The following is a 71,272-nucleotide window of genomic DNA, read 5'->3' as shown; positions in this document are numbered from 1 at the left end:
GAGAAAAGCAGGGGCTACTGTAACAGCCATAGGCAGCTGGTGACTGCTGTCCCCAGTGACCTGCCCTGCCAGGACCCCAGCAACTTTTGCTGTAGAAGAAACCCATGGCCAGCCCAGCCGCCCATCAACCCTGCAGATTTCCCCCAGTTTTCACCCCACAGGGGTTCTCCTTCACTGATGCCAGCCACCTGAGTCCCTTCCTACTCCTTCCCCTGCCCTGCCCCCTGCCAGAGCTGGGGACCTACACCAGCATCCAGCCTAGGCCTCTGCAGCTTCTTGATTGCAAGACATCAGTGGAGACCCCCACAACTGACTCCCATGCCATGCATGCACTTTGGGGCTATGCACTTGCACACCTCTGGTCTGATGCCTGTGTTTGGCTTCCATTGCTGATGGTGAATTCCTCCAGCCATGGAAGTGCACACCAACAGCCAAGACCCCCACAGCTGCTTATGGACCTGCATTTGAACTATCGAAGAAGAAGGAACACTCCCAAACTCATTTGAAAAAGGTCAGCATTGTCCTGATAACAAAGCCCGGTGAGGACAATACAAGAAAAATAAAACTACAGCCTGATATTCTGGATGAAGACAGATACAAAAATTCTTAACCAAATACTTGCAAACTGAATTCAATAGTATGTTAATAGGATCATATACCATGATCAAGGATGGCTTTTCCCTGGGATGCAAGGATGGTTCGACATATGCAAATCAATAAATGTGATACACCTCATTAATAGAATGAAAGATAAAAATCATCTGATTATCTCAATAAGTGAAGCAAAAACATTTGACAAAATTCAATATCCTTTCCTGTAAAACACTCAATAAAGTGGGTGTAAAAGGAACATACCTGAACGTAATAAAGGCCAAATATGACAGACCCACAGCTAACATCATTCTCAGTGGAGGAGTTTGAAGGCTTTCCCTCTAGATCAGAAAAAAAGCAAGTGTTTCCACTGTCACTACTCCTATTCAACATAGTACTGGAAGTCCTAGCTAGAGCAATCAGGCAAGAAAAAAAAAAATGAAAGGTGTCCAAATTGGAAATGAAGAAATAAAATTGTCTATGTTTGCAGATGACATGATAACATATATATATATATGATATATAATTAACTCAAAATGGATTAAAGACCTCAGTGTAAGACCTAAAGCTACAAAAGTCCTAGAATAAGAAAAAATTGCCTTGACATTGGTCTTGGCAGTGATTATTTGAATGACACCAAAAGCACAAGCCACAAAAGCAAAAATGAGTGGGACTTTAACAAACCGAAAAGCTCCTGCACAGCTAAAGAAGTAATCCACAAGATGCAAAGGCAGCCTACGGAATGTGAGAAAATATATTTGATAAGGGGTTAATTTCCAAAATATATAAGGAAGCCATACAACTCAAAAGCAAGAAAGCCTCAAAAAATCCAATTAAAATACGGACAGAGGACTTGACTAGGCATCTTCCCAGAGTAGACTACCAAATAGCCAGCAAGTACATGAAAACATGCTCAGCATCACTCATCATCAGAGACATGCAAATCAAAATCACAGTGAGACAGCGCCTCACACCCGTTAGAATGGCTATCATCACAAAGACAAGAGATAGTAAGTCCTGCAAGGATGCGGAGAAAGGGGAACTCTGGCGCGCTGTTGGTGGGAATGTAAATTGGTGCAGCCACTGTGGAAAACAATATGGAGATCCCTCAAATAATTAAAAATGGAACTACCATCTGATCCAGCAATCCCACTTTTGAGTATGTATCTGAAGGAGGTGAACTCACTCTCTCGAAGAGATATCTGCACTCTCATGTGCACTGCAGCTTTAGTTACAATAGCCAAGACATGGAAACAATCTGAGTCCACCAACAGATGATGGATGAGGAAACTGTGATGTACATAACAATGGGATAGAATTCAGCCATACGAAAAAGAAATCCTGCCGTTCGTGACCACAGGGATGGACTTTGATGGCATTATGCTGTGTGAAATTAGTTAGAGAAGGACAAACATTGTACAATCTCACTTATCTGTAGAGTCTACTAATATCAAACTCATAAAAACAGAAAATGGAATGGTGGCTGCCAGGGGCTGAGGGGTGGGGAAATGTTGGTCAAAGTGTACAAACTTTAAATTACAAGATGAGTAAGTTCTGCAGAGGTGATGTACAACATGGTGGCTCTAGTTAGCAATTCTGTCTTGTGTCCTTGAAAGTTGTTAGGAGAGCAGAGGCGTAAAGTTCTCACCATAACAACAACAAAATGGTAATTAGGTGAGGTAAAGGACGTGTTAACTTTTCTGATGGTGTGTGGCAAATGTTTCATAATATATCAAATCATCACATTGTTCACCTTAAGCTTATGCAATGTTATATGTCAGTGACATCTCAATAAATGTGGAAAAAAAATAAATAAATAAAAGGCAGGGGACCCACAGGTACTTGTATGTGTGGCTGAATAGCAGCAGGAATCAGCTACTGCTGGAGCCAAGAGGGAAACACAAGAGGGAAACACTTCAGACAAATTTTTAAGGTCTGAATGTGGGCTTTGATAGCATAAATCAAGGATTCAAGGAGAAGAACCAGAGGTGAAAAATATGGATGATTATTTTGAGGTGTTCCACTGTCAAATGAAGCAAAAAATGACCATCTTAGCACTAAGGATTTATGATTGAAGAGCATCACCTTTTGTGTTATTGTCTCCATTTCCCAGCTCAGCCATTTTCTTCCTACGTAGCACACACATGAGTATTCCAAAGCACGTGTTCCTCCTACTTGCTCCATTATTCAAGACTATATTTATGCTTTGGTACCTATTCTGTGTGATTGTTATTTGTCATAAGAATCTCTTCCTAGAACACGGAGCAGCACTTGGTCTTCTCAGTAACCTTTCCCTGGGGACTGTAACCCTCTCTCTGAAACCCTATTCCATGTCTATGCCATTTATACAGAGTGACCCTGTGGCCAGTTTGGCTGGACCAGTTCTAACTTATGCCTGCTGTCATGATACGGTTATAATAGCGCTCCATTTACTTACTTTCCCAAAGTGTCTATTTGGGACAAAAAAAAAAAAAAAAAAAAAGGCATATGATCAACCTACTTTTACAACTGTGGACATACCTCTCCCATAATGAGAGCTGTGTATCATTACTCAATACTGATCTCTAAATTCCTTCAGGAGCCAAACATTTCTATGACAGATTCCCCCAAGACATGCCTTTAGCATTAGCTACTGTTGATGAGGTTCCATCCATCTCTTCCTCTGCCCTGGTGAGTAGATACAATTGTAGATGCCACTTCAATCCAATCCTTTTAGATATGCCTGTCTACAAGCCAATTGTCATGCCTTCCCAGGGCATCCCAAGGCACAAAGTAAGGATAAAGCAGAATGAGACCACATCAGGCAGTGGGTATAATGGCAAAGGAATGGCCTGTTTCCTATTTTACCCCATTATAATCCTAGTGAAGCTGTTGATACCAGGTCTTATAAATCCAGGGTCTTGTCTGATCTGCCAGAGAGACTTCCAGATGGCAGACCCTGGCAGTCAGCCAGCACCTTACCTGGAGATAAGAGGGTCCAAAAGAGGAGCATGAAGAGAAGCACATGGAGTCTCATGGCTGAATGGCCAATGAAGAAAAGAGGCATCGACATGTTTGGAGCCTGGGGTTTCTGAGCATGGCAGGTCCATGGCTATTTATAATGCTCCCTGAGCCTGTGGTTTGTTCTTGGTTAGTAGAGCCTAACAAAAAAGGAATAACTCAGTCTCCCACAGGAAATCTCCAGGGCCAAAGTACACAAAGGTGGTGGTACCTCATGGATGAGAAAGCATGGATGGTAATGCTGTCCATTTCCCACAGACTCAAGACATCCTTGTTGTCAGCTGTGTTCTCTACTATTTTCCATGTGCACACGCGTGTACAATCATTGCTCATAAGTTATGTATCTATTGTGCGTCAGGCAGCGCAGCAAAAACCAGGGCTACCCCAGATTGATTGCAATCCGATAGTGGGAGATGGAAAGTTAAGTGGGTGCAGGCAATAGGCTATGGAAAGGACACAACCCAGAAGAGATAGTGGTTATTTTCCTGGTTATTTCTACCAAAGGGTGGGAGTGGGGAGGAATAATGAGAATGTCAGGAAAGACTTCATAACAAAGATGATATAGAGCATGCTTCAGAAGAGTTTGGTATTTTATCTTTATAGCAACATTGTTATGTTGAAAGCATATTTCAACCTTTTATTTTTAGATTTTGTGGCCTTTTAAATAGATTTTTATTATTTCTTTAAAGGTTTATAATTAAAACCTGGCACTATAGACAATCTAGAAAACACCGAAAAGTATGAAAAAATTAAATTGCTTGGAATCCCACTACTGAAACCCAGTCATAGCTAAAGACTTTGGGTAATTTTCCCCAGTATAGACGTCCTTTGCTATCTTGGCAGAATAATCATTATGATTTGTTTTAACCTAAATCGCACTCTCTGCATGAAAATCTCCTCTGTTGGATATGATATCAGCTTCTGTGATGGTCCCCAGATGATTATCAGCTTCTGTGATGGTCCGCAGTGATCCCTGATTCCTTGTGTTCGTGCCTGCATGCAACTCCTTTCCTTAGAGGAGGCTGGACTTGTGAATAGGCTACGGCAGGTGGATGGGATATTACTTCCTAGATTGGGTTATAAAAAGACCATTTTTTCCATCTTGGGCACTCTCTCTAACCCTTTCACTGGCTTATTCAGTTACTCTGAGTAAAGCCAGCTGCCGTGTTCTGAGCTGCCTTATGGAAAGGGACTGATGACTAGCAATTAGCTAATGAAGACCTGAGGCCTATCAACAATGACATGGGTGAGCTCAGATGCAGATTCCTCCCCTCCACCCACAGTCCAGCCTTCAGATGAACCTCTAATCCAGGCCAAAAGCTGGACAGCAACGTCATCAGAGCCCTCCAGCCAGAGGCACTCACCCGAGCTTCACCACACAAATTGTTTAGGTAGTAAATGCTTATTTTTTTTTTTAAGGATTATTTGTTTGAGTGAGAGAGAAAAAAAGAGAGAGGTCACAAGCAGGGGGAGTGGGAGAGGGAGAAGCAGGCTCCCCGCTGAGCAGGGAGCCCGATGTGGGGCTTGATCCCAGGACCCTGGGATCATGACCTGAGCTGAAGGCAGATGCTTAACCAACTGAGCCACCCAGGTGCCCCAGATAGTAAATGCTTATTATTTTAGGTTGCTAAGTTTGGGGTAATATGTAATGCAACAATAGATAGCTAATAATAAAAGGACACATCTGTCCTCTAGCTAAACTGTTTCCCTAGGACATGAGTTCAGATGTGAGGACGCCACAGGTGTCACAGTTGTGTTTCGGTTCTTTTCCAGCCATGTACTAAAGAGGTGTAGAATCACCATACAAATGACCCTATATCCCCTGCATACAATTATGCGTCTGAGTTTGTATGTGTGTGTGAGAAAGAGAGAGAGATGGGAGAGAGAGAGAGAGAGAGAAAGAATAACGAAATATCATGAAAAAATCATTGGTTCAAGAGTATTCCCTGTGATAAACAAACACTTGATATTTCTTTTTCAACTTTATGTTCATTGTTGAAAGAAGAACAGTGAATACTCCCTGATAAAGCTGTGAGATACATTGTAGATCCTGTTGGAAAAAAAAAAAATCATCGCTATTGGTAAAAACCATAATGAGGAAGTGAGCACAAACAATTACAATGTTCAGTTCCAAATTCCATCCCACATCATCAGGAGCTATTAGAATCACAGTGAAAGAAAGCAAACAAATATCCACCTAGAGCTTTTGCTTTGTTTCCTCTCTTTGCTTCAACCAGAACTTTAGAGAGATCAGAGTTTACGGCCATCTGATTCTGAGCTATGAGTGCCAGAAAGAAAAGGCTGTCCTCCATATCTTTGCATTTGAGCCGAGGTGAATCTCACGCATTTTCTGATTCACTCCTAAAATGGCCATTTCACTTTCACTCAACTCCCACTGCCCCAACCCAACGATGATCACTGTCTCGTCCCCTCCTCCCGCCACCAAACCTCACTCAATCAACCATACCACTGCCTATTTAAAAATATTGTCTTGCTTTTTTTATTTTGCTAAATGTTATTTTCATTCATTCTGTACCTTTACTTTACTATTTTATTCTTTATTTATACCCCAAAAAACATATGGATTGCAGTGTAGAAGGAAACATAATTCCTGTAAGATTTTGTTGTGTACTGTTATATATATATATGGACCTACCAGTGTGTTATGTTAAGTAATGAGGAAATTGACATTTTAAGTGATTGATATTATACTAAAATCCTTGGTGGGTATTTAAATAGATATCTAAGTGGATTTTAGTGATGATCTTTTGTTAGCGGAGGAGTGGGAAACATGAAAATTATGTTTCTGGGGACACACTAGGGAACACAGTCATTGTCAGATTTATTCCATTTAGTTGAATAAAATTTTGTATTTTACATATTTCTCATAATAATCCTATATACTATGTAGGAATGTTAGCTTATCTGCTAGGTAAACCAGTATAAGGAGGATCTTCATTATCGTTTCCTTTCTGGTTATTAACATTTTTGAATTATTTTATGCTTTCTTACTTTAGTTTTCATTTTGCTATTAAATTCCAGTTGCATTGCGTGATCAGCAAATTTACCTGTCGTTGTTGTTTGCACTTAGAATGATTGAGGACCTTGAGTCAGTTCTTCTTTATGTTCTGTAGAAAAGAGAAATTGAATCATATCTCCCATTTATAATGCTTCGAGTTGAACATATGTCTTCTAGATTTTACTTTACAAATTATTGTTTTAGATCCTCTATAGTCTTAATGTATCTTTCACCTACTTGATCTATCAGCTGTGAGGGATGAAGTATAGTCTTCATTAGGCTTTGTCGCTTTCTCTGTTAGGTAACTAGACCTGCCTGGCTTCCAGATTTGTAGGATTATCGAGTAGCAGCCATGACGGTAGGGGTTAAATCAGCCAGGACTCAGTTGACCAGGATGTACTAGTAGTTTGAACAAATTTAAAACCCGTTTTGTTACACAGATAACGAAGGGCTCAAGGGAGTGCTGAGGTTACCCAGAGATAATTGCAGGCAGCAGGTGCCACCCCGCAGGGGGACATTGAAATGGAAGAGACCAGGAGCCTACAGAGGGGGTCCCCTGGTTCTCAGCCTCTGATTGGTGTTGGCACCCCTGGAGCTCTGAGGAGAGATTTTTTTTCCTGTGTCAATCCTCAGATCCAAGCAAGAGAGGCAGGAACTAGTCGCCGGTGTCTCTATGAGGGCATGAGGACATTGGTTCTAGCGGTGCCCTAGGAAGGGGGACGCCGCGGCTCGCTGTGGCAGTGGTGACAGGAGCAAAAGTGAGGAAGGAAGCCGCTTCCCCTCTTCTGCAAACTCCAAATTCCAGCCCCTAAGGTTTGTTGTGACCTAACTGGAAGCAGGTCAGCGAAGGAGTCTGGGAAGTGTAGTTTGCCCAGTCCCCGTCCCACGCAGCGTCGCCCGCAGAAGAGAGACGCAGGAACAGAGTGGCAGTGGGGAACAGGGGTGCCACCGTGGCCGCAACGGTCTACATTGCGAAAAGTCGTAATTGTCCGTGACATGCAGATGCTTTATGCGATTGCTGTAAATCCGTTTATAATTTCTTTGACAGATTTAAGACTTTTAGGGAAACAAAGTTCCATGGCAATATACAAAGGCTAAGTATGGAACTGGGAATGAATTCATCAGATTCGTTTGGAGAATCAGACCTGATTCTAACTGGGCCAGGAATTTGTCAGGCATAGGAAAAGACGGAGAGGCAAAAACAAGAGAGAAACAGTATGTAAGAATAAAAAATGTTAATAATTATGCCGAGTGTCCAAAACTTACTTTCATGCGTTGCATGTCCGTGAATTGAAGACACAACATTGAGGAGAATAGGTGTGGGAGTGGGGGGGGTGCCTCATACCTGTTCACGGGTGATCTGGGCTCTGCTAGGGAGGCCGCAAATATCCTCCTGAGGGAGGATATTTATCCACTTCTGGTTCTTCTGGTTCCTACTGTGTCAAAGCCTAGAGCAGTTTTTTAACCACAGCACTGTGGACATTTGGCGACAGATAATTCTCTGTCTTCAAGGTCATTCCTGTCCACTGTAGGGTGTTTAGTATCATCCCTGGCCCTAGCTATTAGATGGGAGTAGCACCTTTCGAGTGGTCAGAACTAAAGACATTGCCAGGTATGTGCCAGGGGCAAAACCTTCTCCCGTTTAGAACTCTGGTTTATGGGGGCGCCTGGGTGGCTCAGTCGGTTAAGCATCTGCCTTCCGCTCAGGTCATGATCCCGGGGGTCCTGAGATGGAGCCCCGTGTCGGGCTCCCTGCTCCGCGGGGAGCCTGCTTCTTCCTCTGCCCCTCCTCCTGCTCTCCTGCTCTCTCTCACTCAAATAAATAAATAAAATCTTAAACAAAAAACAACTCTGGTTTGTGACATCTAAATGCTCACGCAAGGTTTGTTTTTTCTCTGGCTATTTGGACCAATTCTTAGGGCTTAGGTTTGACTCTAGGATTATGAGGTTGCTGCTGACTTTGAATGAACCCAGGAAGAAATTAAGATTCTATGAATGTATCCGGAGCAGGGCCAGACAGGATTCTGTTTCTGCTGCCCAGGATGAGTACACAGTGCTTTCTCACAGTGACTGTGAGAGAGGATGAGGTAGGTTTTCTGCATGACCGGACCTCCTCCAGGTTTTTATCTGCCCCTGTCATTGTGCCAGGCCTCAAAGGTACAGGGAAGTTATGGGGGCAGAGGCTGTGGTTACTCAGGAAGGCCATGTTCTGGTGGAGAAATACAGCAGATTCTTATAAATGAATTCCATCATGTCACTCCTCCTTAATAAAAAGGAGACACAGTTATTAGAAGTTAGATAAAGGGAGCAGTGGGGCGCCTGGGTGGCTCAGTCGTTAAGCGTCTGCCTTCGGCTCAGGTCATGACCCCGGGGTCCTGGGATCGAGCCCTGCATCGGGCTCCCTGCTCGGCGGGAAGCCTGCTTCTCCCTCTCCCACTCTCCCTGCTTGTGTTCCCTCTCTCGCTGTGTCTCTCTCTGTCAAATAAACAAATAAAATCTTTAAAAAAAAAAAAAGATAAAGGGAGCAGCAAAACCCTAAGACAGGAACAGAGATAACATTTGTTTTAAGTCAGAATTATTGAGATATACCTTACAGTGAAATTTTATTAAAATTTAGTGTACAATTCTTCCTTCCTTCCTTCCTTCCTTCCTTCCTTCCTTCCTCTCTCTCTCTCTCAAATCAACCTGTAAGGGGTTTGTGCATTTTATTCATGTTCCCTAAGAACCAACTTTTGATTTCATCTTTCCCCCCTATTGATTTTCTGTTTAATTAATTTCTATTATCTTTATTAATCTTCTGCCTTTCTTTTTTTAAGATTTTATTTATTTGAGATAGAGCATGAGAGAGAGAGTATGAGAGAACACAAGTGGGGGTTAGAGAGAGAGGGAGAAGCAGGCTCCGCACTGAGCAGGGAGCCTGATGTGAGGCTCGATCCCAGGACCCTGGGATCATGACCCGAGCCGAAGGCAAAGGCTTAACCGACTGAGCCCCCGGCGCCCCAATCTCCTGCCTCTCTTGTTTTAGATTGAATTTGTTCTTCTTTGACAATATTAGCATATAGATACTATAAATTTATTACAGAATGCTAATTTGGCTTTATTCCACACTTTCTGATATGATGTGTTCTCTCTCTCTTTTTTTGAGATTTTATTTATTTATTTGACAGAGAGAGACACACAGAGAGAAGGAACACAAGCAGGGGGAGTTGGAGAGGGAGAAGCAGGCTTCCCGCCGAGCAGGACCCTGGGACCATGACCTGAGCCGAAGGCAGATGCTTAATGACTGAGCCACCCAGGCGTCCCTCTCTTTTTTAATCAATTCAAAATGCTTACTCACTTTTACTCAGAGTGTATTGTTTAATATCCAAATATATGAGAATTTTCCAAATACTGAATATTAGTTTCTACTTTACTTCTATTAGGGTCAAAGGACATACCCTGTATGATTTGGATAATTTTGTTTATCAAGCCTTGTTTTGTGGTTTATATTGGTAAGTACACACTTAAAAAGAATGTTTTTTTCTGCTGTAGTTGTGTGAAGTTTTTAAATAATATTAATTAGATTAAGTTGGTTGTAATATTATTCAGATCTTTTATATGCTGAGTGTCCTCTTGTGTTACTGATAACTGAAAAAAAATTTTTATTGAGATGTAATTGACACATAACATTATATTAGTTTCAGGTGTACAACATAATGATTCAATATATGTATATATTGTGAAGCGATAGCCTCCGTAAGTCTCAGTAACATCCATCACCACACACGGTTACAAATTTTGTTTCCTTGTGATGAGAACTTTTAAGATTTACTCAAATATACAGTATCATTAACTATAGTCATGGTGCTGTACGTTACATCCTGAGGGCTTATTTATTTCGTAACTGAAGTTTGTACCTTTTGACCCCCTTCACCCGTTTCACCATGCGTCCCCCACCCCTGCCTCTGGCAGCTGCCGATCTTTCTCTGTATCAATGAGTTCAGGTGGTGTTTTTTTTTTTTTTTCTTTTTTCTTTTTTTCTTTGGGTTTCATATATCAGTGAAATCAGATGGTATTTGTCTTGTTCTTTCTGACTTATTTCATTTAGTGTAATGCCATCAAGATCCATCCATGTTGTCATAAATGGCAGAATTCCCTTTTGTGACTGATATTCGTGTGTGTGTGTGTGTGTGTGTGTGTGTGTACATATATCACATTTTCTTCATCCATCCATCCCTGGAACCTGTGAATATGTCACCTCACACGGCAAAGCAGATTGAGGTGGAAGGCGAAGTTGAGGATGCTAATCAGCTGATCTTAAAATAGGGACAGAATCTTAAATTATCCAGCTGGGCCCAATGTAATGACAAGTCTCCTAAAAAAAAATGGAAAAGGGAGGCAGAAGGTAGGTTTTGAGTGTTAGGATGTGAGAACGACCAAGCCTGTTGCTGGCTTTACAGATGGGCGAAGCACGGTTACCCAAGCTGCCCAGGCGCTGCCCGCCACTGCCATCCTAGCCACGGGGAGAGGGAACCATAGAGCTTCCAGAAGGGAATTCAGCCCTGCGGACACCTTGGTTTTAAGCCATTGAGATCCATGTCATTGGCCCTTTGGTTAAATTCTGACCTACAGACTTGTCAGATAATGAATTGTAAGCCACTAAATCTGTGGTAATTTGGTAGGGCAGGCCTAGGAAGCAATGCAGTTCTTTACAGGATGGAAAGAGAAGCCGAATGACCGTGCCCAGTGAAAGGTGGGAATTTGAGAAATTCCATGGATCTCAGCCAGGAATACAAGAATACGCCGGAGTGCTACCTTGGGAAAGAATGCAGAAGGATTGTCTTGTATCTGGGTGGGTGTTGCTCTGTCCCTGATTCGGGTTTCTGGTGAAGTCTGACTGATGTGGGTAAATCTGATTGTGCAAGTTTCCTGTACATTGCCCCTTTGTCAGGGAGGGAGACCCCACGAGTCTGCATGGTATGAGGTAGCACATTTTCCCAGAGGAAGGGGGAGCAGCATCCTCAGATGAAGCGTTGGGGAAGCTCATCCCGACCCGATAGAAAGATGGGAACCAAACAGGTCTTGTGTTTGCTAGTCTTGCTTTATTATTTATTCAGGACCCAATAAGAATCCCTGTGAGAAGACAGAAAAAGAGACCCAGCGAGAGCGCACAAAATAGAGAATAAAACATCCACAGAAACACAAAGCTTCAAAAAGACTTCATCATTCCTTGGGTGTAGTAGGCTCGATGACGGGCTCATTCCCCATGGGCAGGCAGCAGCGTTGACCATTTAAACATATCCCAGCCTGGCGTTCTGATTCAAGGCAAAATTCCTGGCAGTCACCGTTTGGACGCTCACAGACCTCCTTGAATCTGCCCCTGGCTGCATAGAAAAGAGGGTGTTTGTAACTGTTTATGTCTCCCTGAATTTTTATTGGATTACTTGGTACGAGGAGTGTTTGGAAACAACCTTGGGCGAATTGTTGTTGTTGTTGCTATTTAATTTCTTATACCAGTGCTTAAAAAATCTGCTTTCACTCAAAGTTTGGATCTTGGGCATTCTTGGAAGTCAGGCAATATCGGGTGCGTCTGAGCAGCGAAAGCCTAGACCTGGATGACCCTGCCTCTGCGGAAGGCCTATGGGGTGTCTGCTGAGGCCAGTTTCCCTCCTCCTTATCTCCTATCGCTGATGGCAGGGATCAGCTTATGTAGTATCTTGTGCTGCTGATTTTCCTAAAGCAGAAGAAACTTGTTAGAGAAATCTCTGTGTTGGTGTGTGTCTTTCAAAAGTGCGACTACAAGAGAGATCAAAAAAGAGCAGACACTTCAGGGAGATTGTTAGTGAGGGCATTTTCCCTGGGGAAGGGAACAACATCCCCACATATCTCGTACGTAGATAGAGTCCCTGTCCCGTCAGCTCTTGTCTGTCTGAAACCGGCCTTGGCGGTTGCAAGCCTGCTCTGGAGAGCACTGCATTAATGCTTCTTCGCAAGGGCTGAACAGATACAGTTGTCACAAACATTGAGTAGTGTTTGACCTGTGTTCTCTTACTGTTGTGGGGCGAGCCACACACGATGAGGTGCTCAGGTTCAAAAGGGGGGGGCACTTTTGAGTCATCTCCATATGTAACAAAGTGCACCTTTCCCATGACAACTTCTTAAGCTCTTTGCTGATATTAAGAGAGGGACCCACGCGGGCACTTCTAGGTGTTTGTCTTCTGAAACACAAAGGCCAATCCTTGGAAAGCTTCAGATCGGTAAAGGGCCTTTATATACATTCAGTAAATGCCTATCAAATGAATCGAACTGAAGTTCAAATGCATTCAGTCGAATTTAACTCTTCAATATTCACAAGGCAGTTAGTTAATGGATGTGAAGATCAACCTCAGATTTTTACGGAAAATGTGAACTGGGAAATAATTTTAAGGGTACTTTTTTTTCCTGGGGGTTTTTAAAGATTTTATTTATTTATTTATTTAGGGATCATGCGTGAGTGTGCACGTGAGTGGTGGGAGGGGCAGGGGTAGAAGGAGAGAGAAAATCTCTAGCAGACTCTGTGCTGAGCCCGGAACCCAACATGGGGCTTGATCCCATGACCCTGAGATCATGACCCGAGCTGAAATCAAGAGTCAGACGCTTAACCGACTCAGCCACCCAGGCCAGGCACCCAGTTTTCTGTTTTAAATCGATGATCATACTAAGGCTGAGCACTATGTAGAAACGAGCTGCAGTCTGACTAATCAGTCTGGAACACCCCGTCATTCTGGACTTCTTCCGTTCTCTGATGGTGTGGTTTCCTGTTTGACCTCACTTTTTGAGGAGGCATTCTTTGGGCACAGGAATCACAGCCTATTCCACCCCCCCGCCCCATCCATACCAGAACCTGGCTGAAGGCTTGGCATATAACAGGTATTGAGTAAGGGACTGGGAAGTCATTAATCAGAGCTACTGCCCATCCTGTAACCCAGCCCCTACGCAGATGTGTCCTGAAGTTCCTCATCCCAGCACGTGTATCAGAAATGTTTTTGCCTCAGCTTTTCTCATCATCACGCTACTTTCCCTTATTTGGGTTCAGTGACAGTGGAAACAAAACAAAACAAAAATGAATGTGTTTTCAACGTTTGGAAGACTTGTTTAAAAGCTTTTTAAGACTTGGTGAAAAGCATTCATTTCCTAGAGATAGGGACTTTCTTCCATCCACCCCATACGGTTAGTGAGGGTGACCGCTTAGTGTCTACTTATCAGACGGTCTTTAGCAAAGCCACGTGGACACTTACCTTTTAAGCGGAAGTCACCAGCTTTGTGTGCTCCCGAGTTAATGTCACTGGATGTGGCATCACCTTTCACCCTCTCTAGAGTCAGAGAAAGGAAGCAGCACGATGGACCCCTGAGGGACAGGGAGCTCATTCCTTCAGTGTGGGGGGAAGGACTCACTTTTCAGGGCCTTGATTTTTCCTCTCTAAAACATGAGAAATAGACTAGACCATCAAGACCTTTTTGAATCTTATCAACGACGGTGAATGATTTTATACTATCTGTACCTATCACAGCTTTGGTGCTCATTGTAACACGGATAACTCTTCTTTTGTTTTGCTTAAAAAAAAATACTTTCGCGTTTGTTTAAAAAATACTTATGCTTCCCTTTAAACAAGAGAAAGCATTTTCAAGTTAATTCACAATGTGCTCCGTGAGGCTCTTACGTATTTAGCTCTTCACAGAGGGATGGGGTAGCTTAGCCCCAGCCCCGGGGGCATAGTTCCAGACTGTTGTTCACCCCAAAACTCTTGGGCGTGTGGGTTAGTGGATATACTTCCCACACATGCACACACACACAGTATTCCTAAAGGAAAGATTCAGATGAAAGCCTTGGACAGACAGCCTCAAACACTCTCAGTACTGAACTGCTTCCAGGATTTTCCTTCCAAAGCTCCTCGGGTCAGACCTTCCAAGTCTTAGGTCCTGAAGCTTCAAACCTTGTGTTCCTTTGGGCTTTTGTCTTTCTTTTGGTCATGGCTATTCCTCATTTAGGAAATCTCTCCTTCATCTGTGCCAGGGCTGTCTTCCGGGACTTGGTGACCCTCCCCTGGGCAATACAGCAACCAAACTTCTTGGGAGTCCGGGGCCATCAGAGCTTCCTTTGTATGCCTGCCTCCTAGAAGGGGCATCCGCTACTGTGGGTGCCTAACAAATATCTGAGCACCCAAACTGGTTTCTCACCCCCAGACTCTCCACACCAGAAACTCTCCCCCCACCCCACTTCCTCCAGATTAGCTCCCCTGAAACCAAGTTGCAACCACCTCATAAGCTGCACCCTCTGCACCTCAAACCTGAAGGATGACCTACCCGATTAGCAGTAAGCAATCCTTTAAGACCCAGCTAGAAAAGTTGGGATTCACCAAGAATAGGCACGTCTCCCATTATATTTTCTGGTGGAAATTGTGGGGAGCATCCTTTTGCAAACAACATAAAGCATAGCCATCAACAGTTCCTTCAACTATAAGAGGACGGTCCCCCCTCCACACAGCTATGCCTGTTTTCCTGTCCCTTCCTCATCCGTGAGGTCCTGAATTCTCAGGAACAGAGAGAAGACGACATTCCCCTTGATGTGGAGCAGGAGGTTGCTTCTTCCTCCTTGGATCTACATGTGTCGAGTTCTAGGAAATTGAATGACCCTGGGTGTGTTGTCCCTTCCTTGGGTGAAAGTGAGGAGTGCCCCCCCCAAGTTACATGTCTGTGCCGGCCACCTTACACCCGTCTGACCCATGTTTGCAGGCTGAATGAAGGAGGACACATCCAGTGCCGTGTCATTTCTAATGCCTGTGTTTAAGTTCTACTGTAGAAGACTAGACGTTGAAAAGGAGGAAGAAAAACCAGGGCATTGGGATGGAGTCTCGAGGGACAGAGTCAAGTGCAGGAGACCAACAGTACAAAGGAGTAAAGGGTTGGCTATGTCTTAGACTGGAGAAAGCCTTTCAAGGAGATGCCCTTGCCCGTCCCTCTGCCGGGGGCCCCCACGGCTTTGGCGTGGCTCTTAGGGTTACTAACTTTTGCTGCGAGTAAGTGGAGGACTTTGGAAACTAAGATTTACTAGAAGAATGCCCCCCTCCTTTTTTTTTTTTTTTTTGGTTATCTAGATCTAGAAACTGCAGGGAAATTGCCTAATTAAATCCACCGTCAGGGGTGGAGCAAAGAGGGTTTTGAGCACTTGAAACACCCCTGGCTTTGCTTCATCTAACCAAGAGCTGCTGGTGGGGGGGACCGTGAGCCAGTTAGCTGTGGGTGGCAGCCCCCGGGGCCTCCAGATTTCCTCCGAGGCCCCTGCTCCGGCCCCAGGTAGCGGCGACTTTGCTCCTAATACTGGCAGCCTGTATGGCCTCAGGCACTGGCCTCTTAGCAAGGCTTCAGCAAAGTGTCTTTCCTTACCTGGTAGAGCTTGGCTCATAAAGAAGAGAATGGTAAAGAGGAGGGCCACAGGCCTCCTGGCTCCTGAGAGGAGAAAGCCTGGCTTCATTTCCAACAGGCAGAGGACACTTCCGTCTGGGGCTGTCTGGGGCTGTGGCAGAACGTCTGTCTGGGTGACGGGCGCCCTTGCCCGCCTCATGCGTGACACTCGCGGACAGCAGGGCGCTGTGCACACACAGTGGCCTTCGTGAGAAAACGGAGAATCCTTGTTCTGTTGGATCCTCAGTTCATGAGGAGGAGGGGGTGCCCAGTGTTGACCAGAAAAGCTTGCCAAATGGGAACGAACGCTACGAACCATTGGGCAGCACATCAAAGGGCGCAAACAGCACTGTCTGTCCTCAGTTACAGTGAGAAACCAGTCCGGTTAGTTAGTGACCAGACGTTTTGTTAGGGAATACTTCCCAGGCTTTGCTAGTGAGGAGTCCCCACGTTCACTCCCGGTCCGAATGCCCTCAGTGCTCTGCGCCTGGCACACCACTCGCCACACCGTGTGTAGTTTGCCCAACACACCCTTACCTCCCCCACGAAGGTGGGGGCTTCTTCCTTGCTGGGACCATGCTTTGGTCCTCGAAGCAGGAATCATGTGGTCAGGTACGTTCAAACCCTCCTCCTCCTCGGGTGGAACAAGGCAGGGCAGTGAAATGTCACTGAACGTGGAGGCAGAAGGTCTGGATTTAGGTGCTGAGTCTCCACAGCTGCCATTGACTAGAGGTATGGACCTTGGCAGGAAGACTCTCTCCCTTGGACGTCAGCGGCACCTACAGAGATGTAGTTCTGTCAAAGCCAGCCCAGGGGGCTCTTAATCACTATTGTGCATGAAACTAACAGGGAGAGTGGCTTTCTCATGCAGACACTTAGACCCACTCCCAACATTTTCAGTTTGGTAGGGTGGAGTGAAGGCTACAAGTCTGCTTCAACCAGTTGCCCCAGTAATTCTGAAACTCATTCTGGAATACTTACTGGAAGATACCAACTTAAATCATCTCTCAGATTCTTTCTAGTTCGAATATCGGAGAATCCTGTGTTCTTTTGTCTTAGTAGAAGTCTCATGTGTGGCTTTTGTGACTAACAGCCTCATGTGTGTGCACACGTGTGTGGAGCATGGAAGGGTAAAGCACACATCTTAATCCGTGCAAAACGAAATGCCAGTTTTATTTATTTTTTTTTAAGATTTTTTATTTATTTATTCATGAAAGACAGAGAGAGAGAGAGGCAGAGGGAGAAGCAGGCTCCCAAGGAGCAGGGAGCCCGATGCGGGACTCGATCCCGGGACCCTGGGATCATGACCTGAGCCGAAGGCAGATGCTTAACCATCTGAGCCACCCAGGCGCCCTGAAATGCCAGTTTTATAACAGAACTCAGGAACTGGCCTGGAGGATTTACTAAATTGCCAGGGCAGTCTATTTGGAAGAAGGCTGTTGCAGTGCTAGAGGCTAGATGAGACTCCAAACTAAAACAGTGTGAGTGTATAGAGGGGAGGGAAAAGAGTCAAGAAATTCTAACCCCATAGTGACGTGTGTGGAGAAAGTGGGCATATATGAGTTATCTAGTGTTTTCACTTGCAGTGCCTAAGTAAATGGCAAAATATTTGCTAAGATCTGAAATAGTCACTGAAGTTTAACTGGAAGCCAGCCTCCAAAACGGCTCTTCCCGAGCTCCCTGCCTAGTGTTCGTACCCTTGTCCAGTTTCCTTCCCTACTGAGGGAGCGGCGTGTGTAAACGGTAGGGTATTGCAGAGACAACAAGTGTAAGTTCTGACGGCTCGTGAGAGGTTATAGCTTCAGGCCTGAGTTACTGGAACACTCACTCTGGGTAAAACCAGCTTACATTTGACAAGGACACTCAAACAAGACCATGGAGATGTCTGCATGGTGAAGACCTAAGGCCTCTTGTGAGTGAGCCATCTGGAAAGCTCGTCCTGTAGACCCAGGAAGCCAGGGCTGGCAGATCCCAATCTCCTTGCTTTCCAGCCCAGCACCAGCATTTCTGTGACACCCAGAGAAGCACAGAACATTTCCAGAGGTTCGGGCAGGCTTTATTAAGACATCCTTGTGCATCTATTTCAGAAATCTGGGTCCTGGGGTCCTGAGGGTAGAAGATTCTGTGAGGGCTCACGTGGGTGGGAAACTCTCTCCAGCCTTCTGGCCAAGAGCACTTCCTGGGCCCCCAAGTTGACCTAGAACATATTTCCTCTAACAAAACTCCTGAAACTGATAAGCTTTCTGAAAGGTTTAAGTCCCTCTGGAGACAGGGGCTAGCTTCTGCTGGCAGGGAGACTTAGAGAAAGCATCCCTGTCCAGCCTCCACCTCCGGGCACATTTGTAAGCACCCTTGAAGGCCCAGCAACCACGTGTTTGGTCTACAGGTGAAAGCAGGGCATCTCCGCCCTGTCAGAACCAGTACAAAGCTTTCTAAGTGACCGCTGGGGCCGAGGAACCACTCCTGATTGCATGGACGGGGTAAGCAGCATCTGGGACCCTCCTGAGACTTGGGGGGACTTTCCTAAATCACCTCAGGGATGCCAGGACCACTGGTTCCTACTTGGAATGGCAGGGGAGCGTGTCCCGGGCCCACCAGAGCTTCCTCAAAATGTTCTAGGTCGGTGTGCGCTCCGGAAGCTGCCGTCGCCGACAGAGGAAGCACACGGAGGGCCTCCCGGGATGCCGGAGGGCCTGGGGATGGTCCGCTTCCCCAAGTGTACCGCGAAGGCGGTAGCTGTTCTGAAAGGCGCTGGGGAGGGCGACGGGCCCCCAGAGCACGGCAGAATCTTCTAAATTTTCCAAGGACCTCGAGGAACCACAGCTGCCAGCCCGTGTCACCCCCCTGCTGGCGAGGAGACAAGAAGACCACACCTCGCACGCACAGACCCAGGCGGAGAGAGGGCACCTGTACGTCCTGACCAGGAGGGGCCTGGGAAGAGCGGCCCCCAGAAGGGCAAGCAGGCAGAAAGGGCTGAGCTAGTGCTGGGTCTTAAAGTTCCGTGAAGACAGTGCTTCTGCGTGCAGTGGGGGACAGCTGTGGCTCTGGAGCCCTGCCTTCCTGCGGGGGGTGAGGGGAGCCCTGCCTTCCTGCGGGGGGTGGAGGGGAGCCCTGCCTTCCTGCGGGGGGTGGAGGGGAGCCCTGCCTTCCTGCGGGGGGTGAGGGGAGCCCTGCCTTCCTGCGGGGGGTGGAGGGGAGCCCTGCCTTCCTGCGGGGCGGGGGGAAGGAGCCCTGCCTTCTGCCGGGGTGGGGGGGGGAGCCCTGCCTTCCTGCGGGGCGGGGGGAAGGAGCCCTGCCTTCCTGCCGGGGTGGCGGGGGGAGCCTTGCCTTCCTGCGGGGTGGGGGGAAGGAGCCCTGCCTTCTTGCGGGGGGAGCCGTGCCCAACCAGCCATTGGCCCAGTTACTGAAAGCTGCGGAGTGTCCTGTGGCGGGCAGGACCAGCCTACCCTCAATAAGAGGTCCATGCACGAGTCTCTGTGCTCCCCGTGCCCCCCGGAGAGCCCCCCTTTTCCTCCTGCAGCTCACGTTTGCCATCATGACACACAGGACATGGTGCAGTCCTGGGACTCTGATCCAGTGCCCCCACATCAGTGCCTTGTCCTTCCCTCAGAGGAGTATGTACTATAAGCTCCATCTCCTTAGTTTAATACTGTAATTACTAAAAACACTAGTATTTCTCTTATTTTGTTGATTATCATGATAGTTCTGATGGTTGTTCATCATTAATTTCTGTAATTAGCATCCTAGCCTTGGCTCACGTTTGCGGTAGTTCTGCAACACTGAGTAGAGGCTCACTGTTTGTAAAGGCTGCATGATTTCCTGAAGATGGAAAAACGTAGCAAAACCCTCGAGGACCCAGTAGCCATGTTTGCTGGCCTGTAAGCCCCACTGAGGGTCTTCCTGGCACATGAGTCACCGCAAAATTCTCTGAGTTAATCCGCCCCCGCAGGCAAGGACGAGTCACGGAATGCCATCCGGGGCATTCCTGAGACTCTTCTTTAGGCAGAGAGGGTATCGGGGGACGACTCTTGAGCGGCTGAGCCCCAAAAACTGTACAAGTCCCCTCAAGGTGCCAACAACCTCTTCTGGCATTGACGACCCAGGAAGACCCATCACAAAATTTTCTCCTGAGTCTCCTCAAGGTCCTGGGCACTGCCCTACTGTTCTGGAAAGGACGGACAAGCACGCGCCTCTCAGAATTTTGTATCGGCTCAGAGCCCAGAAGTTGCCGTCGCCACCACCGGAGGCACAAGCGTGTCCTAGGCCTGCCTGAACCTCTGGAAACATTCTGAGTCCCTTCGGGTGCCCTGGAAATCTGGTACTGCCCTGGAAGACACGGGGCTGGGGACCCTGCAGCAGAGGCAAGGGCAGTGTTGAGGGGGCAGGGCGTCCTTGAACCACTTGTGTGGGCCTGTCGCCCCCTGCTGGTCCAGGCACAGTACTTGCAAACACCTTCCTACAACCCCTCTGCTGAGTCGCGCTGCCCACCCACAAACAGGACCCCCAGGGCTCTGTGGGGAAAAGCTAGCAGGAGGGCATCGAGGCAGTGAAGCCTGAGGCAACGCTGGGGCTGAATGGAGGTATTTTTCCAGTGGATCTGACTGGCCAAAGATGTTCTTGTTGTAAATGTGCCCAACGTCTCAGGAGGGCAGAGGGTGCCTTTCCAGGGGTGCCCTGGTTCCCTCAGGTCAGGGCCTGCCACGGCAGGGGACATGGAGTCTTTCAGGAGGTCCTCCTGTGAAAGGGCACTAGTCGGTACAGCTGGATCCTGGGGGCAGCTGGGCGTTTGTGTGTCTGCTGGAGACCCTCATAGTCAATCTCTGGTAACCAGACGCCCTTCATGAGTAGAGGAACTATACTCATTGCTGTGGACTAGAACCACAGTTATAATCGGTAATAACAGTGGTCGTAATACGAACCGATGAAGATCAACAATAATGATGCTCATCGTTATGATACGAACACTAATAACCATTGACAATATTGACAATAATACTCAACTGACGGACTTGGGACACAGAGAACAGATTTCCCTTAGTGAATAATAGGTACGGATATTGGGCCTCCTGGGGTAGTTTTGAGTCCCAGAAGGCAAAGACGAACAGCCAGAAAGAGAAGAAAATCAGCTTCGAGGTAGGCATGTGCAAACACACGGACTCCTGGGTGAACCTTGGGTTACTAGGCCTACGGGGGACTTCTAACGTACCCCTTGTCCTGGGCCTCCATGCCAGCCAGCACCTGGCAGCTTTCAGGAGATGAGACAGCTGGCTGATGGGGCAGGGCTCCCTCCCGAGAAGGCAGGGCTCCAGATCCACGCATGGCGCCCAGAAGCACAGACTATGACAAACAGTAAGCCCCCGGCATTGTGTCATCGCAAACCGTCTGGTGCCCTTCTGCTGTCTGCTCTTCCATGGCCCTTCGTGACTGATAACGTCTGGGTATTCGTATCTCCTCCAACGGCTGATGGAGGGAGTCACCCTTCATTCTTCCCTACCTGAGGGAGTGAAACAGCCAAACCCCGCGTCCCCGGGTTTCCTAGAAGCCTCTGTGTTTGCTCCAACAGGCCAGTCACCCTTTCAGTGCCTTTGCATATTGCTCCAGTCTTTCCCGGACACCCGAGGAGACTTAGAAAATTTCCAAAAGCTTAGGAATTCTGGGAGGCTCTCTCTGTGCATCTTTTGCTGTGGGCTCCTAAACAGACTGAGAAAATTCTGCAGAGGCTCTGGTGAGCAGAGTAGAGAGTAGTTTCCTGCCATTCCAGTTACAAAGCAGTGACTCCTGGGCCCTGAGCTGATTTACTAAGAAACCTGAAAACTCAGTTGGGTAACAGAAGCCATTCATGACCCATTCCAGCCCACAGGAGGGGTTTGTGGACCTGAGTTAGTACTTAAAAAATCTTTAGGTGGCCCAGTTGGTGCAAGGAAGCCTTCCCTGGGGGCTGCAGGTGTGCATATAGAGTTGCTGGCATGTGGAGGATGTGTCTGATATTTTCCAGAGCCTAAGACAAGACCAGAGTGTCCTTTCCAAGTCTCCCCGGCTGGTGTGAGCAGGTCCTTGCACCAGGAGGGAACCCGGAATACTTCAGGGGGCCCATCCTTCAAACTAGCATCAGGCAGTGCATTGGGAGCCTGGAGGTCCTGGTTTATGTATGTCTGTGGGTTCCCTTTATATCATCTTCAGTAGACTGACAGCCTTCACAAACTGAGAAACTGTATACCACACTGTATAACAATAATCACACAAAAGATTCGTGATAAGAACTGTAATAATAAATGGTGAATCACAACAGTAACAGTCACAATGATGATCATGATGATACAAATGTTAATCAGTTTAAAGAAGATAATATTAAAGGAAAGAGTTGGAGATTGAGAACGGATTTCTTTGAGTAAATGACAATGTACTGATATAGGGCCTCATGGTAGAGTTCGGAGACAGAGTCCTAGGACTGCACCACGAAATGCGGTCTGTGATGGCAAAGAAGGGCGGTTGCAGGGAAAAGGAAACAAGCCACATGAGGCCATGGGTGAAAGTGGGGCCCCTTGCACCAGCACCAGAACACATCACTACCGAGCATCGGTCAGGGACCCTGGTCCGGGTCCTGCCAACCACAGGCCACTCAGAAGCTTTCTGTGGTTCTGCCACATGGATGGCTGGGCAGGGCTCCCAACCAGGAAGGAGTGACCAGACCCACACCGCCCCCTCCAGGTTTCAGAAGCCCCGCCTACATGGGGCATTGAGCCCCCAGCTCTACATCAGATTCCACCTCCTGTCTCCCCATCTGCCATCTAGTTTTCCCGGGCCCCATTATGTTAGCAGTATCTCCGTACCATGATTTCACCACGATTGGAGGGCATCATCCTCGGTACTTCCCCACTAGCAGGGGGCAAAACAGGCCAGCACCTGTGGTTCTGGGGCTTCCAGAGAGGACTTAGACGATTCTGAGTTTACTCAGACTGGCAGATAGCCCTCTACGGGACTTGTAGTCAAGCTCCAGGCTTGCACACCTGAGATGCTTAGAAAATTTCCAGAGGTCATGCAGTCCTACTGGTTCCTAGAGCTCAAAAGTGAACCTAGAAAAATCTGTGGAGTCTCTGGAAGAGGATGAAGAACTCTGCTGCCAGTCCAGAGAGAAAGGAGCAGTTCCATTGCCTGAAAGAGACTCCTACATCAAAGTTCTTGGGTTGGAGGAGAACACTGAAAAAACAGAAACCAAAAAACTGTGCCTTAAACCAGTGGAAATTTCTCTAGGACAATACTGGGCAAAGCCTGAATCCAACCTCAGGAAAATAGAATTCCCTATGCCTTCCAATGCTGTCATGATTCACTAGCCAAAATACAGAACGGGAAGGCCACCTGCTCAACCATTCAGCCAAGGACATCCCTGCTCAGGTGGCAATGCACATTGGCAAAGTCCCACATGTGGGAGAGGGCCAGGGGTAACAAGAGGAATAACAAGAAGGGTAAGAGGTCTCTTGATGTATCCCAGTCAACAAGTGTTGACACACGAGCATGCGCACACGCACACACAGAGTCACTCGTGGATGAAGAAATGAGGGCAGAAGGTTTGTCTTTGTGTATACCGGTGCCAGTAGGTAGTGGAGACAACGTCCCAGGGTGAATTCATATGTAGGAGGTATTTTCTGACATGGAGTAGTCTAGGCATGTGGAGGGACTGTCTTTATGTCTTTCTGCATGTGTTCATGGGACATTAAACTCAGTGTGCATCCGTGTATCCTGGGCTTTGGAGTGTAGGTCTCCACTGCAAGATTTCTGGAGAGGACTGGGTCTGAGGACATGCCAGTTGTGGTGTTTGGAAAGTCAGCTGATGCTGGGCATGGGATGTTTCCATTTTTGCAATATGGGACCTATGTTCAGTGACTTAGAAGAACTGAATGTGGAAGTGTTTGCATGATACGGTGGGTAGGGGGTTTTGTTTTCACGCTTCCTACCGGTATTGAGTGTAAGTTCAATTTTTGGCAGGTTGTCAAAGTAAGTTCAATGGTGTGTTCTTAAGGGGCAGTGGGGCTGGGCCATCTACATAGCTTTTGGCATGTTTATTATACATTTTGTGGTTCACCTGGGGGTTATATGGGATAAGTGTGTGCATCTGGGACTGCAGGTGTGTGTGCATATTGCCTGGCCTTGGTCAGATTTGGGATTTTGTATTTGGACACAAGTTTGTTTTATATGCATTCAGAAATGAGAGGAGTATGTATTTGTGTACTATATGAAGACGGTATTTCAATTCATAGGCTTTTGTGGTTAGAAAGACTGCAGGTAAATGGTGTATTCGAAAATTAGGAGCAAAAGACCCTCTGCTTTAATACTGGAGGTTTTTACGGAGATGTAAATGAGTCAGGAATAATTTTTTCTGATGTTCTAGGCCAAATAGTATTAATATCTTATAAAGTTGTCCCAATTGCCACTAACAAAAAAGTCACCTGCCACCTTTCATTAAAGGAATAGCAAAGATGATTACTGAGGGCTCCCCGCTGACATACACACCCGCCATCTCTGCCAGCGCTTGTGCTGTCGGGGGCATCCCAAGGGACCAGGAACACATTGTGCTGGCCGTGAGGACCCAGGGAGGGCATTGTTGGCCCTCCAGGACCAGTAAACTTTCCCAAATATATTCATGGACATAGAAACTGCTCTTGTCCTCCTGAAAAGGCTGGAGAGGGTGAACTTGCAGCCAGGAGCTTCCTCAGAATTACCTGCATCAGCTTAGAGCCCAGCGCCCTCAGACCGCTGTAAGACATAAGGACTCTGACTAGGAGGGGCTGGCTCCTCGGGAGGCTGGAATGAGGGAGCTCTCATGAACCTGGAGCTCCACCGTTCACTGTCCGATCTCAGGAAGGCCATTTGGAGGGACTGGCCTGGAACTTGGCTGGAGAGTGGATTTTCATCACAGACCCATTGTTTGTGTTCTTCATCTCCCACTTTTCTACCTCTGGGTTGTTGTGCTTTCTTCACTTTCAACATGGCATGATTAGAGTATTAATATACACACCCACACGTGAACGTATTTTCATCATGAAAAAAAATGAGACAAATGGTGTCTGAGCATTCCAAAGGTCTCAGCAGAATCTCAGGACAAAAGGCAAACGAATGTCTCAACACCGGGGGACACCATATTCACAAACTTCATACTTTATACCCTCTCATGTGGTCAAGTCCCCAGGTAGGGGAATCAGAATCCCCAAGCTCAAGCTCCTTCATTCCACCCTCCTAAACCCAACAGAGAAACTGCTTCATTCCACAACAGCTCCCTAGTATGACTCACAGCACAACTGTGCTCTCAGCTGAAGGCTCCCTCAGATGTCAGGATATTCAGGGCACTTGACGGTCACATGTACTAGAACTAGAGTTGACCCAAGAAGGGAGGGCATCGTCATCCCAGGAATGATGTGAACACAGGTTCTCTTACACACATGCATTCCACCTGCTCGTCAGGCCATCAGAGTGACCCTCTTCAACGTGCCATCCTCCCGTCATTATGATTATGTAGGGCTGTGTCAGTTCCTCAAAAGGGGACTCATTCTTTAGTGAAGGCATTTTTCTTTTTTTCCTTTTTTATTTCTCATTATTTTTTTTTTAAAGATTTTATTTATTTATTTGAGAGAGAGAGAATGAGAGACAGAGAGCATGAGAGGGAAGAGGGTCAGAGGGAGAGGCAGACTCCCTGCTGAGCAGGGAGCCCGATGTGGGACTCGATCCCGGGACTCCAGGATCATGACCTGAGCCGAAGGCAGTCGCTTAACCAACTGAGCCACCCAGGTGCCCCAACTCTCATTATTTTTTTAATTCTATTTTATTCTGTTATGTTAGTCACCACACAATGCATCATTAGTTTTTGATGTAGCGATCCACGATTCATTGTTTTCATATAACACCCAGTGCGCCATGCAAAACGTGCCCTCCTTAATACCCATCACCGGGCTAACCCATCCCCCACCCCCTCCCCTCTAAAACCCTCAGTTTGTTTCTCAGAGTCCACAGTCTCTCATGGTTCGTCTCTCCCTCTGATTCCCCCCCCCCCATTTTCCTCTTCCTTCTCCTAATGTCCTCCAGGCTATTCCTTATGTTCCACAAATAAGTGAAACCATAGGATAATTAACTTTCTCTGCTTGACTTATTTCACTTAGCATCATCTCCTCCAGTCCCAATCATGTTGATGTAAAAGTTGGGTATTCATCCTTTCTGATGGCTGAGTGATATTCCATTGTGTATATGGACCACATCTTCTTTATCCATTCATCTGTTGAAGGGCATCTCGGCTCTTTCCACAGTTTGGCTCTTGTGCACATTGCTGCTATGAACATCGGGGTGCATATGGCCCTTCTTTCCACTACATCTGTGTCTTTGGGGTAAATACCCAGTAGTGCAATTGCTGGGTCATAGGATGGCTCTATTTTTAATTTTTTGAGGCACCTCCACACTGTTTCCCAAAGTGGCTGTACCAACTTGCATTCCCACCAACAGTGTAAGAGGGTTCCCCTTTCTCCACGACCTCTCCAACATTTGTGGTTTCTTGCCTTGTTAGTGAAGGCATTTTTCTAAGGAACGCCTGGAAAATATTTTTTCATTTTAACAATACTGTAACAAAAACATGGAAGTAATTATACTTCGATGCACTCTTTCTCTTCACTCCTCAGCTTTCATGGGACCTCATTCTCAGCCAACGAAATAGAGATTCAGAGGTGTGGACAGACCTTAATCTACTAAGTCACCATCTTATGAGCTTGGCTTTTCATAGGGAACTTCCAAACAATGCGCATCTTACGTGCACCCACGTTATCACTTCGGTCGACTTCCAGCCTCCTGAAGCATTCTATGTGTAAACCAGAACACAGAAGATTTGATGGAGAAGGTGGGTTGGAGGGTGGATGGTTTACACTGGCAGAACTGTTATCACTTGACTTCTATGTAGAGAGAGGGGGATGGAGACTGAATGGGGGAGAGGTTCAGGTAGCTGGATTCCTTGACCCCAAATCATATACAGCCCTCCTTAGCCTGTGTCCAGTTCCGCACAGATCTGAGATGAGTCAGGTGAGCTCAGGTGAAGTGATCTCCGCCCCGGAGGCACTGTGGGCAGGGCTCCCCCCGACCCCCTCCATAGGATCCCCAGTGTTTACTGTTCCCCTGCCTAAGAGAACATTATCCTTCCAGAACTTAAATCTATGAGTCCAGATATTTAATATTTTTTAAAAAATGTAAAAGTTGGAGAAATTTGTGTAGGTTTTGGGAAAACCAGAAGAGTTCTTCTTTGGGAATCATCTTTGAGAAATTTCTGCAGCAAGAGTAGTTGGGATTTAGTTTTGCCAAATTCCCTCTAGCATGAACTTCAGAATTTATGAAGGAGACAGAAAAGGAGATTTTCACTTACCTATTTCACAATTAATATTTAAGGGTATAAATGAGGCAACTGAAATCTGAAAATCCAGTTTTACTGTGCTTTTTACTGTTCTCGTCAGAGACCAGACATTTCAATCAGGTGTATATGGAAATAATGAAAAACTAATACTGTCCACACTTGACACAAAACATTTAGAGATAGAAAAAACGCAGATTAAAACATCTGACTTTTCCAAAATTAAAAATGTTCTTTCGGGTAACTCCGGAGTAAAGATAAAAAATGTGAAATGTAGTAACTCAGGCGATTTGCTGATGTCATGCACATTTGGCTCAAAGGTATTTGAATTTATACATATTCTCCAGATGTGCGCAATCACACCAAGGCCTCGGCCGTGCCCCCTCACTGCCCGAAGCCGGGCCCGCGAAGTCCTTCCGCCGCCCCGCGAGCAGGGAAGGTAAACGGAAGCTACCTTCTGCGGTTTCGCACAGGTGAGTTCGGCGTTCACACTCGTCCCACCGAAAAAGAAACAGACATTTAACAGGTGGAGCTGCAGACGTCCCTGCCCCGCACACCGCCGGCATCTGCGCACAGACGTCTCCGCACCCGGGCCGCCCCTCCGAGCCCGCGGACCCACAGGCACGCACAAAGGGTTTTTTATTTAAGCCGTTCTCAAACTGTTGAGAAGGAAGTAGCTCCGCACTCCACATCGCCGGCGCCAACGCTAAGCTGTTAGCTCAGAGTACCTGAATCATTAACTTGAAGCAGAGGAGGGCAGCCCGCCCACAGAACAGCCTCGCACATCCCCCAGGCCCTGTGGGCGGAAGTACGCGCAGACTCGAAACGTCCTGGAGGTGGGGCGGAGGCACGCGCCCGCCTCGCACAAGCCCCTCCCTCCAGGCCCCGCCCCACCCGCGCTCGCCGTTTCCGGCCCACCCGGAAGCAGATTTCCCGGATGGAAGGGCGTCTGCGCTGGCGTGAGTTTCAGCAGTTCCAGTTGTGCCTCGCACGTCGCTGCCCTCAGCGTTGCGTCTTTCACGCCCGGAGTCCCGGGCCTCGCGAACCTTACAGCCCCCACCTCCGCCAGCCGCGCCCGCGGGGAGCCCCGCCCGGTCGCTAGACGCTGTGCTGCTGGTCTGGATCCGCGTCTGTTTCCGGTAGGCTGGCTCCCGAGCAGTCTCCGCCCCAACTCTTCTACTTCTGTTCTTTCCACCGTCTCCCCTCCGCACCCCGCGCGTGCCAAGTCCCCACTCGCGAGGTGGGTTCTCGCCCTTCGCGGCCCCGGGAGGGCGGCACCAGGACGCTTCGCTTGGCGCCGAATCCTGTAGACGCAGTCCTGAGTCCTCCTCCACCCGTCGCTCGGGGCCGGCCTGGTTGCTCCTCGGGCCCCTCCACAGTCACCTCCCCGGGGAAGCCCCGTGCTGAGGCGCTCACCGCCCCGGTCCTCTGACACCCCTTGTTCTGTCCCATCCTTTCGCACTGGCTGTGCCACCAGGAAGTGTGCTTTCCCTGGGCAGGGGCATCTTCATTCTCTTCCTGTGAATGTGGAGTTGGGGCAGAAGGATCAGGGGAAAGAGGGAGACCAGGGGAGAACCAGGGAAACAGAGCCAAAGAGAGGGGCGAGAAAAAGCGGGGGTAGAATTGAGGATAGGGAAGTGGGTCCGATGGGCTTAACTTTCTGTATTAACAGCCAAAGTTTAGTTTAACCAGTTCGTCTAATACTCCACATCTTCTTTCTCCCCTCAGGTGACCTTTTACCGCAGTGGGCTGTGAACCGTTTCCCAGGTGAGTACGTTTATGTTCTCTTTGCCCTGTCTCTGGAAACGATCAAGGACATGCTGGATTGTTGTGGAGCTTTGTTGAAGGAGCGCCCGTCTGTTCATAACGGAATAAATTACTCAGCTCTCTCCATCGCTGACCTTTCAGTGTTTTCCAGTGCTACTAATTAGGTCTTCTCGATTTCATATTTTTTGATAGTTTACTAGGATGTTCTGGAAAGGAGGAATTAAATATTAGAGATTGTGAGTAAAACCATGACAGAGAAGCGGCTCGTGCTCAGGAATTGAGATATATGATCTGAAACCTCTGGGGTAGGGGCGTGACGGGCAGAACCTGCCACACTATCCCATCCAGGCCATGTCGTTCCTGTGAGGACAGTGCTGTTCCTCAGGGGGTCGCAGGATAGCTTGAAAGAAGTCCAGACTTTTTAAACCAAGCGTAGCCCAGAAGCATCTCTCCGAGGAGGAGGGAGGCAGAAGCGCGCTGACTGTGTGAAGGGAGTCTGGAGAGGCGGTAAGAGTGGTGTGGGGGGCTTCGGGACCCAGGAATCGAGAGAGACTGAGACGCTCCGGCGCAGGAGAAACGGAAGTGTCTGCTCTGACCCTGTGCTCAGCAGCTACTAGCAGAGACTGTGGGGTCTGTGTTTTCAAGGGAGCATAGGTCCAGCGCATGTACTCACTGCTGCCACACTGCGTGGGCTGCACTAGCACAGGAGTGTGTTCTGAAGAAACAGGCAGAAAAATCCATCTGTTGATCTTCATACAGGAGTTTAATGCTCCTGAATTCACCAGTGTTTCAGCGAACAGCGGGGACTGTCTTTGCCACATAGCGAATTCCTTCTTGTTTGTGGCTGCAGTACAGCCAAGTGTTCTGTGGACTGGAAGCCCTACAAGTCATCTCCACACTCAGAAGTGACTCTCAAGATTGGTCTTGCCTGAGAAAGAAGCTCTTCATGTGTCCTTTTGAATTTAGTGTTTCCTTGTTTCATTCTTTAATCTTTTATTTAATCTTTCTTTTAACTTTTACTAATTATCTTATTTGTAAAACTTGAAACGTCAGTTAAACTCTTGCTTCCTTTTACTTTCTCAGTTTGTAAAGTTGAACAATTGGTTCATTCATTTTCAAAACTTCTTTAATAAGTATAAAATTTAAACATTTTTTTCTTCTTTTAAAAAAAGATCTATTTATTTGAGAGAGCACGTGCCCACTCCAGTTGGAGGGGGCAGCAGAGGGAGAGAGAGAATCTCAAGCAGACTTCACTCTGAGTGCAGAGTCTGATGTGGGGCTCAATCTCATGACCCTGATATCATGACCTGAGCCGAAATCAGGAGTCAGATGTTTAACTGAGTTACCCCCGCAGGTGCCCCTAAAGGTTACACATTTTTTTCAAGATAATAACTGCGGCCTTATACCATGGTTTTGACATTTTTTCTGGAGGGTCAAACAGTCCTAGGACATCCTCACTGAGTCTCACCTATCAGCATAGACCTGTCAGTACAGGACTTTCAACATTCAGGAGGCTCATCCATGAATTAATGTCAGCAAGAATGATGCCCATGAACTAATGGGGACCCCCCCCCAAAAAAAAAGACGAGTGGGATGAGATAGTGTGAGATGAAGACAAATGCTGATGAATGGGCCCCACCTTTCCCGTGGATTAAAGGAGACAAGAAGGCAACAGCTAGACATAACAGCAGCCCAGAAACACTTCCTTTTTTAATTCAAATTTCAGATTGGAAGGTATCCTAACATTTAAGTGCTAAGAGGATCGATCAAATAGAGAGGGAGTCAAGTTATTACTTTATAAGTAATAACGTAAAATTCATGATACGGCAGGAAATAACAGGACTCAAACACAGAGTTAGAGATAACCTAACTGAGAGTAAAAGTAATTCCTCACCTGTTAACGGGAAGATGGCATAAACAGGAGATGCGAGTGCAGGAATACGTCAGTGGTTGAAAGCATCTACCTCCAAAATTACCTACCTCATTTGTGAAATAAGTTACCAACTATCCGATGAATGAAAGAGGAAAGACAAGTCTATGGAAATTCATCTGTCAAAGCAAAGGTTTGAAATAGCATTTATTTTCACATGGGAGTTGGAAATGACATGCAAGACCTAATAGGACTGCCAGGTTTTTTTTGAGAAGTGACTAAAATGACAGGAGATACAGTGGACTATTTATTGTGCTCCTTACTGGAATTATTTCATTGTGGGAGCTAGAAGATTTTTTTTTTTTAAGCCAGAAGATTTTATCTCTGCAGCAGTAGAAATGCCACTTAAATGTATAATTCAGTTGTAAATGAGATACTGATGAAACTATTTACTACACTGTGTTGTGTGTTAACATTTTCTTTCCTATTAGCCAAAATATAAAGTATAAGGTTGGCTTCCGATTTTAATTAATTAGTAAATTCTTTTCTAAATTTAAATTTTAGGTAGTTAACATACTATGCAATATTAGTTTCTGGAGTACAATTCAGTGATTCATCACTTACTTACAACATCCAGTGCTCATCATAACAAGTGCCTTCCTTAATAGCCATCACCCATTTAGCCAGTCTCCCACCCACCTGACTCCAGAAGCCCTCAGTTTGTTCTCTGTTGTTGAGTCTCTTGGCTTGTTTCCCTCCGTCCTTTTTTCCTTTCCCCCTTCCCATATGTTCATCTCTTTTCGTTCTTAAATTCCACATATGAGTGAGATAATACAGGATTTGTCTTTCTCTGACTTATTTCACTTAGCATAATACACTCTACTTCCATCCACCTTGTTGCAAGTGGCAAGATTTCATTTTTTTTTTTGATGGCTGAGTAGTATTCCATTGCATATATACACACCACATCTTTATCCACTCATCAGTTGATGGACATTTGGGCTCTCTCCATAGTTTGGCTATTGTTGATAAATATCGGGGTGCATGTCCCCCTTTGAATCCGTACATTAGTATCCTTGGGGGAAATACCTAGTACTGCAATTGCTGGATGGTGGGGTAGTTCTATTTTAAACTTCTTGAGGAGCCTCCATACTGTTCTCCAGAGTGGCTGTACCAGTTGGCATTCCCACCAACAGTGTTAAGAGGGTTCCCCTTTGGCCACATCCTTGCCAACACCTGTTGTTTCTTGTGGTGCTAATTTTAGCTATTCTGAACAGGTGTGAGGTGGTATCTCATTGTGGTTTTGATTTGTATTTCCCTGAGGATGAGTGACGTTGAGCATCTTCATGTGTCTGTTGGCCATCTGGATGTCTTCGTTGGAAAAGGTGTCTATTCATGTCTTCTGCCCATTTCTTAACTTGGTTATTTGTTTTTTGGGTGTTAAGTTTGATAAGGTCTTTGTAGATTTTGGTTATTAATCCTTTATTCGATATGTTTTTTGCAAATACGTTCTCCCATTCATAGGCTCCCTTTTAGTTTTGTTGGTTGTTTCCTTTGCTCTGCAGAAGCTTTTTATCTTGATGAAGTCCCAATAGTTCATTTTTGCTTTTGTTTCCCTTGCCTTTGGAGATGTGTCTAGCAAGAAGTTGCTGTGGCCAAGGTTGAGGAGGTTTCGGCCTGTGTTCTCCTCTAGGATTTTGATGATGCCTGTCTCACCATTAAGTCTTTCATCCACTTTGAGTTTATGTTTGTGTATGGGGTAAGAAAATGGTCCAGTTTCATTCTTCTACATGTAGCCGTCCAACTTTCGCAACACCATTTCTTAAAGAGACTGTCTTTTTTCCATTGGGTATTGTTTCCTGCTTTGTTGAAGATTAATTGACCATAGGGTTGAGTGTCCATCTCTGGGGTCTCTACTCTGTCCCATTGATCTCTTTGTCTGCTTTGTGCCAGTACCATGCTGTCTTGATGATTACAGCCTTGTAATATAGCTTGAAGTCAGGCATTTTGATGTCATCAACTTTGGTTTTCTTTTTCAACATTCCTCTGGCTATTCAGGGCCTTTTCTTGTTCCATACAAATTTTAGGATTGTTTGTTCCAGCTCTCTGAGAAATGTAGATGGTATTTTGATAGAGATTGTACTGAATGTGTAGATTGCTCTGGGTAGCAGAGATATTTTAACAGTATTTATTCTTCCAGTCCATGAGCCTGGAGTGTTTTTCCATTTCTTGGTGTCTTCCTCAATTTCTTTCATAAATGTTCTGTAGTTTCTAGAATACAGATCCTTTACCTCTTTGGTTAAGTTTATTCCTAGTTATCTTATGGTTTTGATGCCATTGTAAATGGGATCAATTCTTAATTTTTGTTTTTTCTGTCTCATTGTTAGTATATAGAAGTGCAACTGATTTCTCTGCATTAATTTTATATCCTGCCAAATTGCTGAATTCCTGTATGACTTTTAGCATTTTTGGGGGTGGAGTCTTGGGTTTTCCACATAAAGTATCATGTCATCTGCGAAGAGAGAGTTTGACTTCTTCGCCAATTTGAGTGGCTTTTATTTCTTTTTGTTGTCTGATTGCTAAGGCTAGGACTTCTAGTACTATGTTAAACAACAGTGGGGAAAGTGGCGTTCCTGACCTTAGGAGAAAAGCTCTCAGTTTTTCCACATTGAGAATGATAGTCACTGTGGGCTTTTCATATATGGCTTTTATGATATTGAGGTATGTTCCTTCTATTCCTACACTGTGGAAAGTTTTAATCAAGAAAGGATGATGTACTTTGTCAGATGCTTTTTTTGCGTCTATTGAGAGGATCATATGGTTCTTGTCCTTTCTTTTATCAATATAGTATATCACATTGATTTGCAGATGTCGAACCACTCTTGCAGACTGGGAAAAAATCCCACTTGGTCGTGGTGAATAATCCTTTTAATGTACTGTTGGATCCTACTGGTTAATATCTTGATGAGAATTTTGGCATCCATGTTCATCAGAGATACTGGTCTGTAATTCTCCTTTTTGGTGGGGTCTTTGGTTTTGGGATCAAGGTAATGCTGGCCTTATAGAACGAGTTTTGAAGTTTCCCTTCCATTTCTGTTTGTTGAAACAGCTTCAGAAGACTAGGTATTAGTTCTTCTTAAATGTTTTGGTAGAATTCCCCTGGGAAGACATCTGGCCCTGGACACTCTCTGGGAGATTTTTTTTTTTATTAACATATAATGTATTATTTGTTTCAGGGATACAGGTCTGTGATTCATCAGTCTTACACAATTCACAGCGCTCACCATAGTACACACCCTCCCCAGTGTCCATCACCCAGCTACCCCATCCCTCCCACCCTCCTCCCCTCCAGCAACCCTCAGATTGTTTCCTGAGATTGAGTCTCTTATGGTTTGTCTCCCTCTCTGGTTTCGTCTTGGTTCATTTTTCCCTACCTTCCCCTATGAGCCTCTGTCTTGTTTCTCAAATCCTGATATCAGTGAGATCATATGATAATTGTCTTTCTCTGATTGACTTATTTCGCTTAGCATAATGCCCTCTAGTTCCATCCACGTTGTTTCAAATGGCAAGATTTCATTTTTTTGATCACTAATATTGTGTTGTATATATATATACCATATCTTCTTTATCCATTCATCTGTCGATGGACATCTAGGCTCTTTCCATAGTTTGGCTGTTGTGGACATTGCTGCTATAAACATCGGGGTGCACGTGCCCCTTCGGATCACTACATTTGTATCTTTGGGGTAAATACCCAGTAGTGCAATTGCTGGGTTGTAGGGTAGCTCTATTTTCAACTTTTTCAGGAACTTCCATACTGTTTTCCAGAGGGCTGCACCAGCTTGCTTCCCACCAACAGTGTAGGAGGGTTCCCCTTTCTCTGCATACTCGCCAACATCTCTCATTTCTTGACTTGTTAATTTTAACCATTCTGACTGGTGTGAGGTGGTATCTTATTGACGTTTTGATTTGTATTTCCCTGATGCTGAGGGTGTTGAGCACTTTTTCATGTGTCTGTTGGCCATTTGGATGTCTTTGCAGAAATGTCTATTCATGTCTTCTGCCCATTTCTTGATTAGATTAGTTGTTCTTTAGGTGTTGAGTTTGGTAAGTTCTTTACAGATTTTGGATACTAGCCCTTTATCTGATATGTCATTTGCAAATATCTTCTCCCATTCTGTCAGTTGTCTTTTGGTTTTGTGGACTGTTTGCTGTGCAAAAGCTTTTTATCTTGATGAAGTCTCAATAGTTCATTTTTGCCCTTGCTTCCTTGCCTTTGGTGATGTGTCTAGGAAGAAGTTGCTGTGGCTGAGGTCGAAGAGGTTGCTGCTTGTGTTCTCCTCAAGGAATTTGATAGATTCCTGTCTCACATTGAGGTCTTTTATCCATTTTGAGTCTGTTTTTGTGTGTGCTCTAAGGAAATGGTCCAGTTTCATTCTTCTGCAGGTGGCTGTCCAGTTTTCCCAACACCATTTGTTTAAGAGACTGTCTTTTTTCCATTGGACATTCTTCCCTGCTTTGTCGAAGATGAGTTGACCATAGAGGTGAGGGTCCATTTCTGGGCTCTCGATTCTGTTCCATTGATCTCTCCGTTTTTGTGCCAGTACCATACTGTCTTGATGATGACAGCTTTGTAATAGAGCTTGAAGTCCAGAATTGTGATGCCAACAGCTTTGCTTTTCCTTTTCAACATTCCTCTGTCTATTTGGGGTCTCTTCTGGTTCCATACAAATTTTAGGATTATTTGTTCCATTTCTTGAAAGAAGTTGATATTTTGATGAGAATTGCATTAAAATGTGTAGATTGCTCTCGGTAGCATAGACATTTTCACAATATTTGTTCTCCCAATCCATGAGCATGAAACGTTTTCCCATTTCTTTGTGTCTTCCTCAGTTTCTCTCATGAGTATTCTGTAGTTTTTTAAGTACAGATTCTTTGCCTCTTCGGTTAGGATTTATTCATTCCTAGGTATCTTATGGCTTTGGGTGCAGTTGTAAATGGGATCAACTCCTTAATTGCTCTTTCTTCTGTCTTGTTGGTATATAGAAATGCAACTGATTTCTGTGCATTGATTTTATATCCTGCCACTTTACTGAATTCCTATATGAGTTCTAGCAGTTTTGGGGTGGAGTCTTTTGGGTTTTCCACATAAAGTATCATATCATCTGCAAAGAGTGAGAGTTTGACTTCTTTGCCGATTTGGATGCCTTTTAGTTCTTTTTGTTGTCTGATTGCTCAGGCTAGGCCTTCTAGTACTATGTTGAATAGCAGTGGTGATAGTGGACATCCCTGCCATGTTCCTGACCTTGGGGGAAAAGCTCTCAGTTTTTCCCCATTGAGTAGGATGTTTGCGGTGGGTTTTTCATAGATGGCTTTTATGATATTGAAGTATGTGCCCTCTATCCCTACACTGTGAAGAGCTTTAATCAAGAAAGGATGCTGTACTTTGTCAAATGCTTTTTCTGCATCTATTGAGAGGATCATATGGTTCTTGTTCTTTTATTAATGTATTGTATCACATTGATTCATTTGCAGATGTTGAACCAACCTTGCAGCCCAGGAATAAATCCCATTTGGTCGTGGTGAATAGTTCTTTTAATGTACTGTTGGAACCTATTGGCTAGTATTTTGGTGACAATTTTTGCATCCATGTTCATCAGGGATATTGGTCTGCAATTCTCCTTTGTGATGGGGTTTTGGCTGGTTTGGGGATCAAGGTAATGCTCACCTCATAAAATGAGTTTGGAAGTTTTCCTTCCATTTCTATTTTTTGGAACAGTTTCAGAAGAATAGGCATTAATTCTTCTTTAAATGTTCGGTAGAATTCCCCTGGGAAGCCATCTGGCCCTGGGCTCTTGTTTCTTGGGAGATTTTTGATTACTGCTTCAATTTCCTTAGTGGTTATGGGTCTGTTCAGGTTATCTATTTCTTCCTGGTTCACTTTTTGGTAGTTTCTATTTCTCTAGGAATGCATCCATTTCTTCCAGATTATCTAATTTGTTGGCATATAGTTGCTCGAAATATGTTCTTATAATTGTTTGTATTTCTTTGGTGTTGGTTGTGATCTCTCCTCTTTCATTAATGATTTTATTTAGGTCTTTTTTCTTTTTGATAAGTCTGGCCAGGGTTAATCAATCTTACTAATTCTTTCAAAGAACCAGCTCCTAGTTTTGTTGATCTGTTCTACTGTTCTTTTGATTTCTATTTCATTGATTTCTGCTCTGATCTTATCTTTATTATGTCTCTTCTGCTGGGTGTAGGCTTTATTTCCTATTCTTTCTCCAGCTCCTTTAGGTGTAGGGTTAGGTTGTGTATTTGAGATCTGCCTTGTTTCTTGAGAAAGGCTTTTATTGCTCTCTGCTTTCTTCTTAAGACCGCCTTTGCTGTATCCCATAGATTTTGAACAGTTGTGTTTTCATTTTCATTGGTTTCCATGAATTTTTAAAATTCTTCTTTAATTTCCTGGTTGACCCATTCATTCTTTAGTAGGATGCTCTTTAGCCTCCATGTATTTGAGTTCTTTCCAACTTTCCTCTTATGATTGAGTTCTAGTTTCAAACCACTGTGGTCTGAAAATATGCAGGGAATGATCCCAATCTTTTGGTACCGGTTGAGACCTGATTTGTGACGTAGGATGTGATCTATTTTGGCGAATGTTCCATGTACACTACAGAAGGATGTGTATTCTGTTGCTTTGGGCTGGAATGTTCTGAATATATCTGTGAAGTCCATCTGGTCCAATGTGTCATTTAAAGTCTTTATTTCCTTGTTGATCTTTTGCTTAGATGATCTGTCCATTTGAGTGAGGGGGGTATTAAAATCCCCTACTATTTTGTACTGTTGTTGATGTGTTTCTTTGATTTTGTTATTAATTGGCTTATATAAGTGGCTGCTCCCATGTTAGGGGCATAGATATTTACATGATTGTTAAGATCTTCTTGTTGGATAGACCCTTTAAAGTAGGATATAGTGTCCTTCTTCATCTCTTATTACAGTCTTTGGTTTAAAATCTAATTTGTCTGATACGAGGATTGCCACTCCAGCTTTCTTTTGACGTCCATTAGCATGGTAAATGTTTTTCTACCCCCTCACTTTCAATCTGGAGGTGTCTTTGCATCTAAAATGAGTCTCTTGCAGATAGCATATCAGTGGGTCTTGTTTTTTTATCCAGTCTGATACCCTGTGTCTTTTGATTGGGGCATTGAGCCCATTTACATTCAGGGTAACTATTGAAAGATATGAATTTAGTGCCATTGTGTTCCCTGTAAGGTGACTGTACTGTATACTGTTTCTTTTCCTTTCTGGTCTATGTTACTTGTAGGCTCTTTCTTTGCTTAGAGGACCCCTTTCAATATTTCTTGTAGGGCTGGTTTTGTGTTTGCAAATTCTCTTAGTTTTTGTTTGTCCTGGAAGCTTTCTGTTTCTCCCATTTTCACTGACAGCCTACCTGGATACAGTATTCTTGGCTGCATATTTTTCTCGTTAGTGCTGTGAATATATCATGACAGTCCTTCCCGGCCTGCCAGGTCTCTGTGGATAGGTCTGTTGCCAAACTAATGTTTCCACTGTTGTAGGTTACAGACCTCTTGTCCCGAGCTGCTCTCAGGATTTTCTCTTTGCCTCTGAAACTTGTGAGTTTTATCTTAGATTTTGGGGTGTTGACCTATTTTTATTGATTTTGAGGGGAAGTTCTCTGTGCCTCCTGGATTTTGATGCCTGTTTCCTTCCCCAAATTAGGGAAGTTCTCTGCTGTAATTTGCTCCAGTATACCTTCTGCCCCTCTCTCTCTTTCTTCTTCTGGGATCCCAATTATTCTAATGTTGTTTCGCTTTATGGTATCACTTATCTCTCGAATTCTCCCCTCGCGATCCAGTAGTTGTTTATCTCTCTTTTTCTCAGCTTCTTTATTCTCCATCATTTGGTCTTCTATATCACTAATTCTCTCTTCTGCCTCATTTATTCTAGCAGTTAGAGTCTCCATTTTTTATTGCACCTCGTAGTAGCCTTTTTGATTTCGACTTGGTTAGATTTTACTTCTTTTATTTCTCCAGAAAAGGATTCTTTAGTACCTTCTGTGCTTTTTTCAAGCCCAGCTAGTATCTTTATAATCGTCATTCTGAACTCTAGTTCCGACATCTTACTAATGTGTGTATTGATTACGTCCCTGGCAGTTGGTAGTAGCTCTTGTTCTTTTTTTGAGGTGGTTTTGTCCATTTTATCATTTTGTCCAGAGGAGGATAGATGAATGAAAGAATAAAATGCTAACAGGGTAACAATGACCCCAGAAAAATATAGACTAAACAAATCAGAAGAGATCGAAACCAGGGGGAAAAGAAAGGGAAATAAAATATATATATATAAAATATATATACACACACACATATGATCAGGCTGTTGATAGAACAGAGCCACACACTAGATTTTGGGTGTATTTTGGTCTGTTAGAGGAAATTGCCTCCCAAAATTTTAAAGAATGAAAAATGTGTGTATACACACACACACACACACACACACACACATAAATAAGGTAAATACAATGAAGGGATGGAATATGGATGTAAAGATGAAAATTTAAAAAGTTTTTTAAAAAGGAATTGATAAGTTGGTTGAAAAAAGAATGAAAACAAAAAGAGAATGTGATCAGGCAGGAAACTAGGACATCATACACCAGATTTAGGGTATATTTTGTTCTGTTAGAAGAAACTGTATCCCAAAGTTTTAAAGAAAAACTTATATATGAAAAATAAGTTTATATAAAGGATAAAATATGACTGAAAATGAAAATTGAAAAAGATTTTTAAAAAGGAATTGATAAGATGTTGGTTGAAAAAGGGAAGAAGAAAAATTCAACTAAAAATACAGAAAAAAAAAGAAAATTAAAAAAAAATTAACTTTGAAAGACTAAAGAACCATGGGGAAAAAGTCATGAATTCTCTGTGCTGTATTCCCCTAGCTCTGGGGTTTTGCCGTTCGCATTGATCGATAAGCTTGGTCTTGGCTGGATATTCTTGCTGATCTTCTGGGGAGGGGCCTGTTGCAGAGATTCTCAAATATCTTTCCCCGAGGCGGAATTGCACTGCCCTTGCCAGGGGCAAGGCTAAGTAATCTGCTCGGGTTTGTTCCCAGTAGCTTTCGTTCCTTGCAAGCTTTCTGTACAGCTTTGGAGGACGAGAGTGAAAATGGCGGCCTCCCTATCTCTGGTCCTGGAGGAGCTGAGAACTCGGGGCCCCACTCCTCAGTGCGCCCTCAGAGAAAAGCAGTCAATCACTCCCGTCTCCCTGATGTTCAGCCGCACTCCATGCTCACCTGGCTCGTGACCAAGCATTTCTGTCTCTGGCACATGACCCTGTTTGGAGTCTCCAGACCCAGCAGATTCCTGTACCGGGCTCCTGCGCCACTCCTCCCAGGGCAAGAAGGGGAGTTTCCCCGGATCTGCCGCTTGTTGGGTCCCTGCTCAAAGAGCAGTGGCCCAGCTGTGCCGTGGATCACAGTTTATGGCAACCCTGAGCTGAGAGCCCACTCCTCGGCTCTGTCTTTGCTGCTGGCTTACCCGCTCCGATACCTGGGAGGTCTGCTGCACTCAGGCATCCCTGGTCTTTCTGTGACCCCAAGGGTACTGAGACCACACTGTCCCAGCGAGTTTTCCACCCCCCCCACCCCCCGACTGGAGCAATGTCCCTCAGTGGAGCAGACTTCTAAAAGTTCCGATTTTGTGCTCTGTTGCTGTATCACTTGCCGGTAGCGGCCCACGGAGGCCCCCTCCCCCTGTGGTCTTCCCATATGTCACCTTGGATTCACTTCTCCACACATACTACCTTCCAGAAAGTAGTCGCTCTTCTGTTCATAGAATTGCTATTCTTCTCTTCGATCTCCTGTTGAGTTTGTAGGTGTTCTGAATGGTTTGATCCCTATCCAGCTTTAGGTCTCCTACTCCTACCCCATCTTGCTCCTCCCCCCGGGAGATTTTTGATTACTGCTTCAATTTCCTTGCTGGTTATGGGTCTGTTCAGGTTTTCTGTGTCTTCTTGTTTCACTTTTTGGTAGTTTATATGTTTCTAGGAATGCATCCATTTCTTCCAGATTGCCTAATCTGTTGGCATATAGTTGTTCATAATATGTTCTTATAGTTGTATTTCGTTGGTGTTTGTTGTGATTTCTCCTCTTTCACTCATGATTTTATTAATTTGAGTCGTTTCTCTTTTCTTTTTGATAAGTCTGGCTATGGGTTTGTTGATCTTATTAATTCCTTGTGAGAACCAGCTCCTAGTTCTGTTGATCTGTTCTGCTGTTCTTTTGGTTTCTGTTTCATTGATTTCTGTTCTGTTTATTAATTCTCATCTCCGGTTTGGTTTAGGTTTTATTTGCTGTTCTTTCTCTAGCTCCTTTAGGTGTAAGGTTAGCTTGTGTATCTGAGACTTTTCTTCTTTCTTGTGAAATGTCTGTATTGCTATGTACCTTTCCTCTTTGCTGCATTGCAAAGGTTTTGAACAGTTGTGTTTTCATTGTTTCCATTAAATTTTTTAAAATTCTTCCTTAATTTCCTGGTTGACCCATTCATTCTTTAGTAGGATGTTATTTAACCTCCAAGTATTTGACTTCCTTCCAAATTTCCTCTTGTGATTGAGTTCAACTTTCAAAGCACTGTAGTCTGAAAATACGCAGGGAATAATCCCAGTCTTTTGGTACTGGTTGATACCTGATTTGTGACCCAGTATGTGATCTATTCTGGAGAATGTTCCATGCGCACTCAAGAAGAATGTGTATTATGTTGCTTTAGGGTGGAATGCTCTGTATCTGTGAAGTCCATCTGGTCCAGTGTGTCATTCAAAGCCCTCGTTTCCTTGTTTCCTTGATCTTTTGCTTAGATCATCTGTCCATTGCTGTGAGTGGGCTGTAAAAGTCCCCTACGATTAACAGGTTATTACAAACGTGTTTCTTTAATTTTATTATTAATTGGTTTATAGAATTGCTCTCAAGTTAGAAGCATATATATTTATAATTGTTAGATCTTGTTGGATAGACCCTTTAAGTATGATATAGCGTCCCTCTTCATCCCTTACTACAGTCTCTGGTTTAAAATCCAATTTGTGTTATAGAAGGATTGCTACACCAGCTTTCTTTTGATGGCCAGTAGCATGAGAAATGGTTCTCCACCCCCTCACTTTCAGTCTGCAGGTGTGGTGTCATTGGGTCTAAAATGAGTCTTTCGTAGGCAGCATATAGATGAGTGTTTTTTTTTTTTAATCCATTCTGATACCCTATGTCTTTTGATTAATGCATTTAGTCCATTTACATTCAGAGTGATTATTGAGAGAGATGAATTTAGACCCATTGTGTGACCTGTAGAGTTGGTGTTTCTGTTGATAATCTGTGTTCCTTTCTAGTCTTTGTTGTTTTCGGTCTTTTTGTCTCCAGAGAATTTCTTGCAGGGCTGGGTTACTGGTCACGGACTCTTAGTTTTTGTCTGTCTGGAAAACTATCACTCCTCCTATTCTGAATGACAGCCTTGCTGAATAAGGAATTCTTGGATGAATATTTTTCCCGTTCAGCATGTTGAATATATCCTTCCAGTCCATTCTGGCCTGCCAGTTCTCTGGACAGATCTGCTGTGAACCTGATCTGTCTTCCCTTGTAGGCTAAGGACCTATTTTCTCTTGCTGATTTCAGGATTCTTTTCTTGTCTGCGTATTTTGTGAATTTAACTATGATAGGCTTTGGTGATGGAGGGTTTTGAATTTAATGGGAGTTCTCTGTGCTTCTTGGATTTTGATGTCTGTGTTCTTCCCCAGATTAGGGAAGTTTTCAGCTATAGTTTGTTCAGATAAGCCTTCTGCCCCTTTATCTTTCTCTTCATCTTCCAGGACTACTATGATACAAATGTTACTACATTTTAATAGGTCACTGAGTTCCCTAAGTCTGCCTTCATGGTCCATTACCTTTCTTTCCCTCTTCTTTTCAGCTTCATTATTTTCCATAATTATATCTTCTATATCACTGATTGCTCCTCTGGTTTATCCATCCTCATTTTTATGGCCTGCATTTGTGTTTGCAACTCGGTTATAGCATTTTTAATTTTGGCCTGACCAGATTTTAGTTCTCTTGTCTCTGCAGTAAGGGAGTCTCTGTTGTCTTCTATGCTTTCTTCAAGCCCAGCTAGTATCCTTATAATCATTGTTTTAAATTCTAGTTCAGACATCTTACTTATATCTATATTGATTAAATCCCTAGCTGTTGAGTTCTACCTCGTGTTCTTCCTTTTGGGGTCATTGTCATTTTATCCAGAAAAAAATGAAGAAAGAGAAAAAAGAAGAAAAAAAACACAAAGCAAAAAACAAAGAAAAAGAAAAAATAGGAAAACAAAAACAAAAAAGCAAGGAAAAAAAAACTAGATCCTGGGTGTGTTTTGTTCTGCTTGTTAAAAGAATCTAGAACCCAAAATAAAAAAATGAAAGTATGCAAAAAAATTATATGTATTTAAAATATATAAATAAGACTAATAAAAAATAAAAGGACTTGGAAAATATAAAAAAATAAAGAATGTAGAAAGGAAGCTCAATTCTATTTCCCTAGAGTTGAAGCTTTGCAGCACTCTAGGTAATCAATAAACTTGGTGGGACCTAGTTGTCTGTGCCATCTTCTGGGGGAGGGGCCTGCTGCACTGATTCTCAGGCTGTCTTGTTTCAGTGGAAATGCCTCTCCAGGATGCAGTGTGGGCAGGGCTGCTGTACCAGCCTCCAGACTCCAGCCTCCATTTTGTGTCCCTCCTTTGCTCCCTGAAGGCTTTCAGCACTGATGGGACAGATGAAGATGGCTGCTTCCTGCTCTCTAGCCTGGGAGCTAAAAGTTCAGCCCCCCAGCTCTTCAGCGAACGCTCCCAGAAGAGAAATCAATTGGCCTATTTGTGACCTTGGTTTCCATCTGATCGCTGCGTTCACACTGCCCGTGGCCGAGCCTTTTTATCTGAGGCGTGTGACCGAGTTTCGAAAAGTCCAAATTTCAGGTACTCCCATGCCGTGGACCCACACTGTTCCTGGGGGAGGGGGTGTGTTAAAAATTATGAAAGGTTGGATTTGAAAGGTTTTCCTATTATAGTATTAATTTGAAAGATACATTTGCTTTGGTTTTATACTTCCTTCATATCTAATTGCCTTTGCTTTCCAATTAGTGTTGTTGCTAGAAAGTAAGAGGCAAGGAAGGCAAGATGATTTTGGTTATGTTAACTTGTAAACTTTTATCTCCTTAGTGCCTGGAATAGCCTGGCCCATAACTGGTGTTGGGATTCAAGGCAGCTTACTTAATAACATCATTTTTCCAGATTGCAGTTCTGAAAGGGAAGGAAAGAAGGGGAAATAGGTATAGATACCAGTCATTTTTATTGGCAGATTTGTTGGAGAACACGGTTTTGGTATGGAGAAAACAAATGTTGCACCCCAGAACTAAGCAGCTGTGTCCAAATAGCCTGGAAAGGGCTGGGAAATCTTCATGGTTAGCAATGCTCTAAAAATATTAAGGTGATACTGAGGATGAGGAAGGGCTTCTTCCTAGGGACTCTTTAAGGGATTTGGAGGGAGGGGCTAAGCTGTGTAGTCACCCATCCTGAAGTCACCAAAGTCACCATCCTAAAGTCACTCTTCCTGCTTGGATGGGAAGTTGATCAATACAGTGTTGTGTGAATAAATAGCTTGGAACCATTCATTCTAAAGTTTGCTTGTATGGCTATGTTATTAAATATACATTTAATTTCTCTTTCAGGGGACAGTTTCTATTGACCACACACTAGAGCCCATTTTGAAATGTTTGCTTTGACTGCTTTCTTGTAGTGCGAGTCCTTTTTTGTCCTCAGCACAGGCTCTGTGTCACTAGTTAAATTATTGCTGATTCATCTGTGTGTTACACTTACACGCAAATCTTCTCTAAATCCATCTCTTGTGATAGTTGAGGAAGAGTTCACTTGGTTCTAAGATTACCGGTCACAGTTGGTTCCCCTGAAGATTTTGTAGGCGTTCTTCATGATCACATTTTATTCACCGAATATCATCTCATATCTCACTTGAGCATTTATAACGATCCTCCAATCATTCATCTTTGATTTACAGCCTCTTTGGGGGGCACTCTTATTTTGTATTGCTTTATATACGTTTATCCAAACTGTGTTTTCCACAAACTCACAAATTTATTTTTGTACGTTTTAGTACTTCTTTACTGAATTCATGAAATTATTTTTTGTCATATCATGTCCTTTGTAATCTTTAGCAGTAACATGAATTTTATAGGGCTTGTTTTTCACAGCTTTCAATGTTTTTTACTTAATCCTTTTCTCTTTTGCTCATTTTAAGCCTGTCAGCAACATTAATGAGTGACTTTTCAGCAGCGTCTCTTTTCCCTTCTTGTACCTCCCAATGTGGTCTCTTAAATGGCTTTTATTTTATTTTTGGAAGTTTTGGAGCTTTGCCAAGTCATTTTTCCTTCTTCCTTTGTAATCTCTTTCATCCTTATAATTCTGCTTTGACGTCCTCTCTTTAAGGTTTTTAATGATTTGTTGTTTATCCATTACTAAAATTATTGGATGATTTTTAAATGCTTTGCTCCAAGGCAAAGGATTCTTTGAATATTAATACTCAGTTACGTTTGCACTCCTACCTCTTCCTTTTTATAATAGTTACTGTGCTATTTTTTTTTCCATGCATTTTCATTGAGTTGAATTCACCTTAAACCCCATGAATTCATGTTTGTAGTTTGCAGAGAAATACATGCAGGGTCATGCTATAGCAGCACCTCTTCCTGACTCAAAATGATGGCTGTTTAACACCGGACATTTGGAAAGTTTGTGGGACCTAGGTGGCATTTTCCATAATCTAAGAAATACCAGCTCCTGAGAAGCTGCTTTTTATTTACGGTTTTGATCCACTCATGACCTTCTTTGATGCCTACCACTTGGAAACATGGACAAAACACAGTGATACCTAGGTAAAGTCTTCCTTAACTCATAGGACTTTCCTGTTTTATATGTGTAGGGATTCCCTGGATATCCCTATATTTCCTTTGAAGAAAAATTCTAAAGGTTAAACATAACTTTACATTTCAATCTAAATTTGCCTCGAAGGCAAAACCTAACATAATCCCATGGCCGGTGCGATACTAGTTTCCCTAGATTTTCCTTCTGCTTGGATTCTCCCATATGTTCTGGATAACTCAGTTGGTAAACCATATTTACAGAATATGGTGTCCTGGATATTGGCTACCTTTCCCCAGTTATCAGATCCCTGTATTAATATATGGTTTCTCTTTCAGATCTGAATCAAAGCTCTGTCCTCTCCACTGAGAGGCTCATAGGGAAATAAGAGGATACAGTGCCCAGAATCCAGCTGTCACCTCTGCAGACATTTAAACAACTCTCCAGTTCCTCAGACCCCGCAGCTCACCCAAGAAGGCAAAAGATTTTGATTTCTTCATCACAGTACATGTATACAGTGGGCAGAGAGCAAAGCTTGGTAATCACCTTGGCACTGCCTGGCTCTGTGATGCTGAGGACATTCTCATTTCTGTGCATTACAGAAGAGATTCAGATTTCCAGGTATGGACCAATGTCCAGGGGAGGGGTGTTCTCACTATTCTGAAGGGCAAGTATCTCAAAGCTCAGGGAAGAGGCAGGTGTCAGAGGGGTATAGAGCCATACGGCCTAGTCCAAGTGCCCTAAAAGAAAAAATACTGGAATAAGGGCTGAGGGCACAGTTGGAGCAGGTATCCACCCACTTTCTGGCCTTGTAGCCATGGAGGAGGACAGCAAGGGGCCAGAGGTAAAACTGTGGGCTCTCATCAGCTTTGGAGATGAATGTCAGTTTTCTTCCTCTGCAGAGTTTGTAAGCTTTGGAAGATGCTAGTTGAGCATTCTGCACTATGGAGACATGTACCTGACACCTTACAGGGTATGTATGTATGGACTCTTATTTGGGAAAGTGCTTGAGGGTATCTGCTTTATATGGATGGCATTTCTTACACAGAACCCATCCTCGCCTTCTCAAAGGGTATATATATTGTGGCTCAGTGGAGCTTTGACATTGTTCAGGAGCCCTGAACGTTAATCATTCCACTCTGATTCAACTTGAAGGCAGCTGATTTTAGTCCTTTGATCATCAGAATGTTTGGCTGTTGCAGGTAAGGCTTCTCTTCTGGCGACACATGGGATCAGGGTTCCTGTCATTGAGTGTGGGATGCTACTGAGCTGAGGCATAAATGGTTCTGAAATCATTCCAGCTTTAATTAAGGAAGTTGGGAAGAAGTGCCTCCATCTGACTAAACTGTAGTTGCATGTTACATACTTGAGGAAACTCCCAGTCACCAAAACTCCCCCAATTCCTGACAAATCTGGAACTACACAACTCTAAAATTTCAAAGTCCTGGATCTTTGAGGAAAGTGACTACTCTTCACTACTCTTAACAACAGAACCTTGGCTTGGACGCTGTTCCTGCCTTCAGTGACAGGTGGTGACCTTGTCCAGCTGAAGGCTCTGCATTTCCTGGAAATGGTAAACATTTCCTTAAGTGTCAGATAAGGGGCTCATGATGGCCCTCTCTGAAGTTGATGGATTCCAGAACCTAAAACTCCTTCTCAGATGAATTTCTACGGGCAGCAGTAGTAGCATCTTCAGAAGCTTTAGAAACTCAGAACGAGAGTGAATGGTCTCACAAACCAAGTATAGTCTCAACTAGAAAGGATGGATTTACTGCAGCCGTTGGAGCTAAATACTCCTCCCACAGCTGAAGACTTCCCCTCTACCCCTCGCATCTTCTTTGTGTGCCTAAAATGCCCAGACCCCAAACCCCCAGGTTCCTGGAAGTCCATGCCCCATGTCAGGAGAGAGGGTACCAAGGCTCTTCTGCAGAAAGTTCTCCACTCTCTAGTTCCCTTCAGTCCCAGCCCGAACCCATCCATCGAAGGGTGGAAGTGAAGACACAATATGACTCAGTTCCGCTTCTCACCACCCTCACTTACACACCCTGCATCCTTTTTTATCCTTTCCCTTCCTGCCCAATGGTTATCCCTCTGGGGTTCCTATTTTTCACAGGCATTTGAAACCATGAGAAGACCTAACTCATCGTAAACTGTGGTCAGGGAACAGGCTTTTGAGCCAGATAAATATGAGCCAGTAGTTCAACCAATTGCTTTCTGGGTTTTGTCAGGTCACGTGACTCCTGTATAAGTTGGTTTCCTAAAAGGAAAAGTGAGGATGATAATGGCAAACCTGTAGGGTCTTCTGAATAAATGGCAAGACTGTAAGTGAATACCTGTCACCCAATATGTCATCAATTTGGATCAATACTGGCAGATAGCTTCTTAGCCCATCTATGAGTTATCCGTAGACTTTGTACAGAGCAGGGCTGGGAGATGTAACTAAGTTCAAGAGAATCCTTAGGCTTACAGCCTTGGAATGGACACCTCTGCTGGATTGGGAGTTCTGGGTTAGGGAGGAAATTGCTAATGGAGGCGAGAAACCACATTCTGTGGATCTGTTGGAAAGGGAATCCTACAGGGTAGTGGCCTCTGGCACTTGTGCAGGAGGTAACTGACTCTCTGAAACAAAGTCTTGATTTATAGCAATTGCTGATTTCCTTGTATACTGTGGCAGAATTCAAGCTAACAGGGGCTTACCATCCAGTTTACAAAACTCCTGAATATTTTATAAGCAACTCTTGGGAGCCAGTACGTGCCAAGTCAAACGTAACTACCAGAGGCATTGAAGGGACTGTATTTAAAAAATTAGTAACTCTCCTTTGTTGCCCCAGGGTAGGAGTACAGTGGTGGAGCTGAGAAAGGGCAGTCTCACTGGGATCCTCCGGCTTCCCTTTCGAGGAAGCCAATTAGGGTAGCTCCTTCTGCCTCTGACTCGGTGACCTCTTGAGTGGACCCAGCTTTTTATAGTTGGGCGATCAACCCACTCCCTTCTGAAAGCAGCCCCGTCACAGCGGCTCCGTTTGCTTGAGAAGGGCTGAACTACAAAGCTCTTGTGTGCTGCTCAAGATCTCAGTGGTAGTGAATGCAGTTCCATGATTCTGCACAGTCAGGACCCAAGGGAAAACCCTGGTTGTGAATGACTTTCTTGCTGCAGTATTAGCATCATTCCTCTTTAGAGTTAGGTGCATCCAGCAGTGATTCAGTCTTGATGGCGTTCTGGGATACGGCCAAGGCAGAGGCCTCAAGGCAGATATCCAAAGTTGAAGTGGTCCAGCCTCTTCAACCCTTACGCGTTTCTGTAAGAAGATATTTTATCCTCAGTCACTAGGTGTGGAGGATGTAGGCTTTTTTGGACATATTCTATGTTCCACAGCTTGGTGACTGGAAATTTCCCTAATACATAATGAAGGTGCTTGGGGATGGGTGGATGGTAGTCCAAATCAGACTTCTATTTTAACGGTAAGTGAACGCTGTGGTCAGTTTAAATTCAGAAAAGAGAGGTTCCTGGATGGCTGGTCAAAGGAAGAATGATCCAGCTATTTCTGTCCTTAGTTACAAGTTATTTCTCTCAACAGCAGGAGGAAAATATCCTAAACCCAGACAGTGCCATTACCTAATCTCAAACAAAGAAAAGATGGACTCCAGTCCCATGCCAGAGCAGAAAGGGAATTTTTATACACTCCAAACTCCAGGACCTTTGAAAAGGAGGAACTGTCAGAGGGAAATGTGACACAAGTCCCAAATATGAAAAGAGCTTACTGGGACACTTGACCACTTCAAAGCCTTTACAGTGCTGGCTTGGAAGCAGTTGCCTGGAAGTGAGGAGTTGAACGGACAGCTGACATTTCTTGGATAGTTGGCTTCTCTTTGCCTCCATTTACTCCATCTGTGAAGTAACAATTGTACGAGGACCTCACTCTCATTTAAGTCCAAAGCTGCTGATTCTGTGGGACTTCCCCAAGGATGACATTCAGCACCATTTTTTACTGTCACGTGTCTGACACATGCTCTATGGCACCTTTGACACAGTTCCCTCATAATAACATGAGTCATAACATGTTAGTTATTTTGAGGCTGATTTAGAACATTTAAATTTCACAGAATTTTGCCTGGTGTCCCTTAAAGCTCCAGTTAAGATTTATTTATTGATAAGCTTCCCAAGGCATCAAATAAAGGTCAGTTGCCTCAGAATTTTTATTCAGTAAAGTGTATGTAGGTTGATGAGAAATATAATAAATAATTGATCTAGTAATCAACAGATTGATCCAAGTGACTTGAATTATCTGGAATATGTGAGGGTGGTTGCTCTTGATCTTAATACAATAAATCTTTTTGAACTCTTAAGGTATTACTGTAGCAGTAATATTGCCACGGTGACTTTTATTTATTGAAAATAAGATAACTGCAAGAACAAAATTCACATCGGGCGCCTGGGTGGCTCAGATGGTTAAGCGTCTGCCTTCAGCTCAGGTCATGATCCCGGGGTCCTGGGATCGAGTCCTGCGTCGGGCTCCCTGTTCCTTGGGAGCCTGCTTCTCCCTCTGCCTCTCTCTCTTTCTCTCTCTGTCTTTCATGAATAAATAAATAAAATCTTTAAAAAAAAAAAAAAGAACAAAATTCACATCCACCTGATCTAACCAAGGAAATTTGCTTTTCATAGAAATAACAGCCACAAAGAACAGTATATCGATTTGTGTTTTTAAAACAATTTTACTAAAACCAGATTTAAAAGTTATAGTTTTATTGAGCTCTCTAGAGAATGTTCAAGCATTTATATTTACTTGTGTATAGAAAATGCTTTCTGGATGAAAAGTCATCACTGTGTAATAATAAATCCTTACTTAAATATTTCTGAATCTAAAAACAAAGCCCATAAACTTCCATGGTAAAACATTCAGGAGAATTTGCTCATGTTTATCCAGCCTTCCCTCTACAGCTATCCCAGACAGAACTGCACCATCATATGTACAGGGCAGCTCCACAGATGATGGGGATAGGAATCTCCAGTTACACTGTAGTAGGAAGGGGACTGTCTGCGCACATGGACGGCAGAGAGTTCATCAGCCTGGCAGCAGCTCTAGGACAGCTCTGTAGATCCCAGGAAGACCTCTGACCGTAAGTCCATTCAGGTATTTCCTATAGAGGTTGACACTTAAATCAGTTTGCAAACCAAACCCAAGTCCACTGAATTGGAGGAGGGGAAAAGAAAACCTCACAAATTCTCAAAAGAGGGCCTGTCACCAGCTCAGAGGCAGGCTAGTCTGCTAGGAGGCAAGAGCCCTGGATCCTGAGCCTGCACTCTGGAGGCCTTCATTGTTAAACTGCTGGGGTTGTAGCAGAGAAAGTAGTTCCATCCCTTTGGGTTTCAGTTAGAAGGGGAAAGTGTTGCTTCTGGTAGAAGGGTGAGCAAGAACAGTGCCACCAGAGCACTAAGGTCTGGCCCTGCATTGATCTATCTAAAACAAAGGGCTTTGTTAGATGGTAAATTACTGCTTTTTTTACATTCACTGAATCTCTCCGTATCCCCATACAATGTAAGGGGGCTCGAGTACAGTGATGAGCCAAGACAGCTGTTACCCTTGCTCCGCTAAGTTGACACAGCTCAGAGTAGCAGACAGGCTAGCCGTTGCAGGGAGGTGTCCTAAGTGCCCTCCTGGGAAAATGGGGAGGTTTGGCACCCACATTAGACTAAATGTTCAGGGAAGGTGATCATATCCTTCAAAGGGGATATGATATGTAAACAGATCTTAAAGAGTAAGGCAGTTCAAGAATGCCAAGTTGGGGGTGGGAGGGAGGTTCTAGTAAAAGGGCTAAAGCCAGCTGGCACGTGGCCCATGAACGAGGCAGACATAAGGCTTATGATGATTTCAGTGCAACCAGGAATGAGTGAGTGAGTATGAGGTGGTGGATCTGGCCATGTCTGATGGGAACCTGAGCCCATATTAAGAATGTCTTTAGCTTATAAGCCACTCTATCACATTTTTCAGGGTTCCACTCCACATCACAGTCCCTGGTGTGCTTGTCAAAAATGCGGACTCCTGGTGTCCATCCCAGACTGAAAGGAAGGACTGCTCGGGCGTCTTTCTCATTTCCTCGTTCTCCAGGGGATTCTCAGCCTCTGAGGACTGTGATTGGTGTGAGTCAGGGTCCCCTAAGTTTGGTGCTGATGTTAGGCTACCGTCAAGTCTTCCTCACTATTGCACTATGGCTATTTTATGTTTTAAATGGTGCCCAAGATTGTATCATGGGATTATCAGCACTTTTAGTAGAGAATATAAGGTAACTTTTGTGTGTTTTTGTTATTTTTTATTTATTTTTAGAGATTTTATTTATTTGACAGAGAGACAGCGAGAGAGGGAACACAAGCAGGGGGAGTGGGAGAGGGAGAAGCAGGCTTCCCGCGGAGCAGGGAGCCCGACGCGGGGCTCGATCCCAGGACCCTGGGACCAGGACCTGAGCCGAAGGCAGACGCTTAACAACTGAGCCACCCAGGCGCCCTGTTTTTGTTTTTTATACTGCTTCCTCTGTGTTAACAGTTCACTGTTCTTTACTGGATTATATTTCTACGGGAGATCCATCCATCCAAAAGACTATGAAAGACACACTTGTAAGACAACAGATGGGAAAACATGGGCTCCGGTGGCTGTGGAGAGCGGTTCACAGATACGTCCCAAATCCTCTGAGCCGTTGTACTTCTGCCTACTTAGCTGCAGTTTGCCTTTACTGGCCCAGATATAAGTAATTAACAGCAGTGACTCAAGTGTGAAAACGACACTCATTAAAATACATTTTTGCCTCTCTACAGTCCTAGGAAGGAGTCAGGGCCATCAATCAGTTTGTGCATCACCTAGCATATAGGGGAGCCTGGCTGGGGCCCCAGCAGGCTGAGACCAGAGCCTTGGCCCTTGACCTCTGAACCATGTGGCTTCAGGAGCACCTGGTTCAACATTCTTTTGGCCTTAGTGCACAGCATTTGATGATGGTGATGGTGGCAGTGATGATAACAAGGATGCCAATGACAATTCTTTCTAAATCAAATGCTTGTATTTAAGATGTAGACTGAATGATTTCTCTTCAAAAATAATTTGTTCCTTTATCTCTAGATCTCAGTGTACCTTAAGATATGTCCTAATTCTTTGAAACTTTTCAAAAACAAAGCACATCCTATTTATAGGAAAACCAATAATGAAGCTACATAATTTATTCTAGGAAGCCCCAATATTGTGGAAGCTTGTAGGGTTTTGCAGTCCTTAGGCATCAATCAGCTAAATCTGATGAAGAGACCTGAATTGTTTTTCTATTTCTTGGGAGCAAATGTACACACTCTAGATACCTGAGTATATATTTTAAGCATAAATGTTTCTATTTATTTGGCGTCACCATGATGCTCAGAGTCTGAGAGTTGTCAGATTACAAGTCCTCTTAAAAATAGCAGGAGGGGTGCCTGATGGCTCAGTTAAGCAACTGACTCCTGGTTTCAGCTCAGGTCATGAGATCAAGCCATGCCTTGGGCTCTGTGCTTAGCTTGGAGTCCACTTGGGACTCACTTTCCCCCTGCCCCCCCCCCCTGCTCGCTCACTTTCAAATAAATAAATAAAATCTAATAGCAGGATAGAGCTCTTGCTTTAGCTTTTCTCCAGTGTTTCCCATAACAACCGAAGTCCACCAAATGGTGAGGCCTCTGGGAAAAAGAGATGAAGGTTGCTTTTGAGACCTTTAGAAGGATGAAGAATTAAAGGATATAATCTATTGGTGAAACAGACAACTAGATCAATGAAACACAATAGGGAGCGCAGAAGAGCACACAAGTACCGTCAACTGATACTTGACCAAGGGGCAAAAATAATACAATAAAAATATTTTCAACAATGAGGGGGCAGGTAACAACTGGAAATCCATATATAAAACAAAACTGAGTCTAGACACAGGCGTTATACTCCTAAAAAATTAACTCAAAGCACACAACAGATCTAAACATATCAAACTCCTAAAACACAGGGGAAAAAAAATCTAGGTGACCTTGAGTTTGACAATGACTTTATAATATGAAAGAAGTAACTGATAAGCGAACTGGATTAAAATTAAAAATTTCTTCTTTGTGAAAAACACTGTCAAGAAAATGAGAAGACAAGCCACAAGCTGGGAGAAAATACTTGCAAAACACACATGTGATAAAGGACTTATTCACAATATATAAAATATTTTAAAAATCAACAATAAGAAAATGACCAACTCCATTAAAAAATGGGCAAAAGATCTGAACAGCCACCTTACCAAAGAAGATACAGATAGAAAACAAATATATGAAAATACACTCAACATCATATGTCATCAGGGAAATGCATGATAAAAAAAAAAATGAGATACTCTATGTGCCATTGGATTGGGGAAAATCCAAAATACTGAGACCGCCAAATGCTGTTATGGATATAGAGCACCAGGAACTCTAATTCATTGCTGGTAGGAATGCAAACTGTACAGCCACTTTGGAAGACAGTTGGGAAGTTTTTTACAAAATTAAACCTACTCTTACCATGTGATCCAGCAGTCATGCTTCTTGCTATTTATCCAAATGAGCTGGAATACATACGTCCACACAAAAACCTGCACGTGAACGTAGCAACTTTATTCATAATTGCCAAAACTTGGAACCAACCAAAATGTCCTTCCAGGGGTGATGAATAAATAAACCGTGGTATATCCAAACACTAGAATATTATTCAGTGGTAAAAAGAAATGAGCTATCAAGCCTGTGAAAACACATGGAGGTGCCTTAAATGCCTAAGTAAAAGAAGCCAATCTGAAAAGTACATACTGTGTGATCCCAACTATATGACATTCTGGAAAAGGTGAAACTATGAAGGCAGTAAAACAATCGAGCAGGGATGAATAGGCAGAGCACAGCGGATTTTTAGAGCAGTGAAAATACTCTTGATGATGCTGGAACGGTGGATACCTGTCATTACACATTTCTGAAAACCAACAGAAGGTACAGCACCAAGAGTGAACAGTAATGTAAACTAAGGCTTGGGGTGATAATGATGTATCAGTGTAGGTTCATCCGTTGTAACAAATGTACCACTCTGGTGTGGGATACTGATAGTGGGGGAGGCCATTCTTTTGTGGGGACAGGAGGTATATAGGAACTGTATTTTCTGCTCAGTTTGTGATGAACCTAAAACAACTCTAAAAAGTATCATTAGAGAAAAAGAAGGGGCATCATGTGTTTTCCTTAATTGTATCTATATGATTTACCTAATTAGAAAAGATTTTGTTAGAAAGTCCTGCCTCAGTTAGGTTTATATTGACTGGCATCCAGATAGACCAGGGTGTGTCTTTTGATTTATGCCACTGATGAGGTTATCAACTGCTTAAAAAGATAAATCACCTTCACAAAAGGGTGATTGATCTAGAGTGAGAAAGAAACTCTGAGGTCCTTTGTGTGGTGGTTGCATCCTCAGAGTTGGCTTCATTAGCTTTTCCATCTATTTGGGTTTGGGTAAGTACTGGATAGAATTTTTACCAGGAAAGAAGACTCCTATATTTCAGGGAGGAAGTTATAATCAGAAAGTGGTGGTTTATCCGACTGCAGGCACTTGGGGGCAGGTTTCCTTACCATGGACATAGAATTTCTCTCTGTTATCACTCAGATGTAATGGTCACAGGGAAACTTGCCTAACTCCACCATATATAGGTAGATTTTTCTGCATTTAGAACTTTGAGAGAACAGCATAAATAAATATAAAACAAATTCCATGAGTGACATAAAAGAATAGTGGTTCTATTTGAAAATGTCAAGGCAGAGGGCAAGGGAAACACTTTGGTTGTAGTTTAATGAAAGTATCTCTGTGTAATGGAGATTTAAACTGAAACTGGAGTACAAGGAGTATGGGGTGGGAAGTTTGTGGATGGGGGTGGAAATGAAGAATTATAATAGTGTCCAGGTTAGAAATAATAGCGGTGTGTTTGTTCATTTGGTAAAGGTATTTAAAATGTCAATACCCGGGGCGCCTGGGTGGCTCAGTCGTTAAGCGTCTGCCTTCAGCTTGGGTCATGGTCCCAGGGTCCTGAGATCGAGTTCTGCTTTGGGCTTCCTGCTTCTCCCTCTCCCTCTGCCCCTGCTTGTGTTCCTGCTCTTGCTCGCTCTCTCGTCAAATAAATAAAATTTTAAAATAAATAAATAAAATAAAATGTCAATACTCAGATGTAGCCAGCCATTAACTAAGATTCAGACAAAGGAGTAATTTCTGTATTTGGAGGGATGGAGTTATTGTCTCCAGAAATACTTCATTTTAGGTGTAAGTTTGCAAGCAGAGATGATCACTCAGAAATGGGAATCCAGAAAAGAAATTGGTCACTTTCAATTTAGAGACAGCAATAGAAAAAACTGGAACAACTGAAGAAATGCGTGAGCCTGCCAGGACATGGTATAAAAGGAGAACAGGCTCTCACATTGTCTTGAGACATTCCAAGAGAATTGAGGAATTCTTTACAGAGGACATGGGAGAAGGACTGAGTATAGAGGGGAAGAAGCTCTGAAAAGGAAGTCAAGGTTTAACTCCTCTTCGTTTCCATGTAAGAATTTATTTATGGAGAGACAATCAGTGATGTTAACAATGTATATTTATAAACTAATCAGTGGTGGCCTTTTTAAGTCAAAGGGAGAGGAGGATGTGAGCAAAGGACAGCTGCATTTCCAGTTTGATTTTGAAGGGAGGTTAGAAGGGCAGGAACTGGAGAGAAAATAGGTTCAGAGGAAATTTTTGCTTCAAGTTACAAGAGATATAATGAACTTAAATGATGGGGGAATTGATTGTAGAGAGATGGACAGGTTTTTGGGAAAGGAGATTTAATTTATAAACAATAATATAGTTCTCAAAAAAACAGGAGAGAAAGGAATTCAGTTGGGAGACTTTGGACTTAGAGGTAGCACAACTTTTTTTTTTTTTTTAAAGATTTTATTTATTTATTTGAGAGAGAGAGAATGAGAGATAGAGAGCACGAGAGGGAAAAGGGTCAGAGGGAGAAGCAGACTCCCTGCTGAGCAGGGAGCCCGATGCGGGACTCGATCCCGGGACTCCAGGATCATGACCTGAGCCGAAGGCAGTCGCTTAACCAACTGAGCCACGCAGGCGCCCCGAGGTAGCACAACTTTTATTTGATGGGAGAAAAGGAATAGCCAATGGATGCGAATGTGGGAATATTTGTAGAGATTATGATGAGAAACTGAGTTAGTGTGTCACCTTATGTAATTCATCTCTGTTATAGACTGAATTTTGTGTTTCCAAAAGTCAAATGTTGAAGTCCCAACCCTCAGAGTGTATTTGGAGATTGGGCCTTAAAACTGGCAATTGAGGTAAGATGAGGCATTAGGGTGGGCCCTAATCCCGTTTGAGTGGTGTCTTTGCGAGAAGAGAGAATCAGGGCCCAGACACGTGCAGAGGGATGGCCTTGTGGAGACAGGGAGAATGGCCGTCTACAAGCTAAGCGGGGAGGCCTTAGAAGAAACCAACCGTAGCAACATCTTTCATATCCAGTGGCCAGAATTGTGAGAAAATACATTTCTGTTGTTTAAGCCCCTCAGTGAGTGGTACTCTGTTACAGCAACCTTGGCAAACTAACACAGTATGTATAGTGGGGAATAATCTTACCTCTTGAAAGGTGAGAATGTGTAGCATCAAAAGGCATGGGTAAGATTTGAAATATTTATGGGAGCATGGAAGAATGATTTAGAGTTGCCAGACACATTCGAAAACCCCTAGGAGTAGTAGTTCTGTTTTTAGACCAGGTTCAACTTATTAGCCATGTGTGTCAGATGCAGTCACAGGAAAGGCAGGTACATGGAGTCACCTGCTGTTGAGGTCTTGATGGGGAAATGTGGTTAATAGTCCAGGGAACATAGAAAGCGCTGGTCCTGATAAGTGCCTGTTGAAATGAGTCAGTGTGGATTAAAGTGGGTAGGAAAAATGAAAAGGGAGAAAGCCAGATGTTTGAGAAGTGGTCAGTACACGGAGGTTCCCATGTACGGAGAACTGGATATGGGGTGTAATTTCTGTGAAGAAGTAAGGAGAAGTTGTAATAACAGTAGGGCTTCTGATTAAGTCAGAAGTGATGTGATATTCCAGGTAAAACCTAGGTGTGGTGGGTAATCCTTACGGAGTTTGAGCGCAGGAGAGAGGCAGAGCAAAAATAAAATACAGACAGGTTATTTCCTAGCTGTGTAACTTTGTTACATTATTTAAGTTTTTTGAACCTCTCTGTTCATTTCACTTGTTAAACTGGTAAAGAAAATCACCAGGTTTCTTGTGAGGATGAAATAAACGAATACATGTAAATATCGAAGTAGAGTCACATTTGATACAAATTTCTTTTTTTTTTTTCCTTTTTCTTGACCTCAGGTACAAATGGGTGAGTTAATCCTACTCTTGTTCATGACACATTATCATCATTTTCCCATAAAATACATTTAATTATTGGTATTTTAAGGGAGAATTTACAGTTTATACATGCTTTCTCACTGTGTGTCTCACACACATTTGTGTGTATGTATGTAAATGTCCATATACATATATATACGTGTGTGTGTGTGTAATAATGCAGGCATAGTGCAGCTCATGAAGATTAACATAGAACAGGATTTCAAGGACTTCAGTTTTACCACTGTACTAAAATAATCAGGTAGAGCAACTAGATTTCCTCCCAAACCACAGCTATTCTGTATTATCTGGACGTCCTTGGAAGAGAGGATTGGGACAGTAAATGACAGGAACAGTATGGCTCATAAATTCCTCCTTTCTGATGCAGGGGATTTTTCAGGAACAGACTTGCAGAATGAGTGCCACTGATCCCTCCAAATGGAATAAGTCCTTGAATTGATGAACCCTATCATAAAGTAGACTTTTTAGTTTTTTGGCGATCCAAATCCATGGGCAACAGATCTAAAAGTTAGAGTTGAGGGAGAGCAGGAAGAGAGTGTGGCTCCAGAAGGCCGCCATGGATGCTTGGGGAACCACTGCTTGAGTATGAGAATAATGAAATCTGAGCAATTCCAGTGTTTACCTACAGATGGAAACAAAAATCGATGGGAGGCCTGAATCCAGGATCTCTAGGCTTTGGAATCAGGGAGGGAATTAAATAACTCTGGATGCTGTGGGCTGATTAACCTATACAACTCAGTACTTTCAATGTTGTTATTCATGAAATCTCTGTATGTTTTTTATTAGCAACTGTAGTCCTAGTCTTCTTTTGACCATGGGAGATGAAGCGAGTCCTCTGCTTTTCTTGTAGACTGCACTGCATGTTTGTTGGTTAGGCTGGGGGTCACACCCAGGTAAGGTTTGGGGCTTCGTGACCGGTGAGACTGGAAATTGTGCACAGGACGGGAGTCTCATGGCTTCTTTCTCCATCCTCAGCTTTGCCTGCTTAGTGCTTGGGCTGTCTGTGAGTGAAAACCCAGAGAAAGGAACCTGGCAACTGAGTTATTGACAATGCAGCCACTGGTGAGTAGGGAAGCCTCTTTGCTGAAATAACAGCCTCGTGCCATCAGATGGGCGAGTTTTTCCTTTTGGCCTGAATGTTCAAGTGCAGTCAGGAAGTCCTCAGGGATCTGGGCTCTGGTGAGATTTCCCCAGAACTCTGGGATGGTTATGATGAGTCAGAAACTCCTCAATAACTAGTAACCTTCCTAATATCACACTAGTTTATCCCAGCCTCCAGAGAAGAAAGAAGTTTGTTTTCTCTAACTCTGTCCATATCCTCATTGGGAAGTAATTCACTCATTAATCATGGTATTGGCTCTAAGGATCCTTTCATAAAGGGTTGTGGTGAAGAGATGAGCAAGGAGAAGAATACTGTGGTCCGACAGGGAGGCCTTCCCAGGAGCCCAGGGTTTCAGGTGCTGGGTGGGGGCTGCGGAGTGTTGAAGGGAGTACACGAGAAGGTGAGGCCACAGAAGGCACGAGGGATCCCTCATATTGTCCCAGTTTTAAAATTTTGAGAGGATATATTTGCACTTTTGGAAACTTCTTATCATTCTTGCCCCCAGTCACATATTTTACCTTTCTGTAATTAGCGTATAGGGAGTATTAAGTCCGTAATTGTGGCTGTATATTCAGGAGAAGGGTATATAGTAGAGTAAAATTTAAGATCCTGCAGAAACTTTTTAAGAACTACATAAAGCAAAACGAGTCAAGAGGCTTCTGTTCTCCTTTAGTAGGGGGACAAGACAGGTGATCACTGGTGTCTAAGGCCCAGAGAAAATGAGGAGTCCTCGTAACACGGGAGCGGTCAGGCTGGGACCCTTCAGTAGAGCTGTCTCAGAGGTTCCGGGCTGAGTCTTCTCTTCGGACCTCACAGCTTATTATGAACACCTGAGCCTGCAGAGTTGACAAGACTACACTGTGTATACTGAGTTCTGTATGAAACGTGTTCCTTTCTGAAGAATGTTAGAGACGGTTTCAAGGTTCTTGAATATTTTAATGAGTAATAGATGAATGGCTTGTATTTAATACGTGTTTACTTAGGAAGAACTTCATGCATTAGTTCATTGGGTCTTTCAGTCTCCTAATAGGTTATTAAAGGTTCATCTTATGGGAAGAGCGTCATGGTTTAAAAGTGGCAAGTCATGGTTAGTGTTTGCCTTACAACGAGTCTGTAAAGTTACTTGAAGTTAATCAGAAAGTGAGGTGTAGTTATGAATTTTCAGGTGCCAATTTTTTTTCTCTTTAAATTTTGTTACGTTAATCACCATACATTACATCATTAGGTTTTGATGTAGTGTTCCATGATTCATTGTTTGTGCGTAACACCCAGTGCTCCACGCAGAACGTGCCCTCTTTAGTACCCATCCCCCCACCCCCCTCCCCTCTAGAACCCTCAGTTTGTTTTTCAGTTTTATAATCCTATGTCTGAAATTATAATTACCAGTTTTTGGTTTAGACTGTGTTTATTTTTGTAAATAGGCTCCACACCCAACATGGGACCTGAACTGATGACTCAGAGATCAAGAGTTGCAAACTCTACTGACTGATCCAGCCAGGCACCCCCATAATTATCAGTTAAGAAAAAAAAAAAACCCAGGTTATATCACACTTCATGTGATATTCCCTTATAATAAAGTTTTATTAATTCAGACTGTATCTCTGTAACGTATCTGAAAGGCAGATGGCAGTTCAGCACCGAGAATGAACTGACAGGAACCCCAGACTCAGTTTGATCTTTCTACACACCCAGCTCCTCCATCCTCTTCCTCAGTGCTGTCATCTCAACTCCCACTCTGGATGTCAGTAGGGAATGCTCTGTCTAAAACAGAATATCCGTGATGTTTTAGGAGTCAGTGACATTTGAAGATGTAGTTGTAGACTTCACCAAGGAAGAGTGGGCCCTGCTGGACATATCCCAGCGAAAGCTGTTCAGGGATGTCATGCTGGAAAATATACGTCATCTGCTCTCCCTGGGTGAGTCTGCCAACGCATATACATACATAGATGGGTGGGTAGGAGGTTAGTCAATCAACAAGTATCTGGAACAGCTTCTGCGTACCTGCATACCCACTCCACTCTCTACCCTGAATCTTTCATAGACCTTACTTGAAAGTAGTTTCTTTATATTTTACTACATCTAGTTTGTCACCCCCCTAGAATATAATTTTGACCACCATTTAATGTCTTTGTTGCTAGTCAGTCTCTAACTCCCAGAGCAGAACTGGGAAGTCAATATTTCTGAATGCATAAACAAACTGATTAAACATTTTCTAAATAGTTATTCTGCTGTAGTCACTATGTCAAGGGTTGAAGCTAGACTGGTGACAAAAATAGAACTATTTTTGATTATTCTTGCCGAGTTTATTTGGTGTCTTTTGAAAGTAATATTCAACCCACTGTGGAGACATTTAATTTCTCCATTTCTGAAAAGACTGAAGATTCTGCATTCTGTCTTTGAATTTGGGCATGGATCAGCATCCAGAGGTCTTCACTATTTTGGACACACATTTGGATTTCAGTGTTTTTTCCATTCAAGTTGTTGCTTGGACTGGACTTCAGTGTTCTCCTTATTCTTCCTCAGTAGCCTGTCCTGGACTTGATGATGATAATTAGCTTTTGAGAAGGAGAGGACTTTTATTAGTGCAGAATTCAAAATCCATGTACCTTTTTTCAATGAACAGGATATCAGCATTGCAAATCAGATGTGATTTTCCCGTTGGAGCAAGGAGAAGAGCTGTGGAGAGAAGGAACTGGATTTCTCCAAGGCCAGAGTCCAGGTGAGCAGCAGGGACCTGTGCTTCAGTATGAGGAGGTGCCTACTCAGTAGTATGTTCTTGGAAATACCAACTGAAGATTTTGTCAAGTGAGTGATATTTTCTAAAATGTAGAGGAAGGACAGTAAAGCAAAATTCTTCAGATGTTGTCATTATTCCTTCCATGTGTCGATCACAATTTATGTTTCCTCTTGCCAGTGTCTTTTTTGGCTTTAGGGGAAGCATATTCATGTACTTAACGAAGTTAAACTTTCATGCTGTAACTCCTGCCCTAATATTGCCCTTTGAAGGTTTCCCTTCTCTTTCCCTATTACCTTCATTATAATTTTTTCATAATTCAGTCCTGAAAATCTTTGTGAATTAGTATTCCTAGAGTATTCCTTCATTTGACATATTTGCTCCATCGAAGTGCCAGTTTTTGAAACATACTCACATGGGCCTTGGTGCTTTTCAACATTTTCATTCCCCTGCTGCCATTCTAAATATTTGGTCTTGTTTTGTTTTCAGTTATTTTAGGCAGGGAAAGTGCCCTTAAAGAACAAGAATTGATAGCCACACAACATATCGGCAGGAAGGACACATCTACAGTCATGCCAGTGGTAAGTTTCATGGGTAGTAACCCTGGTCATCCAAATGAAAGACCTAGAAATAGGGTGTTAGTAATTGAGCACAATAGCTTAATTCATATTAAGTTGGGATTAAGCTTTGAGCATCAAGTTTTGGATAGTTTGAATTTAGTGAAGAAATTAATCTCAGGCCCAAAACCATAACCTGAGATCTTAAAAAAAAAAAAAAAAAGACAACTGCATAAACACTGACTGTATGCCTAGTCTTTGAAACATATTGAAGTCTTCTAAATTAATCTATAAGTAATCTATAAGCTCTGTAGTTGGGATGCTACAAAAGAGAAAATCTTTATGCAGGGGAGTAACAAACACATCATGTGTATGCAAGTAATACTAGCAAGATTTTAATTGGAGACTCACTGAATGATTAGTTTAGGATTCCTGTGTAGCAAAATGAATGTATGGATAGGTAGGCCAAGCTTTAACAACCTTTCATCTCTTTCCCAAAAGCAGAAATCTCATACTCCAGAGGATCCCTTTGAATATAATGGTTTGGAAGAAGATTTCACTCATACCTTCATGTTGACTCAGCATTTGTTAACTCACACAGAAAAGACACCTTATATCAGTCAACAGTGTCCAAAATCCCTTAGTGACCAGTCGTACCTTAATCAACATAAGCAAATTCACACTAGAGGTAAATCATGTGAGTGCCATCTGTGTGGAAAAGCCTTTAGTAATTGCTCGAGCCTTAGGAGACACGAGATGACTCACACTGGAGAGAAACCATATGAATGCCATATCTGTGGGAATGCCTTTATTCAAAGCTCTGACCTTAGAAAACACAATCTAACTCACACTGGAGAGAAACCATATGAATGTCATTTATGTGGGAAAGCCTTCAGTCAGTCCTCCAACCTCAGACAGCACGAGAGAACGCACACTGGAGAGCAGCCATATGAATGTCATCTATGTGGGAAAGCCTTCAGTAAATGCTCTGCCCTTCGACGACACGAGAGAACTCACACTGGAGAAAAACCATACGAATGTCATCTTTGTGGGAAATCCTTCAGTCAGTGTTCTGCTCTTAGACGACACGAGGGAACGCACAATGGAGAGAAAATTATGAATGCCTTCAGTAAATATTCTGACCTTAGATAACAGGATATTAAAAATGTAACGAATGTGGGCGAGACTTCAACCATAGCTTTAATATTTAAACACACCAGAGGACTTGAACACTGAAGAAACTGTAATCAATGTAGAAGATCCTTTAGTCATTCTTACTCATTTGACGTCCACAAACTTACATGGAAGAAGTCCCTACATGTGACATCTACGCAGCAAAACCATAGCAGACATGAGAGAACTCACTCTGTGAACATAAGGAATGGAGAGGCTTCAGCAACAGCTCTCAACTTTAAACACATTATCGGGCCTGCACAGGGGAAAGCCCCTAGGTCTGTAATCACTGTGAACAGTATGCACATGGTGCACACGAGAAGACTCAGTGAAGTCTAAAAGAACACTAACACAAGATTAAGAGGATCAATGCTCTTGAGGAATAACAATTCATATTGCAGTGAAAAATCATGAGAAGCCCTTTGTTCATAGAGAAGCATTTAGGGCACATGTGAGGATTCAGACTGTACACATCACTCAGTGTCGGTGATCACGTATTTCTCAGCCAGCAGTAAAGTTCTTACATGAGATGGCAGTCGTGAAATCACAGTGGAGAGAACTTCAGGCAGATTTTGTATCAGGAAACTAAGTCTAGGGTAAAACCTCTAAAATTAGAGCCTTTAACACAGTGTAGCCAATAATTCAGGATTTTGAGAAAAATAACTACTCATGGGGAAAATGTGGCATATAAATGCAAAAAAAGTGATCCATGCATATTGAATACAGAATTTTGTAAGAGATACTTTTTCAATACATTATTTCCTGTAAATATTAAACAATAAACCCTGTTGCTGAAAAATCTCATGTTGTTGAGGTTCTAGTTTTCTCTATGCAGTCGTAAACACATGGGTTTGAGCCTGCACTCCTTGGTATGTGGGTTAGAGACTCAACAAGACTCCCCTTTCTCCAAAAGCTACTTCCACACAGATCAGCTCCACTCGCTCCAACTTCCCACCATCAGCTGGTGGCATAACAGGGACCTTCACCCCAGTTGATAGGTTACTCATTGTGCTATGAGCCTGGCCTAGTAGGACCATAAGCACAGTATCCAGACCAAGAACATTCCTTGGAGTTTTTCCATGAAGCTTCCGTGGGGCAGGAGCTCATCCGATGACCACATCTTACATCTTACTCAAGTCCTGAATTATGCGCCTTCCGTTCCCCAACCAGAGCCACTGCTATGCACCCCCACAGCAGTCCTGCAAAGAAAACTCTAAAACAATAAAATCCCCTAACCTATCAGACAACACATAAACCCTTAAAATTAATGTATTCTCCAAACAAAATGAAAGTTCTCACAAAGGCAGTCTCCCTGGCTTTGGTCCCAGGGCTTGGAAATGGATTGCCCTTCAACAAACCCCAATACTGGACCCAAACCTCAAGGGGAGATGTTCTCTAGAGACAACCCAGCTGATTTGTTCTCTTTCCAAGCTGACACAATCCCAGAATCATAGCCTGAGACCGATTAAATGATCACATCTCTGGGTGGAACTGATACATCATTTTTTAAAAATATCCACTAGTGATTCTACTGTGTAGCCAGGGTGAGTCAAGTCACATGTGAGGACAATGAGCAATCAATATCCAGCATCTTGGCACCCTGGCTGGAGAGGCAGGGTCTGTGATCAGGCGGGGACACAGGGAGGTGTGACCAAGGGTTGAAGGGAGCAAATGAGTGATTAGAAGTTCAGACCCTGGGGACAAACATGGGTTCTAATTTCCACTATTACAGCCAGTGAGATTTCATTACTGAACCTTTCTGTGACTCATTTTCCTCAATTCTAAAGTGGAAGTATGCTTAGTGCCTTCATCTTAAGAGTTGATGTGAAGACTTAAAATAAAAAAGGTGTGAAGACTGAAGACTAATGAGTTGGTACTGCATAAACCCCAAGTTATTACATGTAATAGGTACTTGGTGTTTGCAAATGATATTTTACAAATTAATTTGCAATGCGAATATACCACTCTGCCTTATTTTTATATTGAAATATTTCATAATCATTCTTAAAAATATAATCAGGATGTATTATATTTGATCTGCTTACAACAATATGTAATTTACTTCCATGCTGTAGTTGGTTTTAGGTGTATTTCCAGGCCTCAACTAAATTTGAGACCTATCTGGTGGCTCAGCCCGGAATCACACATCCTCTGCTCCAGTGTGTCTCCAGGAAGGGAGGGGCTGGTCCTGGAGCCTGCTGGGGGTAGGGCCTGTGCTAGTTTTGGGACCCCTAAGATTGATGCACACACCCCCTTCTCAGAGGAGGCCATGTCCCAGTGGGCTTTATCTCCACTGACCTAGGGCTGTAAGTGCATTGGGCAGCTGTACTGAGATCAGGGGACTTCGTGGCAGATAAAGGAAAATTACAGAACTACATAAGGTGACAGAACCGCACAACTAGCTTTGGGTGACACACTGACAACTTGCTGTAAAGGGAAGTCCCACACAAGTCGACTTCTTCCAGAGGCAACAGTGTGGGGCCACCACCCAGAAGGGGAGGATAGAAAGGGAGCTCCTGGGGGAGAGGGGTCTTCACCGTCCAGATGGAAGTGTCAGTCACAGATGGGGAGTCTCTGGGTCACAGCTACAGGGGGAGGGGGGAGTGGCTAGCAGCAGCTCAGAGACTGGTACAGTCCATAATTTACCTTTATGGCTAGCGGACAGTGGGTACAGTGTCACCGTATGCATGGCACACAGGCTCTGAATGGTTAAAAATCTAATTCTAGCCGTTTATAACAATTCAGTGTAAAAATGTGAATTAGGCACTGGTAAGTTTTTTAAGCTCATGGGCCTGGTCTCCTGCAATGAAGTAAAAATACGGGGACCATCTTTGGCTCATTTATAAACTACTTGATAATTTCAATAAATTTTTCTTCATATTCACCGGTTATTTCTTTTGCCTGCTCAAATCCAATGCTGCAACCTTTTTTCATTTCAGTTGTACTTTTCAGCTCCGGAATTTCTATTTGATTCCATTTTATAATTTCTATCTCTTTACTGAAACTCTCCATTTGGTGAAACAGTTGTTTCCTTCAGTTCTTTGAGCATCACTGAACTGTTGGTTTTAAAGCCTCTGTCTAGTAAGTCCAACGTTGGTGCTTCCTCAGAGACTATGTCTGTTCAGTTTTCCCGAGAGTGGGGTGTACATTCTTGTTTCTTTATATGGCTCAATTTTTTGTTGAGTACTGGATATTTTAAATATTATAATGTGTCTCTGGAAATCAGATTCTCCTGCCTTCCCTGCGTTTGTTGTTGCTACGTTATGAGGGTTGTACTTGTTTAATGATTTTTCTCAACTGTTTGTAACAGCTCTTTGTTGAGTGTGGCCTGAAGTCTGCTCTGTTAGCTTAGTGGGCCCCTTGTGATTTGAGAGAGAGCTTCTGCAATGCCTGGAGCCAGACCATGACGAGGTGCTCTGCCAGTCATTGCAGACCACCTCCTGTGCTGGTGCTCTGCTCCAGAGCTTAGGCAGGGAGTTAACTCCATCATCCCTTCACTTGCCCTTGCGCCAGTGCTGAAGGCCAACTCACATGGTGCTCTCAGTTGTTAGCCGTGGGCATTAGCATGGCCTTTAGACTGCCCAGCGCACAGCAGATTTTCAGTGCCCTTCGTCCCTCGATTATGTACCAGCATCTTCCTTCCCAGGCTTTTCAGTCTGCCTCCCTCTGGCCCCTCTGTCTGATCCCTTCCCAGACAGGTGCTGCTAGTATACTTCATCGAAATGCTCTTGACAGTGCCACCCAGGAGCTCCTAAAAGTTCTGAGGCAGTCGACACAAAGGGAAGCCCCTGAGTCTGCTCCTCATGGAGCCCCCAAAGAGGTCAGAACACACAACCACGGTTCTCTGAGAACAATCAGTCTTGCTGGCATGAGCACGCTGCAGCAGGAATGTGGGCCCCTGTCCTCACGGCTGCCGCAGAGCCAGGGAGTGTGGCATGGGAGGTGGGTAAGCCAAAACACCACCAACCTGTTTACTGAAATTAAGTAGTTTTTCTTCATTAAGCCTTCGCCCAATTATCTAAACTATCAAGAGCTAATTCTCCAACTTTTGCAATTTTTGTTTTCCTAGTTCAGTTCTGCTTTTCCTGTCATTTCAAGATTTTGACTTAATTATACTCTCTAAAAAAAATCTTACTAAAAATCGGTAAATATGTTGCTGTATCCAAACAAATTCTGAACCATTTTTCCTGAAAGATTCATTTTAATTTTATTACTACCTGAAGCACCCAACTAACTGCCTTGTATTTAGAGATAATACCCATTATCATGTATAACGTATTTAAATACCCCTACCTTTATTTTCTAGACAACCTACAATATAAAAAGTATTAGCATGCATTTCTCTGGGATAAGTTTTAATCTATGGCCTGTAAGAATTATGGGAAATATTCTGCTGCTGGGGTTTTGGGTTTTGGTTGTTTAACCAGGACAAAAATTTAGTATAACCCTACATCTAGTCTATATTTTAATTACCTTCATTTCTAAAACTAGAATACAAACTCCCAGAGGAACCCTCCAGTTTTCTCCTCTCCGTCATATTTTACTAACACTCAGCAACAGAACTCAATTCAAGACTTGGAGCTTTGGCAAAGCTGTTTTCCAGGCCACAAATATTCTTGTGGTTAATGCGTTTCAAACACTGCTCACATGTCACTCCTTCATAAAACCTGTCTTAATTCTATCAGCCCAAGGTCCTGTACCCTGAGACCTTTCACAATACTTGGTTTTCATGTCTCTATTACAGGTTTTATTTCACCACATCACTCTAGAGAATTCTGGTTGAGGTTTTATTAAACAAAAACTCTGTACGTGAAATGTACCAGGCATTGGGTCTGAGAGCTCAGGATGCAGTGATGAACACAACAGAATGACCCCTGACCTCAGAGTCTGCTGGCTGTTGTATCCAGATCTTGTCTTGAGAAGCAGCAGTGCAAGGCAGTGGTTACAGAGGCACACTCTGCAACCACACACTGCATGGTCTGAAGACCGTCTCCACCACTTAGGAGCTTTGGGACTTTGAGCAACTCATTTTCACCATTTATTAATGTGGATAATATTTCATAGGTTTTTTTGTGAGAATGAGTTAAATCATGTAACGCATTTACAAACATGGATGGTATATAAGAATTCAATTAATATTTGATATTTTAAAAAGTCAAGATGTTTCCTTGGAAAGCTTTATTAAATATTTCCACATTGTTCAAAATACCATAGTACAGTGATCAGTTGCATAGACATTTATAATCATAATGTGTTGCTTTATTACATATGTAACTTAACGATACATGTTTTATAGGTGTATTAAAACATATGCATTTGATATATGCCACTAATTTGATTGATGTCATTAACTCATGTAGGAAGTGCTGTAACTACATTTGAACTGATGCCCAATGGGTAGTCTTACGTGTTTATAAGTAGTCTTTAGAAAAGACACGAGTTTATCCATCTGCTCACTGATGTGACACACAAGAAATGTGTACGTATCATCTGTACAATATTTAAGAAGACTATCCAACTTAAATGGAATAGAACAGTTTTACACACAAATTATGACTTAAGCAAAGCAGAGATCTCCCGTAATCATGGGGACAGGGGGTAGACATGGTGGGTAATAGCTTCTTCCCTTTTATACACCTGACATAACTTCCACGGTCATGGTTCAGGCCAGATACACTTTTATATCAAAATCATCTTTCAACAATTTATTAATATCTTAAGCTAGATCATGTCCAGTTTTTTCTTTCATATCAGTAAAGTCAATAATTCTTCTATTTTATGACAGTTCATATTTTATGATTTTTTTATATGAACATGCCTCATAATCCAATATATTTGTTCATAATGAGTGACTTCTGTACAATGGAAAAGCACAAAATGTATTTTGCTTCATATAGTCTTAATAGTATTTTAGCTCTAACCTGATTTCCGCTTCAGAAATCCCATTTGAGTTTTGTTACAGATAACATGCAAGTCTTTTGTGATCACTAGCTACGTTAGCGATATTGACATTATAATAACTTGTAAAGCCAATTATATTTATAAGCATTCCTAGGGTTGGGCCTCCAATGATACTATGAGGTTTACTTTTTCCCCAGAAAAAGAGCAGCATCTGATATCTCTTACAAAATAGTCTGCCATTTTTATGGCTTTATGAAAAGCCATCAAATCTTCATGGTGCTAAATTCTGTTTACATTCTTACAAACTCAGGCAATTTTCTATTAGTTTGATACATTTGATTGTGCTAAAGCTGTGTATGGAAACAAATAAGAACAAAGATTCTTTGAAGGAAGCCAATTATAGTGATTCAACTCACCAGTACAGGTGCTACAAAACCAGTCTTTGAAAATGTTGAGCCAAGATGTGACAGAGAAGTTTCAAGTCTGAATACTGACCCCCCCCAGAAAAGCTATTTTTAGAGGGTAGACATATAAACTCCACCATACCAGAACCAAATGTATATATCATCTGTAATACACATTATGTATCAGTCTGTATTATTTACTCATCTGTGTCAAAATGCTTCTAAATTAAAAAAATAGAGGATATGACTAGTACACACTGTCAATTATGAGTAATAGCAGGAATAATCAAACATGTATGTGTTAGAAAATTATAATGGTGTTTGTAATAAACTTTTAATTTTGGAACAGATTTTACTCAAATTTAAAAGAAAATTTGGGAAAATATACAGATATTTCCCATACATCTGAGACCCCGTTTCCCCTCTTACCATCTTGCACCACTCTGCCAGATTTGACGCAACTTATGAATATGTCATTAACTAATTCCATACTTTATTCAGATTGCCGTGGGTTTATCTTCACTGTTCAGACTCCCATCCAGTATACCACATCACCTTTACTCATCCTGTCTCCTTAGGCTCCTCTTGTCTATGACCTTTTCTCAGACTTTTCTTGTTTTTGATGATTATGACAGTCTTCAGAATTACCATAAAGGTTTATCTGATTTTTTTCCCATGATTAGAATGAATGCGGTCTTTTGGTTTTGAGAAGAAGATAACAGATAAATGGCCATTTTCATGACTTTATATCAAGGCTACATGCTCTCAAGATGACTTAGTAGTGTTACTAACATTTCCCCACTGCCTTTACTGGTTTCCCCCTCTCTCTATTGCTCATCCTCTTTGGAAGCGCCTCACTGTGTACAGGCCACATTTAAGGAGTGCAAAGTTATGTTCCACCTCCTTGAGGACGGGTATCTAAATTATTTGGGGTGTCTTCTATATGAATAATATCTATTCTTTCCCATTC

At 43.4% G+C, this 71,272-nt stretch overlaps 3 protein-coding genes across 4 annotated transcripts in view; 1 reads left to right on the top strand and 2 right to left on the bottom strand.

The window, feature by feature from the left end:
- Window positions 1–3,741, bottom strand: part of LOC114206083 (beta-defensin 109-like) — an 8,510-nt gene extending 4,769 nt beyond the window's left edge. Inside the window, exon 1 of the mRNA XM_028099703.2 lies at window positions 3,553–3,741. Coding sequence (XP_027955504.2) covers window positions 3,553–3,643 — 91 coding nt within the window. The 5' untranslated portion in view covers window positions 3,644–3,741. The remainder of the gene's footprint in view (window positions 1–3,552) is intronic.
- Window positions 3,742–11,812: 8,071 nt separating this feature from the next.
- Window positions 11,813–16,100, bottom strand: DEFB108B (defensin beta 108B). Its single transcript, XM_028099706.2, has 2 exons — window positions 16,013–16,100; window positions 11,813–11,973 (listed from the first exon to the last, which is right to left on the bottom strand). The coding sequence occupies exons 1-2, from the start codon at window positions 16,098–16,100 to the stop codon at window positions 11,813–11,815; spliced, it is 249 nt and encodes an 82-aa protein (XP_027955507.2).
- Window positions 16,101–28,329: 12,229 nt separating this feature from the next.
- LOC114206146 (uncharacterized) lies at window positions 28,330–64,798 on the top strand. Of its 2 annotated transcripts, XM_028099776.2 has the most exons (7): window positions 28,330–28,543; window positions 29,133–29,171; window positions 46,333–46,615; window positions 46,897–46,967; window positions 62,157–62,252; window positions 62,757–62,848; window positions 63,326–64,798. In XM_028099776.2, the coding sequence occupies exons 3-7, from the start codon at window positions 46,503–46,505 to the stop codon at window positions 63,974–63,976; spliced, it is 1,023 nt and encodes a 340-aa protein (XP_027955577.1). In that variant the 5' UTR covers window positions 28,330–28,543; window positions 29,133–29,171; window positions 46,333–46,502; the 3' UTR covers window positions 63,977–64,798. The 2 variants fall into 2 exon arrangements, with proteins under 2 accessions (XP_027955577.1, XP_027955578.1); XM_028099777.2 differs by lacking the exons at window positions 28,330–28,543; window positions 29,133–29,171; window positions 46,333–46,615 and adding exons at window positions 57,263–59,493; window positions 61,323–61,449.
- Window positions 64,799–71,272: the final 6,474 nt, after the last annotated feature.

This window comes from Eumetopias jubatus, unplaced genomic scaffold, assembly GCF_037043125.1.
Source record: "Eumetopias jubatus isolate StellerSeaLion01/CBP00866 unplaced genomic scaffold, mEumJub1_p1.0 scaffold_2, whole genome shotgun sequence".
NCBI lineage: Eukaryota > Metazoa > Chordata > Mammalia > Carnivora > Otariidae > Eumetopias > Eumetopias jubatus.
Note: the sequence above shows the minus strand (reverse complement) of the source record. Positions and strands in the feature narration are given on the sequence as shown.

What these genes read in the sequence shown, in the direction of transcription:
- DEFB108B (XM_028099706.2), bottom strand. Translation starts at nt 16,100, where the DNA reads ATGAAGCCAGGCTTTCTCCTCTCAGGAGCCAGGAGGCCTGTGGCCCTC. An exon ending in TATGAGCCAAGCTCTACCAG is followed by an intron (nt 11,974 to 16,012) that starts GTAAGGAAAGAC and finishes TTTTCTATGCAG; the next exon opens with CCAGGGGCAGATTCAAGGAG.
- LOC114206146 (XM_028099776.2), top strand. Translation starts at nt 46,503, where the DNA reads ATGTATACAGTGGGCAGAGAGCAAAGCTTGGTAATCACCTTGGCACTG. An exon ending in TCTCCAAGGCCAGAGTCCAG is followed by an intron (nt 62,253 to 62,756) that starts GTGAGCAGCAGG and finishes TTTTGTTTTCAG; the next exon opens with TTATTTTAGGCAGGGAAAGT. An exon ending in CATCTACAGTCATGCCAGTG is followed by an intron (nt 62,849 to 63,325) that starts GTAAGTTTCATG and finishes CTTTCCCAAAAG; the next exon opens with CAGAAATCTCATACTCCAGA.